This window comes from Tricharina praecox, assembly GCF_024521635.1.
Source record: "Tricharina praecox strain CBS 144465 chromosome Unknown BZA05scaffold_6, whole genome shotgun sequence".
Lineage (NCBI taxonomy): Eukaryota > Fungi > Ascomycota > Pezizomycetes > Pezizales > Pyronemataceae > Tricharina > Tricharina praecox.
Genome location: NW_026250408.1, coordinates 1,364,118 through 1,427,919, shown reverse-complemented (window position 1 = coordinate 1,427,919; position 63,802 = coordinate 1,364,118). Strand labels below are relative to the sequence as shown.

The following is a 63,802-nucleotide window of genomic DNA, read 5'->3' as shown; positions in this document are numbered from 1 at the left end:
TCCGAGTCCATCGCCCGTGCTTCGACATCTTACCATCTTACCGTCTTACTCCTTGCGTCCCAAGTCCCGCTGTCCTTCACTATCGGCATCAGCATCGGCATCACCTCACCGAGTCACCTTGTCACCGTATCTATAATACCTACGGTACTACGGTAGGTACATGCATAACTAACTCGAGGCAGGTTCTCAAAGTTCCGCCCCCTTCGTAATACTGCTACATACAGGTGTATGCACAAATGGCCAACCGACGAGGCTCCTGTTTCCCTAGCCTGCCTGCTATTTCCCATGACGATACGATCAACGTTCTCTCTCGCCAGCCTTTCCAAGTTGATCGACGCTCTCTCGAGTCTCGCCAGCGGCCAGCCTTGCCAGTTGCCACGACACACTGGGTAGCTGGGTGCTGGTTATGAATAGACTGTGAGGTATCTATTATGTTTGCAAGACGTCCCCGACGCCGTCCACTACCGCACAACTCTGCTGACTGGCGTCGCGGCCTGCCAAACGAACCGTCGTGAGCGAGCGTCTGAGGTCTCGCCCCCCCATGGATCGTGATCGTGATCGTACCAGGTGCCTGCCGCCCACACGGAATGAACACGAAGTCTCCGCCCGCCAACAAGGCGTCCAGTCGTCGAGAAGGAGAAGGAGGAAGAAGATAGGGAGTGCAATATAATAAGCTGCCGTGGCCAGTCCGTAGGAGTAGATCCGCGAGACGCCGAGACCTCAGACTGGGAGACCCTCGTAGGCGGGGAGGGTGAAAGGTACCTACCATCCACTGGGCCTGCCGGATTTTCCCTACATACGTCATGTTCCCTACGTCGGTGTTCTCGAGGACGAGTCTCTGGAATACACACATTTCATCGCGGAGGGCTCCGCAGGGCTTGCTTGCTACGGAGCAGTGGCCGTTTGGATCCAGTGGTGGCCGATTTACAGACTTGCAGTGCCATCACATCCGGAAACTCCTCGAGAACAATAGGAGGAGACCGGAGGTTGATGATTGACACAGTTACTTTATGTCTTCTGCTCTCCACCTCCGGGAGCTTGCCTTGCCCTGTCCCCGTACATACCCCCGAATCACGGGTAGCCACCTTTCGTGTTTGCTCCTACATAATTATCATGCGGATCATCGAAGCTGATTACTCCATGAAACCGATTGTATGTGTGTAGGTAGGCTTCCTGCGAATACTTGCTGCCTCCCAACTCATGGACAACCGAGGACGTGTGCAGTATGCAGTATAGTGTGCAGTGTGCACACCCAAATTCCAATCGTGGCAGAGAAATCGGGAAGCGCAACTTCAGTATTACACCAGCACCGATCCATCGATCGACGGCACTACTAGTAGATAGCGATTGCTTTTTGCCAATCGACTCTGGAGTCTGAACGAATAGCAATCGACTCGCCGATTCGCCGATTCGCAGACTCAACCAATGATTGCGACTGCGACTGCTCGAGGCTTAGACTTGGGGGGGCAGTCTGAGAGGTGTTAAGACTGGACGGATGGACGGACGGTGGTCGACTGCAGTCGACGGCCAAGTGTGGCGCCATATGGTCCGTGCGGTGGCTTGAACACGTGGCGGATTGGAGCTGCGAGGACCTTGCCTGCAGTGTCAACACCTGGTAATTTTGAGGCTCTTTACATATGAATATTCCTTTTATCCATTCGACTAGCAGGCCTCAGAAATCTCGGATTTGACGGATTATTTTCATGACGTAGTCCGTCAAAACCTCAGGACTGCAGTCCGGCTCCTCGGACCTCGACCAACACGCCGACAGTCAGTCCGAAAGGTCGTGGGCGGAATAACAGCGCGGAGGACGGAGCCGCTCGGTGAGGCAGTGAGGCTACGCCGAATGTCCGAAGGGGCTTTCAGGAGGAGCGAGATGGCATCAGTGTAACTAGGTATGGGAGCACTGGTTGAGGCGCCTCTGTGTTGCGGTGAGCGGCGGAATGAAAGATCCTAGTGTCGCTACGGGGGTGTGACCAGGATCAGACCCAATGCGGAGGGCCAACGTTGGATTGTTTTTCTATTGTTTCTATTCTTGTCTGTTCGTCCCGACTCTTGTGGGTTCGTCCCCTGTTCTTCACATCATACACAGAACATAAACCCACACGCGATTCATCACACCTCTTTTTTGTCTCATCACGTTTTTGCGTTCCTCAGCACCTAAGGCCCTGTTCGCGCACCCATTATCTCATCCTGCTACCACACAAATTGGAAAACCATTTTTCCACTCATAATTTGAGGTGGCAGGTGTTCGCTACAACCCATTATCTCACCCATTATGTCAAGTTGGCCTGCGCCACAATAAAAAAAGGGGGGGGAGTCTCCAACCTCAACCTCAACCACTATCATCACCACGATAATTCAACAACTGGAACAGCAAAAAAAAATATTGAAGAGATCGGACAAGTGTTTACTGCTTGCTCGGCAGGAAATTTCATTCCTCGGCAGAATTTGGAACTTCTGGAAGCTGAAGACTGTGGAAGCGATGGGTTTTATTACAAGTGTCATCCGGGAAGCATTGCAAGAGTCAATCAACTCACACAGTTACAGTCATTGAAAGAATGACTCTAGTAATTGGAGAAATGACTCTAGTCAAGGAGGAGGAATGACTCCAGTCACCAAGTAGGAATGACTGAGTAAATCCGCGAGACTCCCAGCCATTTTTCCATTGCATTTGAGGCTGAGGACACGTATTACATGATGGTTCACTTCCGCTCGCTACTCTTACTGGCTAGCTTCTATGTAGCACCTGCAGTGGATGTGGCGTCGCAATGTCTAGGTAGTTCAGAAGTCTGTGCGCCGAATCGACATAATGCTAAAGGCATTATGTCGCGCTATAGGCTTGGCACATCCACAAAATGAGATAATGGTGTGCGCGAACAGGGCCTAAGTACCTAACTTAGTACCCTGCTCTGGGGAATGTGCGCACTGCACAACGCAGGCCTCGGCACTCAAATGCAACCTCACATTCCATCGACGGCATGGAGGCTCACCATTCACGGGAAGCGAATCGATTATTTGGGGGATCTACGGTACCTACCCTTGCGCGGGCCGTCCTTATTGGATCGCCGTGTTTAGGCCTCAGCATTCCACATCCTCTGCTCCATGAATTGATTGCTACATAACATGTGCGCGACGGCCAGGATCTACTCCGTGGGGGGAGGGAAGGGGGAGGGAAACGTTACCCCCCGTGGGGCCTGTGGAACTTGGAAGCGCGGGCACAGTTGGTGGGATTCATTGAGGGGAATGCGGTAACATCAGCCCACAGTCTGAGGTCGGCCCTTGGACTGTGTTACTCATGATGTGCTGGTGTCGACCGGCGAGTCGTGACACCCAATGCGGAATGCCCACAGCAGTCCTTCAAAAGAGCGCGTTTCCCCGCAATCCCCATCGTGCCGAATGCAAGCACACCTGGAGAACGGATATTACAATCAACCAGCAGAAGAAAACAGCGGGGAAACAAGAAAAAAGTGAAAACATCCACGCTGAGGACTTTGCTGCGCTTTCTCTTACTCTTCCGATACCTATCTTTACCTTGCACCGAGCGCACATCGCGGACACGCATCGACAGGGCAAAACTTCATTGCTCGGATCATGGAGTTGGATGCCCATGGACGGCTGGTCTCCGGCTCTCGTGTAAGTGCATTGAGGGGATCACACGGACTTGCATGGGGTGGTAGAGGTAGTGGTAGAGGTGACAGCGACGCCGGAGCAGGAAATAGGTTCGTGATCCACGCTTTGTTTGATGGTAGGAGAATTGACACGCCTACTCTAGCGTCTGCAAATTCTTTGCCCGTTCCGGAGGCTGTGTAAACAGTGATTGCAAGTACAAACACGAGGCCGGCGGGGCGCAGACGATGGGCACATGCCACACCTTCGACCGTACGGGCAAATGTCGGAACGGTGCCAACTGCAAGTACAAACACGAGGCCGGCGGGCCGCGGAGGTCAGCCGGTTCGCTGGCGATGGGCACATGCCATATCTTTGCCCGTATGGGCGAATGTCGGAACGATGCCTGCAGGTATCGGCACGAAGGCGGTGGATCGGGAGAACCAACCCCTAACGTTCCTCACGGCGTCTGCAGATGGTTCGGCACCCCCCAAGGCTGCAAATACGGGTCTGACTGCACATTTTCGCATGGAAGCGTCAATTCAACCGCGGTTAGACCAGTCAGGCGGCCCCCAAGACGTCTCGATTGGTCGGTCTCGCTGTCGCTGCCACAAGCTATGATTCCTAGCGCCCTGCGGAAAACCATCACGGAAGGCCTTGCGATCGTCGAATCTGAGGATTCGGAATTGCGGCAGCTTATGATAAAGGAGCTGGGGAGTGCGCGTGGCCTGCAGTGGATCGTCAAGGTTCTCGAGGGACAGTACAGTATCAACCAGTACGAAGAGCGCAGCATGAGGAATTTTCCGAGACGCTACTCCCATGAGCGCAGCCTGGGGTTCCACGAGCATTGTGTTCCTTTTCTGAGACTCATCTCCCACGAGCACATCCTTGCCTCGCTCGTGCTGGAGAACGTCGTGGGTACCATATATAATGTTATCGGGAAGCGTGGTGTCGCTTTCTTCGGCATGGCCGCTGCTCTCCTGCAGACGGCCATGGACAGCGATTCTACCGACGAACCGCAACGCGAGGAAGCAATCTTTGCGATTTCGGCTACGATGTTCAGTACGATCAATCTTAATCAGGACGCATCCATCCAGGAGGGGTACATGGCGATTGCGAACTCACTCGGCGAGTGTCTGCAGCGGTTCCCTTCCGACCGCCAGCAGAGTTTTGCCCTGAGATCGAGCGCTCGGCATCTCCAGCGGATCGAACAGCGTCTCAACATGGGCACAGCCATCCCAGGCGCAACATATGCCACCACCACTACAGCCTCCCCAGAGTTTCAGTTCTACGTCGACCCGCCGGGTGATTTATCGGTCAACGGCCCCCGCCATGACAACGACCACGCTTCGATCGAGAGGATCTGCATCCTCCCCACCACGAGCGAGCTCAAAGCCGTCCGCCCCGAGTTTCTTCCCATGAAGTACAAAGAGAGTCCCCACCACGAGACCGGAATCCAACGGCTTCTGGATTCGCAGTTCCGCTTGCTGAGAGAGGACACTTCCGGTCAGCTTCGGGACGCTGTCTGCGGTCTCGTTACGCATTGGGACCAGCTGGTACGCGGCAGCGATAAGAATCTGAAGCGAAAGATTCACAGGCAGATCAATGCCAGACTCAGCCTGTTCACGCACGCCAAGGTGAAACGGCTGAACTGCGACCGTCGAGTCGGTCTCACAGCAAAAGTCACATTCGCGCAACCTGTTAATATGTCGAAGATGAGAGAACAACAGAGGATCGCCTGGTGGGAGGAGTCCAAAGACCTTCAGAAGGGGAGCATCGTGGCAATAGTCGATAACACCCTGGAGACTTTATTTCTCCTTGTTACCGAACGCACGGTGTACCAGAAGGTTGGCGTGGATTCCGCCCATGAGCCCGACGAAGATTTGGTTGGGACCGATCAAAACGCGACGATTACACTCGCCTTGATCGATCCCACGTCCAAGATCGATCAGGCACGATTGATGACTCTCGCTGCGCCATCGAAAGACAGCTCTGCAGTTCTTGTCGAGTTTCCGGGTCTGTTATTCGCATCGTTCGAACCCGTTCTGAAAGTCCTCCAGAGTCTGCATCGACAGCCGCATATGCCATTCGCCGACTGGCTTGCGCCGGGTCCCGAAACTCGGACCGAGATTCGCGACGGATTCGTCACAGTCCCGCCGCCCCTTTACCTATCCAGAAATAATGTCTTCCTGGACCTGACATGCATCACGCAGGACGGGTTCCGGTTGCGCCACTCCCTCAAACAACCCGTTACCATTGAAGAATTGGAAGCCCATACCACTCTGGACCGCGGACAGTGCCAAGGTCTTATCAATAGTCTTCGGCACGAACTGGCCTTGGTGCAAGGCCCTCCAGGGACCGGAAAATCATACGTGGGTGATAAGATCGTTCAGATCTTGCTGGCTAATAAACATCGATTAAGAATCGGTCCGATAATTTGTGTCTGTGTGAGTCCCTTCACCCCCCCTCTACGACTTAAACAAGCTGTTACTGAGTGAATGGATCAGTACACCAACCATGCGCTTGACCAGTTTCTCGAGCACGTTCTCAACCACAAAAGTGTTGTGAAGCCCAAAGTGATCCGAATGGGCTCCAGTTCGAAGTCAGTGGTGCTATCCGAACTCACGCTCGCCAAGGTTCGCTTCGGTACCAGAAATACCATGACAGAGAGTTGCAGCATTCGGAAGCATAATAAGGAGCTGGACGAGATCAGAATGCGCATGCAACCAGTCCTACAATGGAGTTCCACAGGATGCACTGTCTCTGCTGTCGCGGATCGCTTACTAGATTACGACCCGGCGTTTCATGACTGTCTTTTTGCGGGAGCTAAGGGGGTCTACAGCGTTGACGCTGAGGGATATCAACTGGTGGCCAACCATACAACGAAGCAGGATCTCTATGACCGTTGGATTCAAGGAATGGGTCGGCCTTGGGAGCGACAAAATCAGCCGACACAGGCAAGGAGCAATCGAAGTTGTGATGACCTTCTCAAATGTCCTCAGCAGGTGTGGAAGATGTCGGTTGTCGAGAGGCGGAAATTATGGGCGCACTGGGTGGAAACCATCGTCAACGCTAAACGTCACGAACTGCAATCCTGCATGGAGGATTTCACCGAAACTAGTCGGATGCTTCAAATACAGTACAAGGAGAGGGATAAAAGGTGTCTCGAGAAAGCTGATATTATCGGCGTGACGACCACAGGACTGGCGATGAATGCGGAACTTATTAGAAGGCTTCCGGTTAAGGTGCTCGTCTGTGAAGAGGCTGCCGGTATGTGAAACAATCGCCCTCCTCGTCTTTTTATTCTCTATATTTTTATGCTCATTAATTTCTTTCCACAGAGGTGCTGGAGGCGCATATACTGACGGCCCTGATACCGTCGGTCGAGCATGCAATTCTGATCGGGGACCACCTGCAGCTCCGAGCCACAATTTCCAACAACTCCCTATCGATGGAGAACCCTCATGGTCAGAAGTACGGCCTCGACGAGTCGTTATTCGAGCGGTTGGCCGAAGAGCGTTTTGATGGCGCAAAGTTTCCCATCGCACAACTCGGCGTGCAGCGCCGAATGCATCCCAGCATCGCCGAACTCGTCCGCGAAACCCTTTACCCCGACCTACAAGACCACGTTGTCACCCTTAACTACCCAGAGGTTTGGGGGATGCGCAGGAGGCTGTTCTGGCTCGATCATCGGAACCGGGAGGATTCCGGTGGCAAGGACGGCTCCATGCAGACGTCCAAGACCAACGAGTGGGAGGCAAAGATGGTGGTCTCCTTGGTGAAGCATCTGGCGAGGCAGTGTTCTTACCATCGGAAGGAGGATATTGCGGTGCTCACGCCGTATCTCGGCCAACTACGAATTCTGAGGAAGAAATTTTCGGAAACTTTTGATCTAGTGATCGGGGAGAAGGACATGCAAGAGATCGAGACCCAAGAGAGGGATGAGATGCGGACGGGAAAAATGGAGAACCCATGGCAGGGGAATGAGATCCGCAAGGGAAAGCTTGCCGAAGCCATCCGCATAGCTACCGTCGATAACTTTCAGGGTGAGCGCCAGTATCATTCCCCGCCAGTATCATTCCCCGCCAGTATCATTCCCCGCCGGTATCATTCCCCGCCATAGATATTTCGGCAGAGGCTAACGGTCCGATCGCGAGGGCAGGCGAGGAAGCCAAGATCATCGTCATTTCTTTAGTCCGCAGTAACGAAAAGCACGAATGCGGGTTCCTCAAAACCAGCAACCGGATCAACGTGCTTCTCAGCCGTGCACAACATGGCATGTACATCATCGGGGATTCGGAAACGGCACGCCCAGTGGAAATGTGGGGCAAGGTGATCAACATGCTTCAGGAAAAGGAGAACATCGGCCCTGCTCTTGCGCTGCAGTGTCCTCGACATCCCAAGACGGACATCCATGTCGAGAAGCCTGAGGACTTTACTCGCTTGGCACCGGAGGGAGGCTGCTCGGAGAGATGTGGGAAGCGCCTCAAGTGCGGTATATCTTCACAGACCCCCATCTTCGCCGTTTGTGCTGACAGCTTTTCTTTCTCTCAGGTCATTCTTGCAATGTGAAGTGTCACGCTCAAGCCCTTCACGAGGCGTATGCTCCTCCCTTTTAGTGGTATCGGTCGGCATGAAGCTGACTACATGAATACAGAGTCGAATGCTACGAAGATTGCATCCGGCAATATACCCATTGCTCACACTCATGTCCTAAGCGTTGCTACCAACGCTGTGGAAATTGTATGGCCTCCGTGACCAACAATAAATCACTTCCCTGCGGCCACACTCCTACGAGTCTGTTTTGCTACGTATGTGACTAACATGCTTGTCCCTCTCCTTCCGACTCCTGCTGACTATAGGCCTCCCGAAGCAAATAATCGACCTGGTGAGCGTTCCATGCATGCAGACCGTCAACCGTACGCTCAAATGTGGGCATACGGTGACGGTTGCGTGTCACCGGGACCCAGCGGCACTCGCCTGCCCGAGCAAGTGTGGATCGCTACTGCCATGCGGACACCGATGCGGGCGCAATTGTTTTACCTGCAGAAAGATGAACCTAGAAAATAAAGAGGAAGTAATTGAGGATCACCAAACCTGCATCGTTCAGTGCGGACGATCCTACACGACTTGCCACCATGACTGCTCTAGAAAGTGCCATCCTGGAACACCATGTGGGCCATGCGGACGTCCCTGCGAAGTCGCATGCACCCACGCTCGCTGCTCAAATAAATGCAGCGAGCCTTGCCCTCCATGTGCTGAGTCATGCACTTGGAGTTGCAAGCACAGAGTAAGAACAATCAATCCGCACTGCACCCGATGCACTCCGCTGACAAAGAGACAGGGCAAATGCCACATGCCGTGCGCTGTACCATGCGACATAATTCCATGTTCGGTCCGGTGCGACAAGCCCTTGGAGTGTGGGCATCAATGCCCCAGCATCTGCGGTGAAGACTGTCCGAGTCCACAATACTGCCGGCAATGCGCCGGTATCGATATCCTCGACAGAGTTCTTGATCTCATCGAACTCACCACATACCGCGAAGCGGATCTCGATAGTGACCCGGTCATCTTCCTCAACTGTGGACATTTCTACAGCGTCGGAACTTTGGACGGCCACATGGACCTAAGAAGTGCCTACGAAATCGACGAGCAAGGCGAGATCTTGGAACCGAAGAACTTCTCCAGAACCGAGATCGAGGCTTGTCCCGAATGTCGAGCGCCGTTGCGCAACATACATCGCTACAATAGGGTCGTGAAGGGGGCATTGCTAGACGAGGCTACGAAGCGGTTCATGGCTCACGCTGGCACACTCCAGGCCAGATTGATTGCGGACGTTGCGCAGTGGGAGGCTAAACTCGAGCAGATGGCCAACCAGTTTCGCAAGCAGGGGAAAGCATTGAACACCGCGTATACTAGCAAGGAGAAGGGAATCATGGATTACAAAGATTGTGCAGCGCAGGCCACCAATTGTGTCGCTGCGTTCCTCGCCATCGTGGCCAAGACGGAACAACCGTACGGCCGTGTTCAGAGGTAGGTTATCATATGTACTCGGCGGCAAATCCCTTCCAAGAAATGTACCTGACCAGCCCGAATAGTATGGTTCTTAACGCCCGGCGGCGCCAAAACGCGGTCAGTAAATTCGAGTTAGACAATTCGGTTATCCAGTACGGCTTCGAACTACGCGGCAAGGCGCAATCACTGCGGGTCCTTTGGGCCAATCTCTGGAACTTTCAGCGAATGATCAAACGCTTCGATCCCGAATTAGCCAAGGGCCACCGTAAGCATTGGAGGAATGAAAAGCTAGAGAAAGCTAAGAATTTATCAATCGCGCTTATACTTGACGCCGAGAAAGCCAGCATGGTCAGGGAGGAGATTGAGGCATACATCTACCACGCCAAATTCGTCGCGTTGGAGCTGTACGATGCTCCGGAAGCGACGGAATTGCCGCTGGAGCAGAGGAGTACGATTCGCGACGTTGAACTGCACCATCTGGATCAGTGCCTGCTCCGGATCGACCAGCACGCATCCGCCGAGCATCTCCGCGCGGATGTGGTGGCGGCACAGCATCTGCTGAACGGTTGGACGTTTTACTCCTTTGTCATCTCGGAGGAGAAGAAGACCATCTATGCCGCCATGGCGCGGGAGTTTGGAGGTACCGGACATTGGTATTATTGCCAGTTGGGACATCCGGTAAGATGCGTTCGCTTTCACCCAGCCCACTCGCCTTGCTTACCATATCTGTTTAGTTCTCGGTCGGTGAGTGCGGTATGCGAATGGAATTGGTGAGATGCCCCGAGTGTGGCTCGCCGGTGGGTGGACAGAATCATCAGGCTACCACGGGTGTCACCCACGCACGAAATTTGGACACGGAGTTTGGGCAGATGACGATCTAGGCTGGGATTGGAGGTTTCTTTTTATTTTTTTATTTTTTTATTTGGGGGTTTATGTTTTGGATAGGTATCATCTTCCCGGGAGATCCTATGAACGGGATTGATAGAAGTTCGGGATTGATTCCACTGTGTGAAATAATTTCTTTGTGAGCGAAGTGATTAGAGCTGTCAAAAATCAGGAAAAGGACCTGGTGAGTGCTTAATCACATACCATCACTCACCCATTTACTTCGAAATTCGAATGTCTACAGGGCCCTCAAGTTCTAGATCTGGAGATCTCCTCTTCCCACCCTAGTCGCCATCGGACGCCACCGCTGAGACTCGCAGCAGGCATCCATCGGAACATCCGTCCATGGTGTTCAGTGTAACTTCTCTGTGAAGCGACAAATGTTTGTGAATTCGGATTTTTTGAATTCCAGCACGGAACCACAGTCCAAGTGAGCGTGCTGAAATTGTTCGATTTTACCATGTAGTAGATCGATCAACCAACGAAGCTGAGCTCGCCGTCCTGTTCCGTTTTCGTCGTCGTTGTTATTGGTTCCAGGTTGGTCGTTTGTTCGTTTGATCGTGTGCGTTTTTTCTTCCCGTCAAAACCGAGGGTCCGCGACCGCGTCCGGCTCGCCCTCGGCCCAAGCGCAGGCTTGGCCGCACTTTCCATTGAAATTCCCCCAGGAAATTCCGCCCTCTCGTCGTCCACTTCGTTCCTCTCTCGTGCGCTTCCGTTTAAGTTGTGCCAGGTGTCCATTTCTTTCCCGCCCGCCTCCGCCCTCCGTCCCGCAGGCTTTATTCAGGTTCAGGCTCAGGTTTCAATTCAGCCCCCCACCTCGTCTCGGCTCAATTCCTCATCACCCCGCTCTTCGGCCTCGTCATCCGTCGCTGTGTTGTCCATTTCTCATCCTGTGGAGTAGACATGATAGGTACCCAAGTAGCTGCCCGTCACGTTCGTTTCGTCGATCCGGATCATTGAATGGCCATGCAACGTTGTCCAGTCCAGAAGGTGCTCGATTATAACTATTCGAATTTTGAGCACCGCTATTCTAATTCGAGCACTATTCTTACTCGCTAAGCTTTTTGTTTTGTTAAGTAAAAAAAAAAAAGCTTCCTAGTCAGCTTCCTGCTTTGTCTCACTACTCTACTTCCCCGCCCCACAATCCCAGACCAAGCACGACCTAGAGTATTCTTCCTTCACCTCTACTCCTCCGCCACCTCTCCTCCTAGACCAGACGATAGACGAGAACCGACGTTTCGCCTCATTCCCGCGAATCCGACGACCTCTGTTCTCAGACCGCCCTCCTCCCCCGTCCTCTACCGACCGACCTCTCGAAAGCTTCTTAATCAACTCCGTTAGCCGTTTCTCCCATTCACTTGCGAGGAACTTATCACACGGTAGAGAAGAAAAAAAAGCGGTCAGCAAGGCACCACTCAACTCCCCGAGCCAGCCCGAAGCACACGCACGAAGAAGACGACCGTACGGCCACGATAAGAACCTCGTCACTTGTGTCCCGAGCCCCTCCATAACTCCGTTGCCAACTAGACACGTTCGCCAAGGATCAACTACTACTCTCCCGAGGTTTCCATCGAAAGGAAAAAGAAAAGAAAAAAATGTCTTCTCCCGTGCCCACGCAGTTTGCTTGTATGTTTATGTCCTCTTGCGTTGTCTGATTTTCCTTTCCCTTGATGAACCTGTTCCGGTTTGGCCGCTGCTGTTGGTCCGCCGGGATGCGCGATGCGGCCGTTGGTGAGATGGGAAACGATGGGCGCTTTCGGTTCTTGGAGGAGCGGTTGTTTGAAAACCTGGTGTGACTTGTTGTCTTCCGCCGATCCACACTTGTCCCAAGCGCTGTGTCGGTACATTGACCCGTAATGTCCGAATGCTGACGCAAGCTGTGTATGCGATAGATCGGAGTCTCAAAACCATTGGCATTATTGATGCGTACCCCAAATATGCGGATCTGCCTGGTTTCGCTAAGTACGTTTTCGTCGTCGCGATGGGAATTAATAGGTTGTTGGGGGACTGACGGTTACGTGTTTGTCGGTTTACAGGACGGAGGGGAATATGAGGTGTTGCACCTACAGCCCGTGTGGAAAGTGGTTTGCTTGGGCTACCCCCGAAAAGTAGCACCCTCCTCCCCAGCTCCGATCTGGTTTGTCGCTGACCTCGAGGCAAGTGTCAAGGTTGCGTCGGCGGATACCGGTGAAATCCGTGCTACCCTGCCAACGGAGGCTGTTCACGAGATAGGCTTCTCGCCTCAGGGCAGCTACATTATCACATGGCAGAGACCTAGTACGTTCCCGTCGTTGCGTGATTGGTGGTGATGCTCGTTGTTGCGGTCCGCTGATACCTCTGCTCTCTAGCTAAGCAGGAGGATGGAGCTGCATCGAAGAATCTTAAAGTCTGGAGAACCGAGACCGCCGAGCCAGTCACAGCGTTCGTGCAGAAGCTTCAGACTGGGTGGAACCTTCAGTATACCTATGACGAAAAGTACTGCGCTCGAGGCGTCACCAACGAGGTCCAGTTCTACGAGTCGGACAAGATGGACAAGGTCTGGGGTCATCTGCGTGTCGAGGGCGTGTCGGATTTCGCCCTGGGCCCAGGAAAGAACTATTCGGTAGCTGCATTCGTACCGGAGCGCAAGGGACAGCCAGCCATGGTCAAGGTCTTCCAGGTTCCCAACTGGACCACTGTGCTCTCTCAAAAGAGCTTCTTCAAGGCGGACAGAGTCCAGCTCAAGTGGAACGATCTTGGAACCACTGTGCTGGTCTTTGCTCAAACCGATGCCGACAAGACTGGGAAGAGTTACTACGGCGAGACGAACCTTTACCTCATGACGGTTGCCGGTGGTTCCGACTGTCGTGTTCAATTAGGTATGTTGCCGTCAGGACAATGCGCGCGTGAACTGTCCGATTCTAATTCTTATGGTAGACAAGGAAGGACCGATCCACGACGTGATTTGGTCACCTGACTCGAAGGAATTCGGAGTGGTGTACGGCTTCATGCCCGCCAAGACGACCATTTTCGACTGTCGGGCGAATGTTGTCCACTCACTGCCCGCTGGCCCCCGCAACACGATCCTTTTCTCTCCGCATGCTCGATTCGTGATTGTGGCGGGTTTCGGTAATTTGCAAGGACAGATTGACATCTACGATCGCCAGGCGGGAATGAGGAAGATCACCACCATCGAGTCCTCGAACCCTTCAATCTGCGAGTGGTCGCCCGACGGTCGTCACATCCTCACCGCCACGACTTCTCCTCGCCTCCGCGTCGACAACGGTGTGATGATCTGGCACTACACTGGAGAGCTGATGTACAAGGTCGATATGGAGGAGCTCTACCACGTCCTCTGGCGCCCCCAGCCCGGCGTGCACACTCTTCCCAGCCCGCTCCCTTCGGCACCGGCCCCCCACGCCTCGGCGTTGAGCCACGTTGGCACGGCGACCCCCAAGAAGTCGACCGGTGCCTACCGACCCCCTCACGCTCGTGGATCGGAGACGCCCCTCCATTTCAAGCGTGAGGACGAGGGTGGCGCGGCCCACAACTATGTCAATGGCGGCGGTCCCGGCGGTCTCAATGGCTTCGGCAACAAGGGACGGCGTCGTGAAGTCCCCGGCGCAACTCCCGCCGAGCGTCTTGTCCCCGGTGCGGCTCCCGGCGGCGGCGTCTCCCTGGCAGGAACGGGTGCTGGTGCAGACGAGGACCAAGGCATGTCCAAGGCTGCTCTCAAGAACAAGAAGAAGCGGGAGGCGGCCAAGAAGGCCAAGGCCGAGGCTGAAGCCGCCGGCGTCGTCGAAACCAGGGAGGGCGGCAGAGACGGACTCCGTGTTCCGGGCGGCAACATGCGAAACCGCAGCCGCAACGGCCAGCCCAACGGACGCGGGCGCAGCAAGAGTCGTGGCCCCGACGGCCCGCCGAAAGATGCGCTGGCTGGACCCAAAAAGGTCCAGACTCCTCCTCCACCGCCGCAACCGGCGACGCCATCCATACCGCAGATCAGCGCCGAGGACGCCGCGCAAGACGAGAAGAAGGTTCGCGGCCTGCACAAGAAGCTGAGAGCTATCGAGGAACTCAAGATGCGATTGGCTAAGGGTGAGAAGCTCGAGGACACACAGTTGAAGAAGATCAAAACCGAGGACGGCGTTCGGAAGGAGCTGGAGGGGCTCGGAGCTGATCCTTAATTGGACGCGGCTCTTGACTTCTTTGTGGTTGGGGGTGTTGGGGTGTTGGGGGAGGGGAGGGCATTTTGGTGAGGGGGGAGGGGGGGACGGGGGGAGGGACATCATAACTGTACGATGATTTGATTGATTGAAGGACACACGGACAAGACGGAATGGATGTCAAAACGTAGATGTAGCAATCACAGCTGAACTCCTGCAAGTCTGTTGGTTGTAATGGATAGATATCATTCGTTCTTTGGGGGCGCTTTGGGGCGCTTGGCAGGTTTGGTGTGATGCCAAATGTGGCGGGTGTTTCTAGGTGTTTGGTGTTGGTGTTGGTGTATGTGACGGGTGTGGTGATGGGAAGATGTATGGGGGTTAGCTATATGAATATCTATATCATATCATATTCCCAACTTCTGTGTTTTGTCGTCATGATGTGCTACCAAACGCCGAGTGTTGTTTTTGTGCATGCGACCTAGGTAGCTAGATCATGGCAGTATACCCACACCATGTTCACTCGACCGCTGGACCACTGTTATTCGACGTCGGAATTCTTTAGGCCCTCGAGTAGAGTGGGAGTCGCGAGTGACATCTTGATGCTGTTGGTATCATGGGTGTATATAATTCTGGAGGCGCTTTCCGCTATGCTGGAGCCACCACCGTCAAATCCGTTGTAAGGTGCGGTCACTCAAGGTTTTATGACATCCCGTCTACCGCCGTACTCGAAAGTCTACTCCGACCGTTTCGGACCAACCACCAGTTCATCATTACCGTGCCCCATGAAGCCCGCTCGTAAATGCCCATTTAATTTTCCATGTAATTGTCCGTACAGTAAGATGTAGTATGCTATGTCATGTAATCTAGAAAGCACGTAGGTAAGTAATGGCAACGATCTGATCAAAGGTATACTCCTCTCCATCCGTATCCACCCTATTCCCTTCCCTCCATCCCCTTCCAACCCAACCAACCAACTAGAACACAACAGAACAGAAAAGAAAAAAACAGAAAGAAAAGAGAAGAAAACAAGAACGCCCAAGCCCCATACGCCTTTCGTATCTTTCGTACCACACCATGCTCTTTCCCGTATCTATCGCTTCCTGAGGTCGACCACATCGAATCCCATGTTTTCCATGATGGTGACGTGGCCCGGCTTCTGCGCGTCTGTGTAGATGTTGTCGACCGCGTGCGGGTGGAACAGGCCTTTGTCACGACAAGCGACGATGGTCTGGACGCCCGGGGGGTCGGTGAGACGGAAGACGCCCCATCTGCGGGATGGGTTAGTAAGGTGGTGGATGGGAACAGGGAGGGGAAGGGGGGATGAAGGCTTACGAGGGGGTCTTGGAGGGGGCGCAGACGATAGCGATGCTCTCGGCCATCATGAGCTGGTATCCGGAGTGAGTGTGCAAGTCCACGGAGCTCATGAAGCACGTCTGTGTTGGGTGCGTGTGGATCCAGCCAAAGACCATCAGGTCCTCGTTGTGGCAGTATTCGAACAAAGCCTCCTCGTCTCTGGTGGTGCATGTGTCCGAGGTCGCTGTCTGCTCGGGAATGACGAGGCGGGACACGAACAGCGCGTTTTGGACCAGCTTCCCGCAGAGGACGCCGCATGTCTCGAGGTTGGCGTCCGTGTTGTCTTGGGCGATCGCGAGGAATGTATCGCGCAGCGGGCTCGGGAGGAAGAGGGTACGCAGGCGTGTGCCGTTTTCGAGCGTGGCGGGCATCGAGAATTGGTGCGGCTGCGTGGCAGGCGCAGCGGGTTTCTCGACCACCTTGGGTGGGAGTGCGGGTGCATTGCTGGTAGGGATCTTTGGTGGAAGCGGAGGCGACGTGAAGGCTGGTGGAGTCGGTAAGAGCGGTAGTGGAGGCGCTGGAACATAGACCGTTTGTGAGTGCAGGCTCCGTGGAATGGTAGGATAGAAGCCCGCCCAGTTGCCCTCAATCGGCCGGTTGCGAGTCTCAACCTCATGCTGTGGGAACCCTTGGAAGTCATACTCGCTTGTGGAGTTGCGCTTATTGTAGGAGTCGCGCTTGGAGCCGTTGTGCTGGGAAAGGTCGATTCCCATGCTAAGCGCCTTGATGCTCTCCATCATGTCCTCGTCACCCTCCCTGGCTTCACGTTCCCTCCTCTCCTCAACCGTCTCGTAGTAGCTACGGCGCGAGACCGCCGGATCCTCAGCCGGGACGCGACGAATAACCGTACCCGTATGATCGACGACCACGCCCTTCCCACTCGTGTTGGCCACCGTCTGCCGTCGCTGTAGCTGCGCGCGCTCCCAATTGCCAAACTCCAGCTTCGCGATCTCGAGCGCATAGTTCCGGTCGGTCTCCTGAGTTGTGGTCTCGGCCGCAAGGTTCCGGTCGTTCCGCTCATTATCCGAGGGATGGGATGTTCTCGAGAGCCAGCCGTCTACCGATATACCACGCTGCGCCGCTGCAGGCGCGTGCGGTATCGCCACCCTCTGGCGGGCGGCCACGAGTGCCAGGTACCGGGTTTCCAACCGGGGCTTGATCTGTTCGAGTGTCCGGAAGGCTTCGGGGAGACGGGATTGCAGACGTCGCAGAGCACGCGCATTGTCGGGAAAGTTGCGCTCGGGGTGCTGAATAAGGTACTGGAGCATCAGTCTGTCGAGGTTAGCAGCGACACTTGACGACAAGCGAGGTCGGAAGGGAAACTGACTCTGTCCAGCGCAGCAGAAGGATGTATGCCTGCTGCTCATCGCCTTCCTTGAGGTAGATCTGGGACTGTACGGCACTAATTAGTTCCGCGCGAGAAGCTGGTTGCGGGGCAGCTCTGGAGAGTCAGCTACCAGCTGCCTACCTGCTTGTGCAGTGATTCAGCGGTACGCAGCCAGAATCGCAGCGGGATGAGCGGATTGTAGTCGAACTTGGTCGCCTGCTCTGTGATGTCCCTAAGACTCCGCGGCTCTGCGGACTCGCGCTTCTGCGGCCTAGTTGTAGAAGTGTAGTCAAACTCCATCGTGTCTTTTCGTTGTGGTGGTGGAGCTCCGTATTTCCCTTCTTCGTCTTCTTCTTGTTGTGATTGGCGGGGTAAGGGTGATGGCGGGAGATGCGGCGAGTAGTTTATTCTCGAGCTCGTGTGCAGGGAAAGTAGAACAGGGTGGATGCTCTTGTATTATGTATTTTGAGAGGGAGAAGATTAAATGAACAGAGGACGAGTGATCAAGTGGAGGGGGATGTTCGAAACAGCATCATTCTAGGTATCTTGGTCGGTGATGTCGACTGGTGGGAACATAGGTAGGTGACCGAGTCAAAGTGACTTTGAGCCTGTGACGCGCGGAATGTGTCACGTGGACAGCTGTCCATGGAAGAACACGGGCCAAAACAGTGACTAATACCGCCTGAACGGAACAATCAAGAGTAAAACTGTTCAGGAAAATCGACATTTATTATGCTGCGAGACGGTTTGCGCGAGTCTTTCTTACGACAGCGGACTTTCGTGGAATCTTGGTGCCGGTCTAGGGGCCGGGCCATTTGTGTATGCCGGCCCGCGCCGGCTTGTCGGGTGCGCCACTAGCAGCGCGCCAAGCCACATCCGAGAGAAAATCATGATGCCGAAGTGCTAACGGCCGACCTACAAAAAAAATTCCGTACGTAGATTCCTCAACTCCACTACTTTACGCACCCCTCCATGCCACCTCGACCCCCACCGTAATCTACCGCCCACTATGGCCGCCGTCAATAAACTGGTCAAAGAAGCCATCAAACTCAGCCGTCAGCTATCACCACGCACCGTCGGCTCCCGTAATGCACACTTCGATATCGTGAATCAGGATTTCGCGCGTGATTGCCCCCCACCCCCTCCCTTGCAGTCGAGACCCCTTCGGACACATGGACTGGCCGCTGATTCCCACAGAAAGCACGCTGGATGCTCTGAAGCTCGAAGACACCCACAAGAATGCCCACGTCATTGACATGAACCCAGGCCTCGGCCTGTGGTCCCAGGCCATCTATGACCGCCTCCAACCGAAATCGTACACCCTCCTCGAGCCCAACGATAGCTACCGCGAGCACCTCAAAACGCTGAAGCCCGAGTATCCGAGGATGTCGGTGGTCGGGTTGGACGGCTACGAGTGGGACACCTACACAAAACTTTTCGAAGCGACCCAGTTCCCGGAACCAGCGTTCGAGCCCGGCTTCCAACCCCCACAGTACAAAACTGTGCCGCCCGAAGAAGGACTTAATACCGATCTCCTGTTCGTCGGAAACCTCACCCGGATCTCCTCCTCCCAGCGGCTGATATCGCAGCTGATCGAGACCTGCCTCCTCGGCGGCTGGGTTCAGCGCTTTGGCCGCGTCCGCTTCGTTCTCTGGATGACGAGCATAGACAAAGAGCGGCTGCTCCCCCACGCGCTACAGGGTCGTGCACGCGCTTCGGTCGTCACTGACGCTGCAGCCGAAGTCACTGAAGTTGTTGGGGGTGCCCACCGCACTGGCAGGGGCTTCTCGACGCCGCAATGGGAAGGGGACGTGCCGAAAAAGCGCACACACAAACGTGTACTCAAGTCCAATACGCTCAAACTGAAGGCTGAAGTCGACAAGGTGGAGTTGAGCTACACAAAATGGCAGGAGCAGTGCAAGCTCAACCCATTAGCCCGAACGCTCTGTCGAGGCCCCGCGATTGTGGAGAGATACAGACGCGCCATCCGCGTTTTCCTGGCACACGTCAAGCAGGAGATCTACATCGATGGGCCGGAGGGGACGTATGCGCAGTATGATTTGCCGAAGCTACTCGAGATGTATAACGAGGTGGATATCGAGGCGATGAAAGACAAGCGGGCGGAGGGCTTGACGGAGGAGGAACACGAGAGCTATACCGAGTTCGAGGAGCAGTATTTGCTTTCGATGACACTCGACCGCGCAAAGGAGAACTCCCTGATCGACGAGAAGTACGCTCACTCGCTCCAACCCCCTCTCCTACAGGCATGGCACCCGCGGAATATATCACCCATCGTCCCGTCCGAGAAGGATGTATACCCGCCCAAGAAACTCAATTTGCTCGACTTCCAGCCGAAACTCGCCCACGAGTACTTCCGGCACCCGGATCCTACCGTTAGAGACCAGCGAGTGCGGATATTTACGTGGATCGTACGGACGTGCTTTGGGCTCAGGGCACAGAGTCTCAAGACTGTACTCAAGAACCTGGCACCCGGTGGGGAGTATATCCTCGAAGAACTGCCAGGAGAGATGTCGAAGACTTTGGGGAAGAAGAGGGTGCGATGCCTGACGGTCGACGAGCTCGTCGAGATCACGGCGGCGTGTGAGAGGTGGCCTTTCAAGCCGGTGGATCTGGGATTCGGCGGTTACAACCGGTCCATCACTGCAGAGAAGCACATGAAGTTTAAGCTGGAGTGAGTGGTTGGGTGGATTGTATATTGGATGTGGGTGTATTTGATGGCTGTTTGTATGAGTGATGGATACCTAGAACTCCTCAATGTATGTATGAGTATTGTGTTGCCTGTATTTATGGTATGGCATTCGCTGCGCTTGACCGACCGCATCGAGTATCGTAGTCAATGCCACATACCAGTGCCTAAAACAAAACATCTTCAACGCAAATAGAAATGCAATTATCCGAGTCCATATCTCACGCATCACGCTAAAGCACCGCTTAGTCTCGAGTCTCATTTCCCATCTCGGCCTTCTCATCGTCCTCATTATCCTTATCCTTATCCTCATCGTCATCGCCATCACTCTCCTGACTCCCCTGAATATGTCTCGCCTGTAACCTTACAAGCGCAGCATTATATCTCTCAACCACATGTTCTAGCGCATCTTGATACTCCAACGCTTCTGCCGCAAACTCTCCAATCCGAAGTGCCAACCTCTTGATATCCACCGGATCAGTCTCCTTATCCAACCTCTCCCTAAGCACCCTCAGCACGCCGTCCTTGACACTTCCCGCCTTCTCCTCGCCATCCTCCTCCTCGCCATCCTCCTCCTCGCCATCCTCCTCCTCGCCATCCTCCTCCTCGCCATCCTCCTCCTCGCCATCCTCCTCCTCGCCATCCTCCTCCTCGCCATCCTCCTCCTCGCCATCCTCCTCCTCGCCATCCTCCTCCTCCTCCTCCCCCTCCTCCCTTCCACCCACCTCCCCCCTAAATTTCCCCCCCACCCCCCACCTCTTGATAAAACCTCGTACCCACCTCTCCATCCCCGCCCTCCCGCTCCCACCCCCCCGCTCCCCCCTCCTCTCCAACACCCTGCCGGCAATATCCTCCAGCATATTCCTCTCCAGCTTTACACCCATCTCCTCCAACTGCCCAATATGCGCCAGGACCTGCCGCTCCTCCGCAATGTTGAGCACGCGACCGCGTCGCGGCGGCGCCAGTCGCCGCGATAGCGTTGTTCGCGGCACCCCGTGCTGTGCGGCTGCGCGGCGGAGGGATAATGATGGGTTCGAGACTAGTGCCTCTGTTGCCCGCGACAGGCGGGAGGTGAGCGTGGCGGGGGAGGCGGCGCCGCGCGGGCGTGGGGTTTGTGGGGTTTGGGGCGTGCGCGGGAGGCGGAGGGGTAAGACGGGTGGTAGGGGTGGTAGGGGTGCGCGCGGGGTGGAGGCGTAGCGGGTTGTGGGCGGCATTGCTATGTCGTCGGTGGTGTGGTGGTGAGGCAGGTGGGGAGTGCACTGGTGCAAGACACGCGTAGAGTAATGGAGCTCCAGGGTCTAGTGTAGCTGAGCTATCCGCGTTACTAGTAGAGGCATGGCCTGTGCATTGAGCTCTGCACTCAATGAGACGCCGCCCCCAACCACCACGGTTAATCACGAAATGATTGTAGACGACATACAATGGTTCATTGAGGAGCGAAATCGACTTCACGGACAGGTACTCGATATTTCCATTGACATCACCACCAGCCATTCTCCAACCTTCATTCACTATTTCTGGGAGGATCACGATCACGGCAAAGCTCTTGACATTTGGATAAAAGAATATCATTATATCATTATATCTACTTCCTCCACCTCCACCTCCACCTCCGCCAACCCCACCACAACGTGCCAGCCAGCCAGCCAGCCAGAGCAGAATCAAAATCAAAGGAAAGGAACGGGGTACTTACATATCGTAACACCTCCCCTGAACTCCCGCAGGTTCCTCCCTGCGCCGTTTTTGTTTCCTATTTTTTCCCCTCAGCCTTTTTTTTGTCCCCCATCTTTTTTTTTCTTTTTTTTTCAAGGCTCTATCACCCGAGCTGGGAAGACACACCGCTACTTCAAGTAACGATTGTCTCATGGGAATGCGCAGTGAGCCGATAACACTGCGCGCACACGCTCACTACCTATTATGGGTAGTGAGCTCGGCCCCGCATACTCTAACTAATACTGCGGAGGGGAGGTAACCTATGGCGAATTAGTATCCGCTGGTAACCTCTGTCTAGAGAGAGGGGGGGGGGGGGGGGGACTTACATCACTCCCTCTCGCCACCATTGGGACTCTTGATCCTCATACTCATCCTCCTCACCTCATTCGTTTTTATAACGAAGCGTTGGTTTTTTTTCCAGGACGCTGTAACCTAACTGGTTCAACAACGTCCCAGATCGTCTCCCGGGATTGCAAGGCGAATTTTATCACCGAAGCAGGCTCGACTAGAATATAAGAGCTTCCAGGATTGCCAGGCGAATTTTATCACCGAAGCAGGCTCGACCAGAATCTAGGAGCTCCCGGGAGCTTCCACCGTGGGTGGTTGGTGGTGGGGGTGGGGGGGGGGGGGGAGTATACTGATTCGAAGTTAGTATTCGCTGGTTGACGTCCTCATCATATATCTCCAGAGCGGGGGGAAACTTACTTCACTCCAACCCCCCACCACCTGTTCTGTTCTCCTTCTCATCCTCCCCTCTCCTCCTCTTCCCTGTCTTTTTTTTCTAGGCTCTATCACCCGAGCTAGGTTGTCGATCTGCCGATGCCGCAAATCCGTCTATCTACGTGAACTAAAGGTGGAATTGGGGAATGGGGGTATACGCGTCGAAGGAGGCTGCGCGGTTGAGGACGTGTTAGCTATAGCTATGGCGGTGAGAAAGACGGAGGGAGGGGGGAGGGAGGGAAATACCAAAATAGGCTGGAGAACAAATGTCGATCCGGGTATCACAGAACTATAGTGAAGGACTGGTGGGAGTTAGCATTGTGAACGCGTGATTGCGAGTGAATCACCGGCCGGCTGGCTGGTTGGCTGGTTGGTTGGTGTGGTATGTAGGAGGAAGGAAGGAAAGGAAAGGAAGGACAGGGGGATGGGGGGGGTTTTTTAGGGGAAAATAGGCCGGCCAGCCGCTGTGACTGGTGGGAAAGCTTGTTTCCAAATCGGGGGGTCGGTGCTGAACGATAAGGATGGGGGAGTGGCCCAGGTGGGCTGGACGGATAAGCCTGGCTTTAGTGCTAGCTAGAGCTCTGAGACGTTTGTAGCTGTCGAGCTTAATGGCTGCTAACGAGTCGCGGGATGTCATGGCTAGAACGCGCTGGACGCAGCTGCGAGTACCTTTGGGTTCGACCAAGTCCCCCCAGCACACCCAGTGCTCCCGATAGTTCAGCTAGTCCATGCAATTGAGGGGTGGTTTGTAGTCAATCTATCCAACACTTTACCGCCACGGACTGGACTCAAGCATGCGAGCATACCCGCAACGCAATGAGCGCAAAGCTTGCCCAAGTTCTTAGTGGGTCCAAACTTACTCCCTCCCATCGCCGCTGCACCACGCGTGACGACTCCACACTGGAGGCAATGAAATGTCACCCAAGCTGGCAATGGGATAGTCATGTAGCTGCTACCAACCAACGGCAATATCCAGGAGATGTAGACTATGCTAGTTGCATTGTGCTCGTGGGTACTGAGCTGCACACCTCGAGCTCTCCAGCTCGAGGTACGTAAGCTCCCCAAGCTTCAAAGAAGGCACAGACACACACAGGACCGTGGCCCCCGGATGTCACCGAAGACCACGCGCGGATGTTTAGACTTTAGCCTTTGGGGTGGTGAGTCGAGCTTAGCTTATATTGACATTAAGGTAAAGTTACTACCTTTTGAGTTCGGAAGGGTGGTGATGGTAGATAGCTCATTTACGTGGTCACGGTGCGAATGGAGAGTAATGGAGGGGAGTTCTAGATGCAGATGACAATGGAGAAACGAGAAGAAGGAACGGAGAAGGAGCAAGAACGCTCGTGGCCTGTAGCCTGCTGGGTTGAGGTCAAACCCCCTTCACAAAGTGAGCAGCTTAGGTCATGGTCGAACGAGTCTTGAAGACTTCTACAGCACCAAAAGCGATTCCTCCTTGGGCTTGTAACGTAATGAACACGGGGTGCGCCGCATTCAAGCTTTTTGACAAGTCGATCACCGTGGCAGGCAAGCATATTTCCGAGTGATATATTATGAATCGCGCACAACCTGAACACTCCTTTAGAGTACCTCAGTTTAATCTGTGCAATTACAATCACCTCAAATTTACAACCGATCTCCTCCAGCGGTACTCTTTCGATACGGAGAACAAGATGCATGATGCGAGATCACCAGCGATCACACCAGACGCAGTGACTCAACCCACTCCGTCTTGGCGCAGTTTTTTCCGAGCCCCACTCCACCACTACCCCGCGATGCCCATCCCGACGTCTAGCTCTCCAACACCAATTGCACGTCATACCCCCATCTCCACCCTCAATTCCTCAATTCCCCAATTCCCCAATCACAGCCGCCTAAACCAAAATGTCGACCACAAAGCTCTGGGGCGGCCGCTTCACCGGTCTGTAACTCCCAATTGCGTCTGTCCCGGCTGGCGTGGAAGCAAAGCAAGAAAGAAACTTACACGATACTTCGTTCGTTCACTAGGCGCAACGGACCCGCTCATGACCGTGTACAACGAGTCGATCCACTACGACCGGCACATGCACACAGCGGACGTGCAGGGTTCGCAAGCGTACGCGAAGGCCTTGCACCTGCGCGGGATCCTGACGGAGCACGAGCGCGACGAGCTGATCCGGGGGCTGGACTTGGTGGAGGCGGAGTGGGTCGCTGACAAGTTCGTGATCGTGCCGGGGGTGGACGAGGATATCCACACGGCCAACGAGCGCCGCCTCGGCGAGCTCATTGGCACCCACATCGCCGGGAAGCTCCACACCGGACGATCCAGGAATGATCAAGTCGCCACTGATATGCGCATCTGGCTTAGGGGGAAGCTGGAGGGGATTGAGGAGGCCCTGACGGATCTGCTGAAGGCCCATGTGGGTAGGGCTGAGCAGGATATTAATGTCCTCATGCCCGGGTACACGCATCTGCAGCGGGCCCAGCCCATCAGGTGGAGTCACTGGGTCATGGCGCATGCGTTTGCGTTTGCGAGTGATCTCGAGCGCCTGAGGCAGCTGTACAAGCGCGTAAACCAGTGTCCGCTGGGATCCGGAGCGCTGGCGGGAAACCCGTTCGAGGTTGACCGCGAGTTCCTGGCTAAGGAGTTGGGGTTCGAGGGGGTGGTCGGCAACTCGCTGCTCGGTGTTGCGGACCGTGATTTCGTCGTCGAGACGCTGCAGTGGGCGGCACTGGCCATGAACCACATCTCGAAGTGGGCTGAGGATCTGATCATCTACTCGACCGCGGAGTTCGGCTTCGTCTCGCTGGCGGACGCGTACTCGACCGGCTCTTCGCTCATGCCGCAGAAGAAGAACCCCGACTCGCTCGAGCTGCTGAGGGGCAAGAGCGGCCGCGTGTTCGGCCAGATGGCCGGGTTCATGTACACGCTTAAGGGCCTGCCGTCGACGTACAACAAGGACCTGCAGGAGGACAAGGAGCCGCTGTTCGACTGTGTGCGCACCGTCTCGGACTCCTTCCAGATCGCCACGGGAGTGCTGTCGACGCTCCGCATCAACGAGAAGAAGATGCGCGACTCCCTGACCATGGACATGCTCGCCACTGATCTTGCCGACTACCTCGTCCGCAAGGGCGTGCCGTTCCGCAAGACCCACCACATCTCGGGCGAGGCCGTGCGGCTGGCCGAGGAGCGCGGTGTCTCCGGCATCGACAAGCTTAGCCTCGAGGACTACAAGGGATTGTGCGACGTCTTTGAGGAGGACATGCACACGGAGGTGTTTGACTTTGAGAGGAGTGTCGAGAAGAGGGCGGCCATTGGAGGGCCGGCTCGGCACCGAGTGTTGGAACAGATCGAGAAGGTCAAGGCTGTGCTGAAGCAGTAGGCACGGCGGGATTTCGGGGCGTTTTTCTTTTCTTTTCTTCTTCTTTCACCTCTCTCTTGTTTTATGTATTCGGGTTTCCTTTGTAGGATCTGGTGGGGAGGGGTGGAATAGACTGGTGCTCGTACATACACACGGCTACATCTCCAGTCCTCTGTATGAGGTATGTAGTTGAAGGCAATGGCGCGGCACAGCCCTTTCCTACATAGGGGAACCAACCCAACCGTTGGAGTCAACATGACTGTGTTTGTGTTTGTGTGCAACGCCGCCTCCAGAAGACCAACCAGCCAATCACTAGCTAGCCCCAGGGACCGCCTTATCTCGTATCGTTCAGGCGGGTGGCTAGGAGGAGGGGAAGTTGGAAGCGTTGGTATCAGTTGGCAGATCAGAAACATTGGCATCGGTGAATCAGTAGAGCACGTACCAACCTACTACCTACTAACCCGACTGTTACTGGAGTAATTAGCAGATTCCCAGATATCCACGAATTCATGCGAACGGCGCATCCTATAGCCGATCTCCAGCGCTTGATCGGGATCACCGAGCGATATCGTGGTACTCTCCAGTAGTCCTACGGTCCGAGCGTAGCCTATTCATACAAGTATATAGACTGCAGAGTCTAGACCATCGAGATCCGAGACTGGATTGTTTTTATGGCTTCTCATCCGATCCGGATTCCGACAACCATCACCAAGAAAAAAAAAGTTGCGTGGTCAGCACTTGCACAACCTGGTCGCCAGGTTCTCGGTAGAGTACCGTAATTTTGTTTCCCTTCTGCTCTAGAGTAGAGTATGTACGGTATGTATCCTTCAACGACACCACGAATGCAAGTGGGGTGGATGAGCATGGATTGGGATTCATGCAGCAGCACTGCAGGAAGGAGAAGCGAGAGTCAGTCTGACATGACAGTCTGACTGACTCTCCACCCATCTCCCCGCCAACGCCAAACGCCACTTCCCAACAATCCCATCGCGGCTCCGACCGAACTTTGCGGTTTCACCTCTCGGCGCAACGGCGGCAACGTCGTCGTCGGTATGTTTCAGATCAGCGAAGCCGGGCAAAAAAGGTCAGCCAATAATGAGCGCTGGCGCGCGATCGGTGCTTTCGGGAATCGAGGGCGTGAAGGTGTGCGGCTCGGCCACTCGGGCTGCTCTTGGTTTGCCGAAGAAACACCTGGTGCGACGTCGGAGGGGCACGTGCCCACTTGCCCAGATGGACGACCCGGGCCGAAGGTACCGTTGAACCGTATCCCCATCATCCGCTGGTTGTGCTGATTAGGGTGTAAAGGTATGAATGTGATCAAACACCATACGACCTTCCGTTCCTCAAGGAAGAGATCCTCCGATCGGAGGAGAAGCGATCACCTACTGGAGTGCAATAACTGGAATGCTCTTGGAAGGAGAACCATCGGACGTCTTGAGCTGGACGAACCTTCTATTCGGATGCAGAGCATCAAGAAAGATAGTGTGTGGTTCTAGAAGCCTGCTTCTCTTGCTAGTAACATATATCTACCCGTTTGTTAGCATGATTGATCATTCACTGACGTTAGCAGAGGTCGTGGGGGTCAGCGGAAAACTCACGACGTCTACTGGAAGCAATGATCGCTCGCCTTTTCTTTCCTGCTAGTATTTACCTGGGCGTCGATGGATGTCGCGCTGGCCACCGACGTTCGGATAGCTTCCTCCGAATCCTCTGTTTGGAAGTACTTGCTACGTGTTCGACGAATCGATGGAATCGTTGGCTTCATATTACAGGGCATGTTTCCAGAGGCCTCTGTGGGGGCGTTGTCCACAAGACGGCATCTGATTATTCTAGAAGGCGGGATCCTCCTCCGGTTCTTCGAGGACATATAGATAACCAGACTTCCTCCTCACTTCGCCGATTGAGACCCATTTATATTGCGTTACACCTCTTCTATCCACTCTCTCCGGTGATATCAAGAATCTACCTATTGTATTGCAGCTATATTCGACGCGCACCGTCATCTCGCGTGCCAAAGCTAATTCGATTCTGCCTATTTTCCCACGACGGACCTGCATCGAACCGAACGGAGCCACCGGAGAAATACCTTGACATCTCCCACATAGGCAGTCCAGGCAGCGTTTGCTTTACCGACCGGACGGGTACGGTTGCGGCGTGTGGCGAGGGTGATTGCAGTTGAGTCGCGACGACGCGAGCGGACAAGGAGAAGGCACGGAAGCGAACCGTTGCGTTCGTTCGAGAAGCCAACCCGGTATTTACAGCCTGAAGAAGCGGTCCTTCGGTCCTTCCGCTTTGACCGGCAAGAGGCCTAGGACCGTCTATCTGTCTATCCGATCTCACTATCGGATCCATCTAATCTTGGTGGTACAATCAGCACTCCCACCCAGTCTGCCGACAGACAGGTGCTGGGATCCTGGGAAATTGGCCAGGGCGGAAAAGGGACCCCAGAACGCCAGACCGCCCAGATACAGACTCGCACGCAGTGAAAAAAAGGAAGGCCAGACGCTCAAGGAACATCCCATCCATCTATCCCACGTTCCCCCTCCCCCCTCCCCGTCCCTCTCCTCCTCACCTCCAACACTCCCACGAGCCCTCCGCAGCACGCAGCGTGAAATAAAGAAGCAAGCAAGCACTCAAAAATCCCCACGGCCATCGCCATCTGCATCTGCACCACTTCGCCTAAACATTGGCCTCCGAACCCCTCCACGCACCTTAAGCACTTCGTATTCGATCGGCGCGCGCGTGCCCGCCCGCCCCCTGGACCACTCCATCACCCCCCGTCACCCAGCCCCCGAACCCGGTCCCGACCAGCCCGGCCCAGACAAGACCAGAACAATTATACTTCAGATATGTCGGACAACGCGCCCGAAAGCATCTCGATCACCGTTTGCGGCGACGGCGGTACAGGTATGACGACGCCCGACTGCTAAGATAACCCCCCTTACTTGCGCACGTACTGACCGCCCGCGGCGCACCTACAGGAAAATCTTCCATCTCGCTACGTCTTGTGCGATCCAAGTGGACCCACGAATATGATCCTACCGTCCAAGACAGTTACTCGGTGACCCGTATCGTCGACGGGCGGACGTACCATCTTAACCTTACCGGTACCCACCCATCCACCCACCCGCCATCCACAGAGTTGCCGGGAGAGACAATGTGTACGAGTGGTCGCTAACGACTCGCAGACACTGCCGGACAGGAAGAGTACCGTGGACTATGGGCAGCGTCCAACCTCGAGGCGGACGCATACTTGCTTGTGTACGACATCACAACCTCCGAGTCGCTCGTGGCGCTCGACTATTTCAACGACCTGATCGAGATGGAGTCCGAGGAGCGTATGACGCGTCCGGGCGCCGTACCGCACATCAAAATCGTTGCCGGCAATAAGTGCGATCTCGCGAATTCGAGGGCCGTGACCAGTGCGCAAGGACTCATCTGGGCCCGGGATCACGATTGCGGGTTTATGGAGACTAGTGCTAGGAACGTCGTCAACATCGAGGAGACGTTCGAGCTGCTCGTCCGAAGAGTCGTTGCCGCACGAGAGGCGGTCAAGAACGGTGCGCCCTACAAACCCGGTACAGCCGCCCACCAGGGCGAGGAAAAGCAGAAGAAGGAGATCAGTAGTATGGACGACTACGACGACGACGACAGGGCGGAGAAGAAGTGGTGTTGCGCGATTATGTAGTCGGCCTGCTCTCGACTGTTGACCTGCTTGGACATATCTCTGCCGGTTTTGTTATCCTACGGGCGGGAGGATTTGCACATTCGAGTGCCCGGGCATGAGTGATGAAACCAGATGCTCTGCTCATTCCCATGACAGCGACAATTACGATGATGCATGCCTACTCATTTCTTGCTGCTACGCTGCTATCGCATTGTCCTCTTCTGCCATTATACTTTTCTTTCATCTTACACCCTCCTTTACTCCTCTCTTTCATGTTTCTCCTCTGTTGATACTCCTATTCATTCATACGTTTGTGATTTGACGGATACCCTTTCTGTTCTATTTTCCTTTCTCTGTATTTTTTATTTTCCCCTTTCTTTTCTTACTGTTGATAGATAGGGATTGTGCGTTGGGGATTGCTGCTACATACTTACTGACTACTGCTGGATTTTTCTTTTCTTTGTACTCTACTTGGATGGGTGGATGGATGGGTGGATGGATGGGTGGATGGATGGGTGGGATGGACTCTGGTTGTGTTTTCGTTTTACGTCTTTTCTGATTCAATACAGGTGGGCTTTTCAAAAGGGGGACCAGGCGATGATGATGGTGGATTGTATGGTATTTTCTTCTTCATACGGGCTCTTGCGGATCCCTTTTTTTTTCTTTCCTTCTCTTCGTCTCCGCTGATCAGGTATCGACTACATAGATTGTAATGGGGGAGGGCTGGCTGGTCTTCCAAATAACATGGTCTCTTTACTCATTAATCTCTTGACGAACTTCTATGGGCTGCCGCTGTGATCTAGACTCTAGTGATCGATCTTGAGCGAGAAATCGACGTGTTGCGTGCTCTACAACGCGATTAGCCTTATCATCTGGATAGCTGGATGGAGAAACACCCTACCTGATGAATCGAGCTGGTACTGATGATGTCAATGTCGTTGCACACGTACTCCTTGACATTGGCCGCCGTCAAACCTCCCGAGCACTCCAGCAGCACACTCCTGCCACGCGCCGCCCAGCGCTGCTTGATACTCATCGCGGCGACCTTCAGACCCTCGCCCGTAAAGTTATCCAGCATGACCACATCCGCGCCCGCCTGTATAGCCTCATCCGCCTCCGCCTCGCTCTGACACTCGACCTCAACCTTAACACTGAATCCAGCCACCTCCTTCGCCGCGCCCACCGCGCGCGTGATCGACCCCGTGCTCCACACATGATTATCCTTCAGCATGACCATGCTGGAAAGATCGTGACGGTGGGCGTCGGCGCCGCCAACCAGCATACCATACTTCTCGACGACGCGGAACCCCGGCGTCGTCTTCCGCGTGCCCGCAATGATCCCCGTGTATCCTGCGGCGCGCGCGAGCTCGACGAGGCTGCGGCTCGCCGTCGCGATGCCGGAGCAGCGTGCGAGCGTGTTCAGCGCTACCCGCTCCCCGAGAAGGATGCTCCGTGCGGCGCCGGTGACGGTTGCGACAGCGATCTTCCCCGTGGAAGTGGCCGTAGGGTCCAGTGAGGCGCCCTCGCCGTGGTGGAACTCCACGCGGCAGTCTAGCTGCTTGAATACCTCGACGAAGAAGGGGACGCCAGCGAGGATACCGGCGGATTTGCAGAATAGCGTGGCGGTCTTGGGCGACTCCCCCACGACGTATCCGCCGTAGTCGAAGGAGGGCGCGTCCTCGGCCAGCCACGAGGTGATCGTCGTCTTGTAATGCGGCGGGAGGAGGTGCGCGTACGAGTGCGTGGAAGTGGTCATGATTGCGAGTGGGGGAGGTATGTCTTCGTGGAGTTTGTCGTGGGGATTCGGTTGTGTTGTTGTGCTGTCGGTGGTTTGGTGGTGTGCGGGGAGGAGAGGGGCAGTTGCTTATGAGCTCTGGCGAACCCGCGTTGGCGGCCGCGGGGCAGACCGGCACGGTCAACGCCGGCGCCGACAGTACCCGCACTGAAACCCCGATTCCTGAGCTCCCGTCCGTCACGAGACAGACAGGTACCGGACATCAACTCTCCGCCAATAAGAAAGAAAGAAAGAATAAAGATTCGTATCGATAACCGCTAAGTTTATATGGTCCAGAGACGACTTTGCATGGCTCATGTGCGAGTTCCCAGCCGTGATTGGTCACAAGCGTCGAGGCTGGGGACTCGGGCACTCGGGAGACGAAGTCATGTCTCCACGATTGGCTCACTCGCTGTTTGTCGCCATGGTGGAAAGCGACACGTATGCAATCCTATATGTGAAAGAGCAAAGGCATATATTCAATTGAACGTCCGATCTAGTTATCTACAGCACGGCCGTAACTACTCTAGGTATTACAAGCCAGAGAACACCGGCTTCCTCTTCTCAGCAAACGCCTTCAACGCCTCATTGCGATCCTTCGTCCCGACCACCTCGAGATACCCCCTATTCTCCGCTTCCTCATCCTCCGCGATCACGACCCTCTTTGCAATCCTGACCGCTTGAGGCGCACCCGTACAGATCTCCTGGGCAACCTCAACCGCAGCATCGATAGTCCTCTCCCGCCCCTCCTCGTCCGGCCCGACGTCCACAATCCTGTTCGCGAGGCCAATATGCACCGCCTCAATTGCGCCGACACGCCTGCCACTGAGCACAATATCCAACGCCCTACTCTGTCCGACCAGCCTGGGCAGCCTATACGTCCCACCGGCGCCAGGAATGATCCCCAGCCTCGTCTCCGGGAGTGCGAGCTGTGCCGCAGGCGCCACGATCCTAATATCGGTAGCGAGCGCGAGCTCGAGCCCGCCGCCCAGCGCAAACCCGGAGATCGCACTGATCGTCGGAATGGGCAGGGTCTCGAGCATCTTCAGCAGGCCGCGCAGGTCCGCCAGGAACGTGTCGACGTCCTGCCGCGTCATCGACCGCCGCTCCTTCAGGTCCGCGCCGGCACAGAACACGCCGGGAACGGCGGAGCCGATGACTAGCGCCCGCGTCTTGAGGTCCTCGCCGGAGTGGATCGGTGCGAGGAACCGGGTTAGCTCGGAAACGAGCTGCTTGGACAGCGCGTTTTTGGCGGCGGGCCGCGAGAGCAGCAGGAGCTTGATCAGCCCTGTGTGCGGTGCTGGCAGGGTCTCGATCGTGAGCGGGGGGTTGCTGGGTGAGGCGGCGGAGTACCGGCGAAGTAGCGGCAAGGCATTGGGCATACGCCGGCTGCCATTGAGGGCGCGAGAGAGACGGAGGACGGTGGGAGGGCGCATTGTGGGGTGTTGGGTACGGCAGACAGTAAGCGAGGGGAGCTCAAGATGTGGAGGTCAAGCTAGGTGTTGATGTCATGGATTGGAGGTTACACCGAGTGAGCCGACGGTAGCCGGCTGCCGGTGCGAGTGAGACATAGTTGCGCACACCAAACCTCGATCAGCTTTCGAGCTTCGAATCCTGGTTTTGATGTCTGGTACTAAAACGCCCAAGCTCTGGCTAGCAATATTCTAGCGCTTGGAGTGCGCTACAGGCAACTCTTGCGAAGAGCCACATTGCAACGAGGAAACGATAGTGAGGCACGGGACTACCTACTTCTGACTGATATCACCGACCATCATGGCATCATGCTCGGTCAACAGCGATTAGGTGCTGGATTACCACTATTCACTGACCCTTCAAACCCTCACAACAGCGGAAACCTCAACAGTTACTCGCATCGTTCCTGATTAGGAGCAGAGTCAACCCGCCGGTGACGATATTGCGCTTTACCGGGGCGTGGAGCTTCTACCCCGAATTCCTGAGACATAGTCTGTCGGGCGATGGCAGCCAGCAGAGAAGCCAGCGCGGCCAGACGAGCGGGATGCGGCAATAGTGATTGTGTACTTAGATAAGAAGACTACCTACTCGAAATGATATCCAACTTCACCTCAATCTCCTGCTCGAGCTCGAACTACAGCTGTTGAATGCCAAGCGGTTCCGCAGGCTGCAAGAGAGCCTTCAGAATCCAGATATAGGCGGAAACAATCGGAAACATACAGGCGGTTACGGGAAATATTCCTCTGTTCAGAAGCAATGGGGCCTCGTCGACATAAAGTCGATACATAAACAAAAAACAAAAAACAAAAGAACTCTATCAGCCGCAAAATATTCCTAAGTTTCCGACGGTAGTTGGAGCGTTTCTGACACCTAATGTTGTTTCTTAGCCAGACTTATCCCGACCCGACCTGATAATGTATGGTCCAGATATATCCCGTCTCGACCAGACTTGAAATATTTTGGTCTGGATATATCCCGACCAGACCCGAGCATACCCAAGTTTAGTCGCGACTGGTCTATGTAAAATACTGGTCTGGAGAAGCCTGAGGACAGCGCATCGAGCCATTGCTGAGTGGTGCCAATTAGCCGTCAGTAGCAAACGAAATCTTGCATGGCACGGGTAGTGATTGTGCCTTTGGACTGGAGTGAGACATGCACATGCATCACACAGCAATAAATCGATGACACGACATCGTAGCCCCCACTCCGCGGCTAGGCTTAGGTGCACACTTAGGTGCGAACAGACGGATACAAACTGTTTAAAGCCGTAAGTATTCCAGTTCTATACTACCAAAATCGTAACTCTTCCGAAGTTTCAAGAATGGCAGAACAGGGTACATACCTAGTTAGACTATACCACCTCAGAACTTTCAGACGATACTGATTGCAACTCAGAAGCCACCCCACCGGCAGATTGGCCGTTCGATATACATGCCTATAAGCGCCATAGTACGTGGGTTTTCCCAACAGAGAAGCACTTGGATGTACTTGTGTTGACGCTGACTTACCGCGTAATGAAGCGAATCGGAGGATGACATACGAGCCGCACTTGCAATCTTCGAATCGGAGGTCTTGTCCGATAGTACATCCGTTGACCTTATCCAAACCAACCATCGCAACCATGCAGGACCCGAAGATGAGATCTTGATGGGACCAGGTAGGGCTGGTTTCAATATGAATGAGACTCCAGCTGATACATATCTTCGCTTGATAGACCGTCCCCTGTATGTCGGACAGACATTGGATGGGGAGCAACTTTCTCAAAGGTTGGATGCGGTATGTCTATATTGATTGGCCTTCGTTCGGCGTAGATGACTGGCGCATAGCTGATGAATCACCCCAGGACTCTTCAATCGGCCATCGTGGAAGATTCTGGTAAGTAGCCAAGAACACGCCGCCCCGAGACCGAGGGCGCTGACGACTCCTTGTGGAAGCATTATCAATCGCCGTCTGGATACACACAAGCTTGAGATATCAGGGCCTGCGCTTAGGCAGATGATACGTGCACTTGAAATCGATCCCGAATTCATCAGTACCCTCGGTCAATACTGTCATCAGCAAGAAGATGATTCTTTCCAGTGTCTGCCCTACCGAGGGGGTGGATCCGATCCCGGGACCCCTTTTGGTATGTGATTCCAGTGCGTGTGCAGCTAGCTTCGAGTGGTTTCGTGAACGACACGGATGCAAGGGGACCGGATGGATACGAAACAATCAAGCTTGTTCACCCGCAAGTGGTCGTTCGAGGCTCTTACTTCGCAATCCACTCCCGTGGCTTCGGACATGAGAGTCCGCCAGATGTCATGGCCGTGAATCTTTTGCATGGCAGATGCCGAAAGCTGCTTGATGAACCTGCGGCTCGCATAAAAAAGGCATTGAATGGGAGTCAGGTATCCGGCGGGCATATATGGGTGCCTCTACTCTATCTCCAGAGTATCATCAGGTATTGGAACAACGTCTTGAACAGCTTTAATGCTGAGCTGATTGTTGAAGTTAGTGGTCCTTTCTTTCAATGACTGGGTCATTTCTGCCCGCTGACGTTCGGCTAGGAGCGCACTCTTCTGCAGGAGCGCACTATTCTGCAGCGGAACAATAATTATGCATACACATCCGATTATTCTCACATCCGTGACAACCACACCGCAACCATCAGCCTCATTGCCGCTCATCTCTACTGGTATCGATCGCAACTTGCATCACTGGAAGATATCGTCTCCGATATAACTGCTCGTCAAAAAGTGTCAATGGTTGGCCTTGAAGCCCAGTCGTTAAAAATTGTGCTGGAACAGGTGGCTTCCAACCTGAAATTAGCAACAGCTTTTCGAGATACGTTAGAGTGCAAAGCTCAGAATATCCTCGCCTTGGTAAATCTCCTATGGCGTCCAAGAAGATATCCAGACTAACCGGGATCCCGGTACATAAAGCTAGACAGAGAAATGCAATCGGACAGAGACCATCAGATGCAGTTGTACGCCATGGAAACCCAGGCGAGAGAGGCGTGCAGAGCCGCTGAGGCATCCGAGGAATCACAGGTTTTAGCCCGCGCAATGAAAGAAGACAGTGTAGCCATGAAGACTGTGAGAATTCGGATCGGAGTCATCACACCTTCGTCCTTGTACCATGTTAAAGATCGCTGCTGACCTGTTTTCTCGCGCAGATCGCGCTACTGTCGGTGTTCTTCCTACCTGGCACCGCTTTCTCCGTATGTCCTCTTTTCCCATTGGCAGTCGTCCGCAGGCCAGTCGCGTTTAGGCCATGTGCTCGTGCTGATCGGGAAAAAAGGCCATACTGTCAATGCCGTTCTTCAGTCAGAACGAATGGTTCAGCGATGTATTCAAAGTGTGGCTGTGGGTCGCTCTCACCGTGCCATCGACGGTGCTTGCATTTGCTTTCTACACATACTCCAAGTGGCGTTATATGGGGAAAGAGTCGGGAAGACTCGGGACCGAGATGGGCGATCGTACGATTGCTACTCCCTGGTCGCCAACGAGAGGATATAACGCTGCCTAAGCAGGTCGTCGAGAGTGGTACATCGTAAGTACCTGACTTACATCTTTCGAACTGTGTTCCTACAGTTGGAATCAGCCCGGATGGAAGTATCGTGTAGATGCGGAGTCGGAACGTAATCAGGGCAAGATACCAGTTTTTTGTTTTTTGTTTAATCAGTAATTGGTTGCGACCTAAGTAGATCATGGCAATATATGTACACACTCCGGTTCCGCGCCAATGTCCGACCCGACTTTCATCGAGTGGCCCGAATCGGGCCACCCGATGTGATTTTCCCTGCCCACCGCCTCGGCCTGTCCCCGTAACGAAAGTAGAGCGCACTAAGGAAATAACACTAGGAAAAGACATCTTCCGCTCCCTCTCCCTACTTCCCTCCGCCTGCTGCCTCTTTTAACAGGGATGCCATGAAGGAATGTGTGGGAAAGAACAGCGGGCGGGAGCCCGGCTCCTCAACCGCAGCACCCTCCTCCTCCTCCCGCTTTAGTTCCGCCTACCTTTCCTCCCGCTCCCTGAGCTCTCACTAGGAGATCTCACTCTCTGTATCTTCGTCGGCGGTCTCAGGCATCCGTCTGCCCACATCAGTGGAAGAGAGGAATTCCACAATTGCCTGGCTGCAGCGCTCGTCTACGAAGAGGTCCCGGATCTTGAATCAATCTTTGCCCCTCCTTGTCTGCTTCCGGACCTGTGCCCACAGAATTTTCTGCTGTCTCTTCCATTCGTGGCAGTTCTTGAAGAGGTGCTCCCGGGTTTGAGTCTTGTAGCGACACCATCCGAATCGGGCGTCTGGTCGGCTTATTGTCCACTGGAGGTACTGGCCGGTGAGGCAGTGCCCTGTTTTGAGCTGGTAAAACCTGCAGGCTAGGCGCTTGGGGGGCGGCTGATAGAGTTGACATGGTCAGTCTACTTATATCCAGACCGACCAAAGCTTAGGTCTGGTCTGCTTAATTTTATCCAGACCGGAAAATCGCAGGGTCTATGTAGAACACTGCGAGTCCAGACTAGTCACCAGCCGCTCATAGCGTTCTTAATGGCAATGGCAATTGCGGTATCACTGTCCCAGTGGTCTCTCCAGATCAACAGTCCCAAATCAACGGCTATATACTACGGTGGGGGTTCGGATCCAGTGCTCGACATACTATAGTCCCGTCCGGACTGCAGTACGGACTGGACGGACTGTCAAGATACAGTCCAGCCCAGTCTGAGGCCTAGGATGGACGGACTGGACTACTAGCTATGTCGAACACTGCGTGTGGGTCGGTGTGACTGCTCAGCCCGGCCCCTTAATGCGCTCAGTGCGCACAGTCACAAGGCCGGCTTACGCAGTGAAGATGATGCATACCTACGCAGGACGGCGTGTCACAGTGTCACTCTGCGATTGATTTCCGTGGGGTGCACCTGTCACCTGTCTCACTCATCTCTATTAACTTCTAACATCCGCACGTGGAGCCTGCGTGATGTACGGCGGCGATTTGGTGAACTCAATTGCAACGGATCTTAAGGAGGTTTTGGCTGTGTTGCGAGAAGGGTTTCCTCCCCAACTTCACTCCGCCTCGCCGGGAAACTCGGGATACGAGTGACCGGCCATGCACCGCTGCACCGCTGACCACGACGCCATCGCAAAAACAGTACTGATTACATACTGGTTAGTTATCTACTGATATACACGTGCTCGCGCTGATCGATGCATACTAATTCCTATGTACTTAAGTATGTACTCCGCCTCGATTGCCAACCATCAGGCCTTGAGGTGCGCCGGGTGGTGGTATGTAGGCGCCTTTGGTATGTACGGTGCGCACCACCCACCATCATCACCACCCCCATTCCTCTCAAGTCTCAACTCTCTAGTCTCGGCTCAGTCCACCTATCAGCAGTGGCCGGAGACGATGTGATACCAAAGGTCCAACACCGACACGTGAATTAAAGATTCCAGTTTTCACCCTAGATACCGGGCTTCAGCTTTCAGCCTTTCCTACGTACCTACTCTAGTATGCGGCATTTACCGCGTCCGATGTTGGTTGCACAGCGATGACCATTGACGGTGCGGGGAAAGGTTTCTAGAAGAAAAAAATGAGGACTATTGCGTCCGACCCTAGGTGCAGCTGGCTAGAATCTCCGGAGTTTGACTGGCCGAGGGAGGGAAAAGCAAACCTGTGGCCACACCCACATATACGTACGACAGACGACCATGTCGAAGACTTGAAGGATGGAGACCGATGCCGCAATCGCAGGAGTGATATCGCACCTAACTATGCCGTACTACCTAACTAGTAGTGAGCAATGGAGGAGCGGTCGATGTGCGCCATATTAGCTTTGCCTGCGCTGCTGAGTTGCTGCACACATCCGTGTGTGTTAGTGAGAAATGCTCCTGCGTCGCGCGGACAGTGTGGGCCAGCGTGGGGAGTGAGGAGCGTTGGCCGGTCCTGAATATTGGACGGGGTTTATTACCCCCGCGAGCCGTCCCCCCGGTGAGCTTCACCGAGCGGTTCACCGGTACACTCCAGCCAGACGCCCACAGAAACTACCCCCACCGCGGACATGCTCCCTTCAAACGCATCTTCGGATGCCTGCGTGATCAGCAGCAATGCGGACGTTGCCGGAGTAGGCGTGAGTCCCCGTCCGTCCCGTTCCAGCCTCCTCGTGCTAACGCCGACGTCTCTGCAGGTCCGCATCTCCGTCTACTGCCCCACAGGCATCACGATCCTCTGCGACGCGGTGGACGCAACGGATCTGCACGCATCGTTCGCGCGGTCACTGGGGCTAACAGGGCTCGCGATCCTCTCCACGGCAGTTGTGCAGACATGGCAGCGGCGGCTATCTCTGTTCCACTCGCTCATTTTGGTGCACTACCTCGCACTAATCATCCCTCCGTTCTTCTGCAGCTGCGTGTGGCAGCCGGTATCGCGGCATGTGCGGTACTGGTACGTGGCGTTCACGTTCACAGCCGAGGCGTGGATGGTCTACGTCTCTGCCGAGAAATACGCGTACGCCCACGACTGCGACGTCGCCATGGTCATACAAGCCTCCACGGGCGGGACGCTGAAGAAAGACGTGGGACCGACGTTCGCCGTGGCCTTGCTCGCTGCGACGGTGCTCCAGCTTTCCGCCATGCTGGGGTTCGATCTCGGTATGCATATGATAGGCTATGTGGAGGCGGAGATTCCACCGGCGGCGCAGCGTGTCAAGTCGCAGTGGATGCGCGTGGGCGCGTTGGTGATGGCGGCGGCGGAGTGGGTGGCCTTCGTGGTGTTCACCGAGGAGTTGCTTGTGACTAATAGGCTTGAGGGGAAGGAGGGGGAATGGTCGTATGGACAGATGCTGTCCGTGTCCATGTTGCTGGTTCCCGTGCAGGACTGTCTGTGTATTCTGATTGTGCGCCGGCAGCAGCAGCAGCAGCTGTGGGGGTTCTAGCCAATACAATTGCTCTTCATGGTCTGGCGAGATCTGATTTTTTGTGTGTTAGATCGAACCCGTATCTAGTGTATGTAAGACTGTCTGGGTATGATGGCGTACGTTTTCTCCATTTCTGTCCACGGCCCAGAGTACTGGCTCGGTCACTCAGCGAGACGAGCCGGTCTCCTGTTGGAAATATAGAGTAAGATGTGGTGGTGAACAGTGTAGTATTGAAATGTAAGGCTGTAGCCTCGTGAGAACCCAAGATATATAGGAATAGGGGGTAAAGGCCCGTGCCTTCTACCATGACTAATCTAGACAGATATTGCAACACTTCCCCTCTTGCTGCCTACCAGCAAGCATTGAAACATAGTGATGCCAAAGGCGAGGAGCTTGAACCAGTCCGTAGAAGGACTTTCTCAGTCTGCAGGCATGATTTCCATCGCCGTCCCCTTCCGAATTCTAAACGTCTTCCAGCCGGACATAGTCCCATGTTGAGTTCTCGGCCAACGGCCAGAATTCCTCGTCAACTGCTCCAGACCAGTCATGGCCGCGTCTCGGGTGCTCAATAGCTCCCGGTAGCTCACCGGATCTGCAGAATCCGACAGCTCTTCCACCCATTATGTGCTGCGGGACTTAGCAGGTAACGTAGAGTACCTTGTTAATTTACCACCTGGAGCGTAGGTCCTCTCGTAGTCAATACCTTGCACCTGCTCGTAGCCTTTGATAACCAATCTCACCTTATACCTGGTAGAGCTGTCGGGATTCCTTTTCGTCTTGTAGACCCACTTGCACCCCATTAGGCGTTGAGCCTCGGGTGACCGACTCCTCCACAGGTGTAAGTACGGTTCTCTTGTAGAGATGCTTACTGTTGCTGCGTTGCAATCTTCCACTGCCTGTGTAGAGTACTATCCAACGTTTCTTGATAAGACAGTGGATCATCGTCATTCACAGCATCGGAGGCCGTCAAAGCCCCGAACTTTTCAGCCCGTCTTTGACCCCTCGTCAGTCTCCTGGATGGCGCTGGTGCAGCAGTGGCAGCTACCTTGTCAGGAATGCTGTTTGCCGTAGCAGTGACTCTCGCGTCCCTTACTAGGGAGCGGCGTTGGCTGCGCTTCAGATGCATTCTGCAACTCTGATGGTGGTGGTGGTGGTGGTGGTGGTGGTGGTGGTTCTTGCAAGTTGCAGCTCTTCTGCATATACCGCTTCCTCTTCTGGTTTTAGGAAGGCGGTTCCGCATCCGACAACTATCTGATCCGCATGCCTGCCATCATAGGTACGCACATCTCAGTGCCGTCCATAGGGTATCCACATCCGATATCATCGGTATGCCATCCATCGGTACGCGCACACTTGTGCCGACCGGAGGATTCTCACATCCGACCTTCTCGGCATTCCTTACATTGTAGGTACGTGCATAGTCAGTGCCGACCGTAGGGTACTCGCATCTAACACTCGGCGTGCCTTTGCCTTGATGCATCCCGAGCAAGCCATTTCCATTGGTTTCTGGATGTAGGTCTCGAAGTGCTCGTCGACTGAATAGTGGCCGCAGTTGGCGCTTGCGGATGGTAGGGTATTGGCCGAGGTACTCGCCGATAGTAAGGGTCGTATATGGGGTACTGGCCAAGGTGCATTCCGATAGAAGGGTCCCCGATGGAATACTGGCCGAGCTTCCGCTCGCCGATAATAAGGGTCGCCGGATGATTAGATCAAGTGGCTGCACGTCCGCACCGTTTGCGATACTGATTTCGAGCGCGTCTTCATCGCTGAGGAACATCGTGATGTCTTTAGGTGTAGGTGGAACTCATGGCCGTGAGGTGTTGCCGAGTCTGCCGCTCGCCGGTGGGGTTCAACCCGTGCCTTCTACCATGACTACCTGATCTAGACAGATATTGCAACATCTCCCTCACCCTCCGCCTGGGCGCTGAGCAGGTTGTACATACAAAGCTATCGTCTGGTTATCCTGTTCGTCGCCCAGTGAAGTTCTCCAGTGCGAACGTTCCGGGATTTCGGGTGTAAATCTGGCAGTAAGTCGGTTAGCAACGTAGCGGGATGCAGGGCGCATCCCCGGTTCCCGCTCCAGCCGGGATGGGATGATGGATCCACTAGTGCCCGTTGACTACTCTGCCGACTTCCGACTCCCGTCTCCGCTTCCGTCTCCAGAATGAACGGGACGACAAACCGCGCTAATCAGTCGCTAAGCAGTCGCGGACTCGCGAGTTTGGTCTGTTGTATGCCGAAACGAAACGCCTTCGCCTGGGACTGTTTCTATTTCTTCGCGGATGACCATTAATTGACCATTCCCAGCCCCAGACACTGCCAGGCTGCCAGCTGCGCAGACCGAAACCACACGCGTTGGAAGGAAGAAGAAGCATTGGCTATCGCGAGACCTCAATGACAACGAAGATAATCGTCGACGAAATCGGCACGTACGATCGAATATGGAACGACAAAACGCTTGTGCAGTGTGTATTCTCCACTAAACAAACTTTCAAACGTATATATAGTTGAACTTACATACATACATTCTCTGTCCATGATCTCGGTAATCTCTTTTTGCAAAGTGCCTGTCCAGTGGGCCTTCTGCTACATACCTGTAACTTGTTGAACCATCTCGCGCTCAACCACGAATCCACGATATATTGGTTGGCTCTTCAGTGGGCGTTGGCCGCTGCTTCGTCCCTCGTGGGTTTTCGAGCGTACACGACATAGCTAAGAGCCAATAGCATCAGTCTCGATTCCGGGCGAGTGAGTGCTGGCAGAAAAGAGGGCAACGGCTTACTAAAACGTGTAGATGTGAGCGCTCTTATCGAACTGTGCGACCTGACAGTCGCGGCAGATCTTGTCCGCCATGTCGCTGTGGAAGCCCAACACGCGCGTAAACAGCGCCATACCTACGCCGCGTCAACCACCGACCGGACACTTGAGCCTTGGTTCATCCAGGGAGGGGTGACTAACCGTATGCATGGTACCCCGTCACGCCCGCGATCAGGTTCATCGCGCCGATCTGCTTGAGGCGCTTGTCTTTCGGCCATGGGGCAAGCGGGTGCTTGTACTGTGCCACCTCGATATCGACGAACCCGGCGCGCTCGAGGAAGTCGTGCATCAGGATATGGGTGATGGACGCGGGCCGGCCGAGCATCGCGACAGCTCTGACCATGCAGTCGAACCAGAGCTTGGTCGGGTTGTTGTCGGCCAGCGTGTTGTCGTCGCTGTGGCAGGTGCCTAGAAAAGACTGTGAGTCAACTGAACCTGGTGCGCCAGCGTTGCGTACGGAGGACGGAAGCACACCTCCAAGCTCGCACCACTCGATGTACCCTCCGGGTTTTGTGCACCTGTTGTGACGAGAACGGTTGTATATCAGCACCAGATTGGAAACGTATGTGCGCGGACGGGATCTCGTGCGTACTGATATATCTCCGACATCAATCTTTCCCAGTCATCGATGCATTGGCCTAGATTCCGTACGTGAACAAGGTCGAAGGAATTCCTTTGATAGGTGAAATCTCGTTCGGCATCGTCCACTTCGAACCGGCAATTCGGCGGCACCCATTCGCGCTGAATGGGACTAAGATCCATGCCGATGACTTCGGCCTGCGGATATTCTTCCGCCACTTGAATAGCCCAAACGCCGGTTCCTAGCACTGCCATCAGCCGAGGGTCCACCGAGAGAGAGAGAGAGAGAGAGAGATAGAAAAAGGAAAGAGAAAAAGGAAAGCCCATCGCATACCCGTGCCTACGTCCAAGATTCGGGTCGGGCTTTCTACCGGCGCCAAATGTAATCCTTCAAGCATCAGATTGAAGATATCGTGACACAGGTCCATGCGGTCCTGCTCAATTTCATCTAAAGGAAGTATGTTCTTGTCGGGTCCATAATAAGTGTGGTAGAGTCGGCCTGGCCTTAACCATCAACATGCCGCAATGGGTGGGGGTGAAACAACTGCTGAGCTAACTAGCAGCTTTTGATTCCGGATGTTTTGTAACTACCATTCTCGAGCAGATACTCGTTCATCGTCGAGGCGATGCACATGGTATCCGAGTCGTATCCCGACAATGCGGATTCGTAACCCAGGTCCTCCTCGTCGTACTGAACCGACAGTCAGCGATGATGCGCACACACACACACACCGAGACCCACGGGGACGGAAGGGCTCGTTCTTGGCTGGCTGACCATTGCAGGGTCCACCTCGATCGCGGGGGAATAGAGCTCGGTATTGGGTAGCATTTCATTCACAACTGCCTTTAGGAGAAGAAGAAGGGACGTCGGCGTAGGACTACAGTGGGGGGCGGGTGTCGAGGAGTGCGCGGCGTCTCGAGGGATAAGCAGACGAACAAGGGCGCCGATCGAGCAGAAGCGTTTGAACTGGGCAGGTGATGATGGAGGCGGGCGGGGTGGGTGTGGAGGAAAGCTAAGCTGAAGCTTGTTGGACCTATGGTTGTGGGGGGGCCACAGTCCAATATCCATGGCTCCCGTAATGTACCACGTTAGTAATAACATATCCGGTGTGGCATCCGCTTTGCGTGCGAGCAGGGTAGGGATGCGGGATGCAAGCAGCGTTCGAGAGCCGATGATTATGATGCCAGCGCGTCGAATGCTTGGCGTTCGATCGCATTCAATTTGACGCCAACTACACCGGAATCAGAGTTGGCGTGACAGCTCGACAGCTCAAAAGTCGAGTCCGCACGCCCGCTCGGGAATGCTGTGTTCCGCTGGATGATGCGTAGTCCGCAGAGTCCAACAGCGATCGATCCGGAAGCAGATGAATCATGGTGCGCGCTGCGAGTGTGCATCGGGTATATATGGAGTTGCTCCCGGTAGTTAGTTACTCTACTAGTAGGTACCGTCGACTACCGTGCTGTAGGATCTCCGAGCTCTAGGATCTCCGAGCTCTAGGATCTCCGAGCTCTAGGATCTCCGAGCTCTAGGATCTCCGAGCTCTATTGCGGGGAGGCCAGGGACGGGCCGGTATGTACTAGTACTAGTTATACCGGCACCTAGCGAAGTACTAGTACTTGTTCATCTAGTTGATCGGTTAGTTAGTGCCCGAACCAACGTACCGACAGATACATACAGGAATTCAACGTCGCGGAGTCCACTTTGTGATAGTCATCGACAGTGATGATGCACGGAGTCTCGAACCGAGAGGGTGCGAACGCCGGGGTGGAGGCCCGGCACTCAACGGGCGTGGAGTGTGGACGGTGGAAAGACCCGGGACTTTACCCAAACGAACGACTGCATGGTGGAGGGCGGACTAGGCGTGGATGGGTGATGAGAGGCTCAAAAACATGTGAGGAACAAAGTCGTGATCATTAAGACTAAAGTCTTTCTCTTGATGATGATGATGATGATAGTGAAAAGGAAACACGACGCGCAAGGACGACAGAAATAGTCGCAGCAGAAACAATTAAACGTTTGACGACCGCATCGGGTCTCCCATCAGACACACCTGGCATCACCTGCAAGACAGCTGGTCCCACCAGGTCAGTACAAAGTCCGACTCAATATCGGTTGGTCCCACTCAGGTCCCACAAAGTCCCGCTCCTTCGGCGCTCTATGCCGGTACTATGGCACGCAGAAACGCGGAGAATTCTGAACAGCAGCGACGTCGTAGAGCATCTAAGTCCTGGAAGTAACGAAGTAGCTGTGATACGATAGTGCTTCGCTTTTGGAATGGGTTGCCCGCGCTCGACGTCTTGGCTGGGGTTGCACACAAAATACCTATCTTCATAGAGTGGTTACCCCACGCAGGTGCGCCCATCAGCCGAGGTTTGTGCAATTTAGGAACGACAGGTCCACGGGGGGGGGGGGGGGGGGGGCGACCTCGACCCGGCATGTCATATGTGCCGTCGTCGTCGTAGGACGTGCCTCACATAGAGTACCTGAGCACTTAGAGCACTTACCTTGTGGTCTGGACTGGCACGAGGCTTGGGTGGTTTGCACTTGATTACCCCAATTGATGTTGGATGAGGCTCGAGAGAAATGTGATTGATCAGAGTTCTGACATGCGCACCACCAAGGTACCGCCCGATGGATCATGGGGGCAAGGGTGTTCGGAGAGCGGGGTGGTTAAAAGCAGCGTCTTCCTCACCATTGCAGATCATACCACCCACGACCTCCATCGACATTCTGCCCCCGGAGTTCTCACCGCCGAACAGAACCCAATCACTGCGGCTACGATTCTTTACGAAGCCAGGATATCACAATAGACACGCCTCGAAACACTTGATTGCACCCAACCCTTGCTGCTACGAACAGCCACTGGCGTTGTAGTCGTCATCCTGATTGTACAATTTGCCCCCCGGAACAGCGAGGTTAACATGCCCCACACCCCCGGCGTCCCCGTTTTCATCTATCCGTTCGTCGACAACATGCTCGGAGCCACCGTCGGCCTCCGCAAGGATGACGAGGCTTCATGTCATGACACGCCTAAGGCCATCCTCCCTCTCACCCGTCAGAACTGGACGCCGGTCAATCCAGCTCCAATATCTCAACGCCGTAATGCCCTACACCATTCACGAACCTCGATGGTCGTCCCCCTCATAGTCACCGCTCGCCTGTTACTTGCCTGTGGCTCCCATGAACGAAACAAATAGCCTTCCTTCGACAGGACTGAGGAAACTGCCATCCGGTTTCTACTGATATCAACCTGTTCTCTTGTTTCAGCCGATTCATAACCCCCTTATCTTGTTTGCCTCGTGCCGCCGACCCGCCGTTCCGTCACACAGGACGCCAGTCAACACTCAATCTACCTCCAATCAGTCCACACTCAATAAATCCAGGCACCGAACGCGGCTCTCAGCGGTGTTCTCTCTCCAATACCGCCCAAATCTCTCATCCATACGGCGACATCACGCGCGAGGGCTGTCGCCGTTCTTCTCCGAGATGACGTGCTTACCTGTCGCGACATACCCGAGGCCATTCAATCGTGCACCCAACCTTTCCCTCCCACGCCAGCCTTGGCCCTTCCTTACTCGCCAACCTTCCCCAGGACGACAGAATCGTGTCACCGCACTACAACCATCCGTGACGTCGAGAAACTCGGATGGCAGATCAATTCTTAGAAGATGATCGAACTCAGCTATAAACAAGAAATTATATACCACTCCCTATTGCAGAACAACACCGACGTGGAACTAACTATGAATTAGCACGTTTGCATCGCCAGGCCAGATAAATATGTGCACTTTCGGAGTGCTCGGCCTTGCGCCCAATTCGCTACCTTGCGGCCGTTCTCTTCGCGCGTACTTTTCCTCGTTGCCCGCAAGGATGGTCTTCGTCACCCGCGGAATGAGTTTTCTCCGCGCGGGTGCACTTATGCCACCGCTTTCACACCTTATTTGATCGCAACCTACGTTGGCGACATCCGATGCAACGGGACCAGAAAATATCGGCGACATGAGAAGGAAACCGCATACGACGGTCTGCGCGAGGCGAGGCGAGGGCATGGGGTTCATGTGGAACCCGGCTCCTCCGTGGCTCGCAGATCCGAAACACCAAGCGGCACCCCAAAGGAGGGAGTGGTGTTTCACCTAGCCAGGCGTATTTGCAAGCAAAACAGCTAGCATGTTTAGCCTGCTTAGAGCTCGTGTGAGTGAGGGAGGGGCTGTGGCCTGTGGGCGATGACGGAAACGAACACCCATCCAACAATGCGGGAGAGGGAGAGGAAGAGGGAGAGGGAGAGAATGGAGGGCATGGTGATTCGGTGGCCAGTGGGCTTTGGCTGACCGCCAGCCTCTCTTGGCTCTTGGCGGAAGAGAGTAATGCGGTGGGATGAGGGGGGGCGGTGGTGGCTGGCTCCGTGTGTACGCATATAAGTCCGACTTGTTAGATTTCATTGGTGCGCTACCTATGGTATTCACTTTGGCTACGCAGTTGGAGTTGGAAGGCGGGGTAAGTAGGCAGGTGGCTGCACCGCGCCCGGCCATCGGTCTGGCGGGAGAAAACGGAGTGTGCAGGCCTCGATCCATACAGGTCGAGTGTAATATAGTGCGGTTGAACTTTTGTCTTTGTCTACCTGAGTGTCATCGGCGGGTTGTGACGGGCGGGTGATCACTGATGAGATGGTGCTCGATGAGATGGGTCGTTTTCGAGGCGAGCTGAGTGCAGGAAAGGAGCTGCAGGCTGCAATGAATTGCGATTCGTTCACCTACTACCGTATGTTTTCTTTTTCATAAGTTAACGGCTATGTAGGTGGGTGCAAGTCTGGAACGTTTGGCTCGTAGGCAACCGTGTAACGGTAGAGTAGAGTACATACACACCCTCCACGAAGAGAAGAGAAATCCACACACGATCGGGCTGCGAGATGAACTCGTACTACTCGAGTGGTGGTGTGCATGGAAGGGAAAGAATCAAGTGGCTGTGTAGTGGTGTAGAGTATTTGACGTCAGTGCCTTGGCCAAACCTCACGTCCGTCCACATAATGGGCGAGAAAAGACGCATGTTTCAGGGATATGTTATGTGATGTAAGCTCCATAGATATTGAAGCACTGGCGACCAGGTGACCCTCAGGCAACTTTGATAAGAAGATATACGACTGATTGTGTTTGATTAGAAAGAGAAACGACACTGAAAGAAAAGAGTTACCTGTGTTCTTCAGGTGATGAACCTCAAGTATCTCGCAAGTTTATTGACGAGATGAGGATGAACAATGATGAGAGGGGGGAAGGAAGGTAAGGCCTGCGACGGTTGTGTATGTTGACCAACCGACCAGACGAACATAAAAAGTAGCAACATCTCAACGTTTGGCCGATCAAAGCGGGCCTGGGCCCGACCCAAGTCCCACAATATACAACAATGCCGCAATCGAGCAGAAGTGGAAAAGTCGCAAACATTCTGGCTTTCTGGGACCAGTCCTGCGAGAGCTTTCCAGCGTTGAAGCTGCGGAACTTCTCGCCTGCGCATCCAGCCAGTCAGCTCATCGTACATAATCATCGAGCTGTGAGACAGTAGGGCACCCGCCGGTGGGCGACGGGGGTGGAGTCCGGCCCAGTCCGGCGCGGAACCGCATGACGGATATATGGGTGGATAACATGATCCCAGCGTGTGGACCGTAGCGAGGTAGAGTAGGTAGAGTACATGTGCACAATCGCTGGGTCCGGAATCCGGATTGCTTACTCTGCTCCCTGTCACCCACCTTGCCAGAGTAGAGTAGCGCCCAGAGTGCCCAAGACTGTGGACAGTGGGGCAGTGTCACAAGAACGGCTTTCGCACTTTCGCAGAGAACTGAACGGCCGGAACAGGTAGATTGTTTTCAACGGTGGGATGCTACATGTAGAGTAGGTAGTTGGGATGAAGTTGAGATTAAGTTGCGGATGCCGGAAGGGGCGTCGGGACTCGGACTTCGGCTATCGACCAGGCAGGTATAAGGCTCCGGCCTGGATCGCTATATGAGTACCGAAACTGCGGTACGGTAACCGCGGTACGGTAACTATCGCGTGCGGGTGCGCCGTAACGAGAAGGATGTCGATACAGTACTGGATGGGCTGGATATGCGGGGTAACCAGCTTTTCGGACCCCACGTCTGCGGTACTTGGCGCACCCGTCCCGCCCGGAAGGAGGCCATCGCTTCGCAACGTCGCTTCCTTCCATCTACTGCTAGGTGTAGTCTTCACTGCATATGCACACCTAAATATTTGTGTACGAGAACATCGCCTGGGAGCCGAGCAGAAATCCACAGCCAGCGCCAAGTTCCTCGACTGATGGCACTAAACAAGTTCTCACTTCTTATCCTGGACCCTACATTCGTTAGTTCCCCCCCGTTACCAAGTTTTACTTAGCACCACCCATCTACACGTGTCTCTCCCGACACCCCGCTTCTCCTGTTGAGACTTCGTGTGTAGTTTCGCTAAAGTAGTTCGCCGACCTGGTTGGTGGATTATGGCCTCGGAACCCCGTGGTGTGCTGCCTCCTTTATCTATATGATGGACGACGCCCCAGCTAGATGCTCCCTATACTCGTTCCCCCACTTGCCGGTACATATACCCGCCTAGCTCAGTTTCCCCGAAACTTCATACATCATCATCGTCATGTCGTCTTCGTCGTCCCAGATCGAGGTCGACTCGGATACGGTGTGTCGCTATGCTTCGTTCCTGCCACGGCACTCCTGCTAACATCCCGATCTCGTAGAGCGATTATGATTACGAAACTAGGTGTGTTCCTACTTACCTGTGTGTTGTCGCTGTTCGTTGCTTTTTCGGCGGCGACGACAGCGTCAACCAGTAGTCGTGTACTGATGCCGTTCATCCGCGAGAATAGTTTCAATTCGAGCACTGCGAGTCTCACGAGCAGCATAAACGAATACATCTTTGGAGCCGATGGCCGTCGCTACCATGCGTACTTCGGACCCGAGAAGAACCTGCTGCCGACGGACGAGGTATGATATCCTGCTCCTCCCGATCGCTGGCTGTCCGGAATGTGGCTCACGCGGATTCGTCTTCATCTAGATCGAACAGGACCGGTATGTCGTTTCCCCAGCGAGCGCATGTCGCGCTACCGTACGCGCGAGGAGGGCCCGCGCATCTGACAATATCCGCGCAGCCTCGACATGTACCACGAGATCATGCTCCAGCTCCGCTCGGAACTGCACCAATCGCCACTGGCCGAGCCCCACAACATCCTCGATGTCGGTACTGGCACCGGAATCTGGGCCATTGATATGGCCGATAAGTACCCCATGGCGCAGGTCATCGGAATCGATCTCACGTACGTCATGCCACCCCCCGCCTTGAAAGTTGGCCCGGCTGCCGGATCACTCACGGAATAGCACTCGTAAATAGTCCTATTCAGCCGAAGTGGGTTCCGCCTAACTGCAAATTCGAGGTCGACGATGCCGAGCGAGAATGGACGTTCAAGCCTGTATGCTCTATATTTTGTATTCACGACGTGCGATGAACTGATTCGTGAAGGACTACTTTGACTTTATCCACGCCCGCACTGTCTCGCACAGCATCGGTGACTGGCCCAAGCTGCTCTCGCAAGCCTACATGTGAGCTCCCTCCCCTCTCGATTTCATCCTCCTTCGACTAATCCTCATATTCTGTTAGCTGCTGCAAACCAGGCGGCTTCGTCGAGCTCCTCGAGTTCGAGATGGCCACGTTCTGCGACGACGGAACGATGGCGGACGACAACCCGATGAAAGTCTTCTTCGACCTGCTCGCCAAAGCGCTGGCGAAGATCGGACGTCCCGGTGTGACCACCGCGTCGCTGAGAAAGAACCTCGAAGACGCTGGCTTCGTCGATATCAACGTCATCCAGACCAAGCAGCCGATCGGCGCGTGGCCAAAGAACAAAGTAAGTGCATCGCAAGAGGGAGGGGGCTAGAGATGACATATTTACTGACGGGACGTAGCGCATGAAGTGAGTCGACGAAACGAAGTCCCTCTCCCGGACTCGATACTAACCGGCCGACCGTGGTGACGTAGGCAAATCGGAGTGATGACCATGGTGAACGGAGAAACCGCCTTCAACGCGTACGGCTACCAATCGTTCACGCGGATCCTTGGGATGGGCCACGACGAGGCCGAGAAGATCTGTAAGGATGCTGTCGAAGCCATGTCCAACCGGAACTACCATCTCTACTTCATGAAGTAAACCCCTCCCCCATCCCCCCAATCCAGTCCTCTCTTGCCGACGCGTGGACTAACCCTTTTGCAGCGATGTTGCGTATGGACGGAAGCCGAGGGAGGATGAATGTTAAGCCGTAGCCACGGTGGGAAAGACGCGTCACGTGTGCGAGGAGTGACGAGTGACGGCTGCCGACGCGGAGATATGTAGATGTCAATGAGCTCCGTAGTTAATCGATTCCAAATTACTATCCAGGGTTCCTCATGGAGTCACAGTGGTCCGTTCATCCTCATCCCACACATGCAGATCATACGTTGCGCCTTTTTTTATGATACAACAAGCTGCACAGTCTTCCACCTACCGATCCTAAAGTCCGAAGCTATGCCGGGTTGACGGAGCTCTACCGTCCTCCACTAAGATTAAAGTCCGAACCTCTGCCGCCATCTTATACTAATCCTGAAGTCCGAACCTCTGCCATGTTGACGGAGCTGCACCATCTTCCACTAATCTTAAAGTCCGAAGCTTTACCGGGGCACGATCAACGGAGCTCCAGCGCCCCGAGCCGGGATGCTGCCTCGCCGTCACCAATGCCGTAGCTTTATATCCGAATCCAGCCACTCGAGCCTGATCTTCCGATTCGGGATCCTACCCCGGGATCTACTCTAGGGTGCTACCGATCCTAAAGTCCGGACCTCTGCCGAGTTCACGGAGCTCCGCCGTCGTCCACCGATTTTCAAGTCCGAACATCTGCCGGATTGACGGAGCACCACCGCTCCGAGCCGGGATGCTGCCGTGTCGTCACCATTAGCTGTTCGCTATTATACCCGAATTCAGCCACTGAAGCCTACTCGTCCGATTGCGGACCGCGCCCCGAGATCTGCTGTATGGATGACGCACGATGGCTCATGCGCCAGCAGTGCGGGCTCGGACATGCCAGGATCTGGATAACGGGGTAATGCCTCACGCCTTGCGGACTTTACCACCATCACCACCACCAATATATTACGGCATTGATTCAAAGAGTCACCGGAACGCCCGGCAGGCTGCATCGGCGTACAATTCGCCCGGCTGCTGTTGGGCGGCCTTAACACCTCCCGTTACCTATATAACCCGTCAGTCTCCGCCCCCAAATCCCACTGCCCACACAATCAGATCATCAGATATCATCATCCACCATGTCCCCCAGCACCAGCACCACCTCTCCCTGTATCGCCATCATCGGCGGCGGCCCTAGCGGGCTCACGCTGGCGCGGATCCTGCACCTCCACAACATCCGCAGCGTGGTGTTCGAGCTCGACGCGTCCGAGTCGGCGCGGCAGCAAGGCGGCACTTTAGACCTGCACGCACACACGGGGCAGGCGGCGTTGCACGCCGCCGGGATCTACCCCCAGTTCGAGAAGGTCATGCGCTCCTCCGGCGAGGCGTTCCGTCTCGGCGACAATAAGGGCCGCCTCGTTATCGACCTCCCCGGCGATGGCACAAGAAACGAGCCAGAGGTCGATCGTGTCCAGTTAAGAAAGATCCTGCTGCAGGCGCTGCCCGAGCAGGCCGTTCACTGGGGCGCAAAGGTCACCGATGTCGTCCCCGCACCTGGCGGGAAGGGATGGGCTGTGGAGTATGCCGATGCGGACGGCGCCCCCAAGAGCGAGACTTTTGAGCTCGTGGTGGGCGCGGACGGCGCATGGTCGAAGGTGCGCCGGGTCCTGATGGATGCGCGGCCGCACTACTCGGGCGTCAGCGGCGTGGAGCTGTGTATTACCGCCGTGGACGAGCGGCAGCCGGAGCTCTCGAAACTGGTGGGCATGGGGAGCTACTTCTCGGTGCACAACGCCGCAGGGTTATTCGTGCAGCGCAACGGCGACGGGAATGTGCGCGTGTACGTGTATGGCTTGACGCCCGAGGAGTGGGAGGAGACCTGCGGCGTCGACTTCAATAACGCGGCCGAGGCGAAGGCCGCGGTGCTGGAGCAGTTCTTGGAGGAGTGGGATGATAAGCTGAAGGATCTGGTGCGGCTGGCGGACGATAAGGTCATCTCCCGCAAGCTGTTCATGCTCCCCGTTGGCATCCGCTGGGAGGGGAAGGAGGGCGTCACGTTGATGGGCGACGCCGCGCACCTCATGACGCCGTTTGCAGGCGTCGGTGTCAACGTCGCCATGTGGGATGCGATGACGCTCGGGGCGGCGATTGTGGAGCACGGGGAGCAGGGACTGGCGGAGGCGGTGAAAGCGTACGAGGCGAAGATGTTTCCGTTTGCGGAGGAGAACGCGAGGGAGACGTGGGTGAGCCTGGGAATCACCTTCAACGAGGACGGGCTGGAGAGCATCTTCCACAAGATGCAGAAGGAGATGAAGATTCGAGCTGCGAACCAGTAGATTAGACACGAAGATAGAGCGTCCGAAATGATTAGATAGAACAGATACGACTCCACTCATGTATGCCCAATGTAGACTATCATTGTACCCTGCGTGACCTATTATTTCTGCCGACAACAATATCTCCGTAATACGTGCATGTCTGTGGCCTCTTCTATACCATCTCCAGCAGAAAAAAAAAACGCGACTCCACCAATCTGCCTCCCAACTTCCCCATTGACGGCCTAGTTTCTCACACATAAGCTATCATTCGGACCATCAGCTGTCATTCTGAATAGATTTAATCAGGCCGAATGCAAAGATGATTGATAGAAACCAAAAAACAGGATAACACCATGGTCATGGCACAGGTATCCGACCCTGAATGGATGCTTTTGTTCTATAGGTTTTAGTCTGCAGTTTCCGTGGTTAGATTTGGGGGATTGGCGGTTACCGGCCTGTTGTCAACGAGTCGGGGTTCATTTGGAGACGTGGACGTGGCGGTTACGCCGGTCGTTTCCGGGATGGATGAGTCTACAACTCTTAACCGTGGATGTCAGGTGCCGACGGTGGGGCCTTTTACGACTATATTGGCTTTACCTCCTGGAACAGTTTGGTGTTGCCGGCTCACGCAGCAGTGGGTGAGCTATGTTCCAAGATTCACGAATTCAACTCAAGACCTACAGGAAGATCCCTCTTTCTCGATTGACGCAATGATACAACCCACTGCAAAAACAAAAGCATTCACGCAACGACCTCGGTCAACAGATTCTCCGGCCAAACCGGCCTATCCACGCCATTCCCGCGGGTGCCGACGTTGAAGCGCAGTTCGACCTCGCCACTGGGAAAGCACAGCACGGGCTTCGGCGTTCTCAGCTTCACGCCTATCGCCTTGCTCTCGCGCTCCTCGAAGAAGCCGGGCGTCATGAGAGGGCTCTTCAGGATCATGCCGATGTACACCGGCAGGGACTGGAGCATATTCTGGTCGTGGCGGAAGACGACGTGGCCATTGCGGTCCCAGACGTCCTGGAACACGTCCGTGGGATACTCGCCGCAACTGTTAATCAGCCATTGGGAATAGTAGTTGAGCGCGATCTAAGCAGAGCAGGTGCTTGGTTAGCAGGTGGCTCGTTCGTGTGGTTTCACGGTTCGGATGCGCGGGCTTACGTCGACTACATATGAACCGCCCTTTGAGCCGCGCTCGATCAGTGCTTGAAGCACGCCTGTGGCGCCGGAGGCTCCGGTGCAGTAATCCGAGTTCGGGAATACGGGCGTGACTGGCTCGTCGTTGCCCATGGCTCTTCCGAAACCTAGGGAAACACCACAGCACTGGTTGAAACTCGGATCAGCATGGGTCGGCGTGACAGCGGGGCATACCGTACTGCATCGCTGATCTGCTGCCACCCCGAGCGTCCAGCCCAAGGCCCCTGCCATCCATAGCAATTCTCACGGGCATATATGATGCCCTTCTCCGAGTTCTCCCTCATATTTAGGATGTCGTCTTTGCCAAAGCCCCACTTCTGCATGACCCCTGGCCGATACCCGTCCAGCACGACGTCGGCATCCATGATCAGTGCTCGCAGCTTTTCCTTGTCCGCTTCCTCCCGTAGATCCAATTCGGCCTCCCACTTCCCCCAGTTCAGATCGGGGAACAGCGCACTCATGTCGGTGATGTGCGGCGCAGTGATCCTCATGACGCTGGCACCCAGCTCCGCCAGCTCCCTCGTCACAGACGGCGCGGCAATCACGCGCGCAAGCTCCACCACCTTGAGCCCGAACAGGGGTCTCTTCGGGTCCGCGCCTGCCGGAGCCGGCCACCATGCGGGCGGTTGCTCGGGATTGGCATGATGATGAAGCTCGTACAATCCAACGTGGGCATTCGCCCTTCCGTGCTCGGAAGCCAAGTATTCCTCAGCACTGTAGCAGATCGTGCCCGCCTGGCGGTTTTTCCCGTTCATGAGCTCGTCGATCTCCGCCGCCGCCAACTCCGCGACCTTCACAGCGTAGGGCTTCACGGCATCGGCCGGCGAGGCAGGCTCTGGGTCCACGCATGCGGAGATTCCAAGCGCGCCCTGCGTCGGCTCTGGGTTCATGCTGCCGTGTATGTGGTAGAACCGGTTATCGCGCGTGCGGTAGATGTTGGTTGCCGCGCGGCGGTGCCAGTCGTGGAGGGAATTGTGGATATCTCTGTTCGGGAAGTAGCGTTCGGCGCCGGAGGAACCGATTTTATTGCGGTCTACGGGCGCGCTGACAGACGGGTCCAGGATTTGCGTGAGAGCTATGGACATGATGAAGAGTTGTGCATGGTCGCTTCGACGTCCCTGTTAGCGGCGAACGACGGTATCTCACATGCAAAGCAGCAGACACTGGTGGGAGAGGATTACGTGTTGATCGTGATCCGCGGGTACTCTTCCAATCCGTGCTTCCGTTTGAGAAGCACGTTTAACATCGCACCCTGGAATCCCTTGATAGCTGATATGCTCTCGGCAAAGCGCCAGTTGATTGGGATCGACGGCAAGGCCGTACCTTCGAACGAGATACTTTGTGCTGCGTTGGCAAGCTCCGCGGGCGCATCGCTGTGGAGCGGGTTGCCGATGATACCGTCGTGGAGTAGCTTCGCTGCCTCTGCGGGGATCGAGTAGTTCACGTCCGACATGTTTCCTAGCAGTTTTCAGATTCGGTTTGAACAGAGGAGAGGATTATCGGTACGGACCGCGAGGCGAGTGGACAGGTATTGGCGAACACGGACGAAAGCGGATGAACCACAGATTACAGCCAATATATATGTTCTCCATCCTGCAGGCTGCACATAGCTGACAGGGCCCCAGTCGGGAATCGCATTTGCGGGGTCTGCACGAAGCAAAGTGAGGTGGGGAAAGCAGCAGGAGAGGATTACTTTAGCAGGGCTGACGTATTCTGCAGACGCAATCGTCGATCGGACATCGTGATGCGGGGACCCTTGCATTGTGCAAGGCGGAAGCGGCACCATCCTGACAGTGGGCGGGTAGGTCCTGCGTTGCATGGCCTAGAGTCTTTTGGGCTCAGTAAATTTTAAATGAAGAAAAAAAAAAGTACAGTGCCACAGTATTCATGGGGCATCTGTACTGGGGATATCCTTTCTGCAGATGTGTTACCATTTCACCTGATACTACCTATTCACCACAAATTTTCCAAGACAGAGTTGATGCACTGCCACACCGCGAGAACCAACATCATCACTGACGATGAGCAAGTCACTCTCCCCAATGAAACCGTCGTCTCCCCTGGCAGGACGGATGTGAGCAAAGACACCGTCAGATGGTAGGTATCTGGTTGGACAGAAAACTCACCTTCCACCACCACCACGTCAAACTCAAGGCGGCCAGAGTTATGTGAGCAATGCGAGCCATCCAACGGCTTGCCAACTGCAAAAGAGGCCTCACCCCCAGAGCAGTCTCATAACTCTACAACGCCTGTGTCATAGCTGTGAGCAATTTTGGATTGGAAATCAGGTGGAACCACCAGAAAGGATTCACCAACAAACTCGAAACCATCTTGAACTTAGCACTTATGAAAATCCCAGGAAGATTCAGGACAACACCAGTAAAGGCACTGCAAAGTGAAGCAGCACTGCGACTACTTCACCTCCGCTTATGTGAGACTGAAAAGGTTTCGGGACGTCAGAGTCTTCGTAGAAATCGAGTACAGAATAAAACCCAGGTATTTCCATAATTCACAGCGGAATATTCTTGAGGGGTATTGTCAGTGGGGTTCTGTGAGACTGGGACGGGTTTGTGTCGTCGGAGTCTATAGTAAAATCGAGGATAGAATAAAAGTCAGGGATTTCGATGATTCACAACGGAATAATCTTAAGGGTGTTTGTTCGATGGTTTGTTCGGTGCGATCATTGTAGTTTGTTCGGTTGCCCGCTCGGTTCGACTTATAGTCGTCCCGATCCTCAGCACGTGATTCCTCTAGAGTGCGGCCTAACGTAGCTCCGTTGCTTCCTTTGCATCGGAGTTCCGCGGCCTAGCCTTGAGTCGTCGTCAGCTCTCTTCGGATAGTCGTCTCGACTAGGCAGGTGGTAAACACCACGCGCCCAAGATAGATCGGAGTTTCCGAGCAATTATCTCCCTCATGCGCCGGCAGAGTTCTTCGCTCGAAGTTGTCTGCCCCCATCGGTCGATGTTCGATTCTCTCGTCATAACAGTTTTTCCCTGGATCGGAGTTCCTACTGCGGGGCCCTATGATCGGAGATCTCAAAGTCCTCTGGACTGTTATCCCGATCTCCCGCATCTCCGATCACTGTCTAGACTCTGGAATCCGTTTGCTCCCTCCTTCCTATCTTGTCCTTGATCGCTTCTAACTATCCTTTCGGCTCGCAACTCTATTCTAATCACCCGAACTATCTAATCACATCTCTTGCGACCGTCGTGACCTCCGATACCTATCGGGGTGTCACACCATCTCCCCTCCCACGAGGCTTCGGCCCGAAGCACCCAAGTCCTCGCCTTTATCCTAACTTGATAACTGTGGATGAAGTCCTCCAACCCCTTCATCCTACTACCTGCCCGAGTTCGAGAAAAACCACATGGGAAAAAACTCTTACTCATCTGTGAGCCGGTAGTCCCTCGGCGCACCGGGATTTTTGCGATGAAACTCGCGTAGCTTTTCCCGACCGCCTACTGAGAAGTTGTCGAATGGCTCGTTCGTCCAGTCCCGTCGTTCGGGGTAGTTGAGCCATTTCACAAGGTAGAGCAATCGTCGACATTTCTTGGAGCTGCCCATAACCTCATCGACGTCGTATTCTTCGTTGCCTTCCACATCATCGGCCTCTCGTAAGATTTGAGAGGGATCCGGTGGTGCTCGGGTGCCGGCTCGGAACGGTTCAACGAGCGAGACGTGAAAGACATTATGAATCTTCCAATTCCTTGGCAGAGTGAGCTTGACAGCGAGCGGCGATACGATCTTCTCGATTTGGAAGGGACCATGGTTCTTGTGGTCCAACTTCCGCGAGGGTCGGCGGGTTTGAATGTTCCGCCCATTGAGCATTACCAAGTCTCCTACTGTGACACCCCGATAGGTATCGGAGGTCACGACGGTCGCAAGAGATGTGATTAGATAGTTCGGGTGATTAGAATAGAGTTGCGAGCCGAAAGGATAGTTAGAAGCGATCAAGGACAAGATAGGAAGGAGGGAGCAAACGGATTCCAGAGTCTAGACAGTGATCGGAGATGCGGGAGATCGGGATAACAGTCCAGAGGACTTTGAGATCTCCGATCATAGGGCCCCGCAGTAGGAACTCCGATCCAGGAAAAAACTGTTATGACGAGAGAATCGAACATCGACCGATGGGGGCAGACAACTTCGAGCGAAGAACTCTGCCGGCGCATGAGGGAGATAATTGCTCGGAAACTCCGATCTATCTTGGGCGCGTGGTGTTTACCACCTGCCTAGTCGAGAAGACTATCCGACGAGAGCTGACGACGACTCAAGGCTAGGCCGCGGAACTCCGATGCAAAGGAAGCAACGGAGCTACGTTAGGCCGCACTCTAGAGGAATCACGTGCTGAGGATCGGGACGACTATAAGTCGAACCGAGCGGGCAACCGAACAAACTACAATCATCGCACCGAACAAACCATCGAACACACACCCTTAAGATTATTCCGTTGTGAATTATCGAAATCCCTGACTTTTATTCTATCCTCGATATTACCATAGACTCCGACGACACAAACCCGTCCCAGTCTCACACTATAATCTTAAGGTTACAGTCACCGATTTCTATCGATATGTCCTCCTCAAACCTCGACATGCTCCGCCTCGAACTTCCTCAGACCCTGAGCAATGCGCTCGTTAGCATCCCGCAAGCATCCGAAACCGTCGAAGTACGAAACCCGGCAGCCTGGCTCAGGCTGATGAACCACCAATACCAAACGGCACAAAGAGACCTGCGCCAGCTTTACCAAGCATGCGATCAGAAGTTCAACGAAGAGGACTCCCGAATGCAGGAAATCAGAAGGAACTACGAACAACTCTGCGATGGGGTCAAGTATGTGTACAACCTCTACGCTCACAATGCCGAAATGAATACAGAATGGCTTCGAACCGAGCTGTCAACGGTAGCGAACGCGACGCACGCCCTGAGCAGCGACGTATGGGCAGTCATTCGAGAACGTAACCAGAAAGACGAAGACAACCGCGAGTTGCAAAGCGTCGCAAACGCTCGGCTACAAGACGCCATCGTGTTCCTCGAAACGGCGCAAGTCGAACAACGCAGGGAGCAAGCGGTGTACAACCGCAACGTGGAAATTTGGGCAGGGAAACAGGAAGAGAAGGCAGAATACCTCTACAAGGAGCAACAGCGAATCAAGGAAAAAATCGCTCGAGCAGAGAAAAAATTGAAGGCTGTAGAGGTAAGGACAGGGAAGGCGAAGGAAAAGGCCCCAGAGTGGGTAAACACTACCCCAAGAGGAGGATCGCGGGCAGAAAGGTCAGCAACAAGGGAAACTCCGGCAGGTGCAGGAATGTCCCCTCCTCCTCCACCCCCAAGACGTCCGGTGACTAACCTTGGAGGTGATCCCTCGGATGAGGAACCATCGGATGATGACGATTCCATCCCCTTGCCGCGTCGTTCGCCGCCCCGTCACCGACACGTTCCGCTACCAAGAGAAGACGACGAAGACGAAGAGAGTCGCTTCGCTCGGATCATCGCTGCTGCCGTCTCCGCATCGAACCCGAGGGCCATCAAGCTTAAAATGAAAGAGCCCAAGCCGTTCGATGGCAAGCAAAGAACAGCCTTCCGTCCATGGTGGGACTCAGTTGAAGAATATCTTGAGTTCCACCCAGAGACAAACGAGCAGCAGAAGATAGCGTGGGTGGGATCCCGACTGGAAGGGACAGCGGCAGAATGGCATCAGGCCCGTCGAAAAAGCCTGAGACAGCTACACTTGGAAGATACCTGGCAGGCGTACCAAGAGGCACTCAAGGAGGCGTACCGCGACACGCAGGAAGGAGCGAATGCATTAAGAAGGATGTGGGCCCTCGAATACAAAGGAGATATCCAGGCTTACATGACGTCCTTCCGATCGCTCTACATGATCGCTCGCGCCACCAGCGAACCGCTACGAGACATAGTCAACCAGGCCATGACCACCGACATCGTCGACATGTGCTTCAACCAGCACACCGAACCCTACGAAGACGATGAAGACTTCCTGGAAACGGTGCTCAGGGCTGGTAACCATGTGGAACGACGGGACGCGCTGAAAAAGGCAAGGGCAATGAGGAAAGGGGGATCGGGTAGCCAGGGTTCCGGCGACTGGAAGGGACCTGGCAACGGCCGGCAGGGCCAAGGAAAGGGCAGAGACCCCGGGGGCCGCAAGGAAAGCGGGGAGTCGCCGGAGGGCCGAAAGGCCAAGGAAGCAACAGGAGTCCGGAAGGGAAGGACAAGGGAAGGGGACATCTACGCAGGAGCAAAGGAGGCTCTGGTAGGGGTTCCCCAGAAGGAGATCGATGCCCACAAAGCATCCAAGTGCGACTGTTGGCGTTGCGGACGAGACGGCCACCGAACCTTCCAATGCTACGCCAGCAAAACAGTCGCGGGTACCGAACTCCCCGAAAGTCCAAAGGTGTCATCCGTGACAAAGAGAAAGCGGGACACCCAGGATGCCGAACCCACTCGACCGAGGTCCAAGCAACACAAGGCTGCGGCGGTTGTGGTGGAGGATGAAGCAATGACGGAGGCGCCTCCATTCTGGGAAGGGAATGAGAGTGAGCCGGAGGATTTTTGAGCGGCCCCAGCACTCCGCAGACTGGACGGCCAGGTGTATATGTTTGCGGAACGAAGAGACCACGGCCTCAGGACATCGACAGCGAATCCAGAGATAAGCGAAGACGGACGGACCGACCTATTTCTACGAGTCCAACCGCGCCGAGCGCCTCAGGGTGTGAGCCCCCAAAACCTGTCAGCGGACCACGACCTATCATAGAAATGATGCTCCTCTGGTCTGAGCACAAGCGACGACGGATCCGAGTACTCCTCGACACAGGATGTGCCATTCCGATCATCAAACGAAGCCTTGCACGAGAACTTGGGTTGCCCCTCATTCAACGACCTAAGCCGGTGGAAATCAAGGACTTCCACGGAACCATAGTGGAAGGAGCCGGGGAATATTATACAATGCCGATGCTCCTTCAACACCGGAGGCACTACACCAACGAAACCTTCGAAGTGGCTCCCTTGGACGACTGCGATGCCTACCTCCCGTATTGGTGGATGGCTAAGCATGAACCGACAGGGTTGTGGAACAATGAAGCACAGAAAATTCGCTTCACCAGCACCCGATGCAAGGAACAATGCACCTTGCAACAAGCAACCAGCTTTCCGATGGAACTTGACACGTCTGTCGTTCACAATTCGGAGGCTCGCATTATCGGATACGTCTCAGCTGGCCCGGAATCAGATCCACCCATAAATCTGCTTCCGGAGAAGTTCAGACGATATGCCAACATCATGAGCAAGGAAGCAGCCGATAAGCTTCCCGACCACAAGTCCTACGGCCACGCAATCGACCTCAAGGAAGGAGAGACTCCTCCATGGGGTCCTATCTATGCGCTGTCAGAGAAAGAACTTGAGGCCCTCAGGGAGTGGCTCAAGGAGATGCTCCAGACAGGCAAGATTCGAAGATCCAAATCACCAGCCGGGGCGCCGATATTATTTGTACCAAAGGCGCACGGCAAGGGTCTCCGATTGTGTGTCGACTATCGCGGTATCAACAAGATTACCGTAGCCAATCGCTACCCACTCCCGATCATGGCAGAGTTGCAAGACCGAGTCAGGGGTGCGAAAGTCTTCACCAAGATTGATCTGAAGAATGGCTATCACCTTATCCGCATCAAGGAAGGTGACGAGTGGAAGACGGCTTTCCGCTGTCGATACGGACTGTTTGAGTTTTTGGTCATGCCGTTTGGGCTGACCAACGCTCCAGCGACGTTTCAGGATATGATTAACCACATATTTCGGGATATGTTGGACCTGGGACTGGTCGCGTACATCGATGACCTCCTCATCTATGCGAAGACGCACGAGGAGCATGACAAGATAGTCATCGAGGTACTAAAAAGGTTGGAAGAAAATAAGTGGGCACTCTCACCAGAGAAGTGTGTCTGGTGGACAGGGAGAGTCGAGTTCCTAGGATACGTGATATCCCAAGATGGAATTGAGATGGCTAAAGACAAGGTGGAATCTGTGCTCTCGTGGGAGGCGCCGCGGTCCCTCAAGAAAGTACAAGCCTTTGTTGGGTTCGCCAATTTTTACAGGCGCTTCATCAAGGATTTCTCAAAGATCACGAGACCCTTGACCGAGAGCACAAAAGAAAAAGGGAAGGATTGGAGATGGACAGCGGAGATGGAACTCGCCTTCGAGGAGCTGAAGTCTAGGTTCACCACGGCACCGATTCTCGGGCACTTCAACCCAGAATTACCTGTCGTGGTGGAATCCGACGCTTCGGACTTCGCGTTGGGCGCGGTCCTGTCTCAAAAGACAGAGGATGGGAAGTTACACCCAGTTGCGTTCCACTCAAGAAAGTTTACCCCAGCCGAAATCAACTTTGAGATTCACGATAAGGAACTACTCGCGATACTAGACTCTTTCAAACGCTGGCGGCAATACCTTGAGGGAGCAAAACACCAGATCCAGGTGTACAGCGACCACCAGAACCTTGAGTACTTCACAACCACGAAAGTACTCAATCGACGGCAGGCGAGATGGGCACAAGAACTCGCTGGCATCGACTTCAAAATCTACTACCGGCCCGGCAGCCAGAACGGCAAGCCTGACGAATTATCCAGGCGCCCGGAGTACCGCCCTGAAAAAGGGGGGGGTGAAGATCAGCCGATTACGACGATCCTGCATAAATCACACTTTGCAGGCGACGATTCGAGAGTTTCATCAATCAGCACCGGAGGCGAAAGCACCGTGTTCCTGGTTTCGTCAACTCGGCTACAATCAATCCCCGTGCCAAAGTGGAATGAAGAATTTCTGGGTTGGGTCAGGAAGGCAGGAAAGGAAGATGCTGGGTATCAGGAGGCTCTGAGCAGCATCAAGGACACGAACGAGGACGCGGCTCAGAAGGACACTGAGTCGGAGGGCCGAAAGGCCTGGGAACTGGCCGCCGAGAGTAGGGACTCCGGCAGGATGGGCCGAAAGGCCAGGATTTTGAGGATGGAAGAGGGGTGCCTGTATAGGAAAGAAAGGCTATGGGTACCAGACGATAAGGAACTCGT

At 54.7% G+C, this 63,802-nt stretch overlaps 18 protein-coding genes across 18 annotated transcripts in view; 10 read left to right on the top strand and 8 right to left on the bottom strand.

Moving 5' to 3' along the window:
- BZA05DRAFT_391747 (uncharacterized protein) overlaps positions 1–948 on the bottom strand; it is a 949-nt gene extending 1 nt beyond the window's left edge. Inside the window, exon 1 of the mRNA XM_051483014.1 lies at positions 1–948. This exon is cut by the window's left edge and continues 1 nt beyond it. Within this exon, the coding sequence (XP_051341804.1) occupies positions 215–853 (639 nt within the window). The 5' untranslated portion in view covers positions 854–948 and the 3' untranslated portion in view covers positions 1–214.
- Positions 949–3,938: 2,990 nt separating this feature from the next.
- BZA05DRAFT_391744 (uncharacterized protein) lies at positions 3,939–10,756 on the top strand. The gene is made up of 10 exons (XM_051483013.1): positions 3,939–6,056; positions 6,117–6,879; positions 6,951–7,655; positions 7,772–8,104; positions 8,164–8,209; positions 8,267–8,420; positions 8,483–8,899; positions 8,954–9,642; positions 9,708–10,302; positions 10,359–10,756. Exons 1-10 carry the CDS (start codon positions 3,966–3,968, stop codon positions 10,503–10,505), a joined length of 5,940 nt encoding a protein of 1,979 aa, XP_051341803.1. The 5' UTR covers positions 3,939–3,965; the 3' UTR covers positions 10,506–10,756.
- A 1,617-nt stretch (positions 10,757–12,373) lies between these two features.
- On the top strand, positions 12,374–14,675 carry BZA05DRAFT_333895 (eukaryotic translation initiation factor eIF2A-domain-containing protein; the record flags this gene model as incomplete). Its single annotated transcript, XM_051480707.1, has 5 exons — positions 12,374–12,471; positions 12,546–12,617; positions 12,671–12,786; positions 12,858–13,367; positions 13,426–14,675. 5 exons carry the CDS (start codon positions 12,374–12,376, stop codon positions 14,673–14,675), a joined length of 2,046 nt encoding a protein of 681 aa, XP_051341802.1.
- A 767-nt stretch (positions 14,676–15,442) lies between these two features.
- On the bottom strand, positions 15,443–18,007 carry BZA05DRAFT_391737 (uncharacterized protein). The gene is made up of 4 exons (XM_051483012.1): positions 17,476–18,007; positions 17,335–17,399; positions 15,987–17,279; positions 15,443–15,922 (listed from the first exon to the last, which is right to left on the bottom strand). Exons 1-4 carry the CDS (start codon positions 17,632–17,634, stop codon positions 15,745–15,747), a joined length of 1,695 nt encoding a protein of 564 aa, XP_051341801.1. The 5' UTR covers positions 17,635–18,007; the 3' UTR covers positions 15,443–15,744.
- A 249-nt stretch (positions 18,008–18,256) lies between these two features.
- Positions 18,257–20,158, top strand: BZA05DRAFT_241117 (ribosomal RNA adenine dimethylase-domain-containing protein). Its single transcript, XM_051479917.1, has 2 exons — positions 18,257–18,458; positions 18,532–20,158. Exons 1-2 carry the CDS (start codon positions 18,344–18,346, stop codon positions 20,028–20,030), a joined length of 1,614 nt encoding a protein of 537 aa, XP_051341800.1. The 5' UTR covers positions 18,257–18,343; the 3' UTR covers positions 20,031–20,158.
- A 128-nt stretch (positions 20,159–20,286) lies between these two features.
- BZA05DRAFT_434790 (uncharacterized protein) lies at positions 20,287–21,394 on the bottom strand (the record flags this gene model as incomplete). Its single annotated transcript, XM_051486343.1, has 2 exons — positions 20,822–21,394; positions 20,287–20,755 (listed from the first exon to the last, which is right to left on the bottom strand). Exons 1-2 carry the CDS (start codon positions 21,253–21,255, stop codon positions 20,287–20,289), a joined length of 903 nt encoding a protein of 300 aa, XP_051341799.1. The 5' UTR covers positions 21,256–21,394.
- Positions 21,395–24,222: 2,828 nt separating this feature from the next.
- BZA05DRAFT_391732 (L-Aspartase-like protein) lies at positions 24,223–26,235 on the top strand. Its single transcript, XM_051483011.1, has 2 exons — positions 24,223–24,392; positions 24,479–26,235. The coding sequence occupies exons 1-2, from the start codon at positions 24,356–24,358 to the stop codon at positions 25,831–25,833; spliced, it is 1,392 nt and encodes a 463-aa protein (XP_051341798.1). The 5' UTR covers positions 24,223–24,355; the 3' UTR covers positions 25,834–26,235.
- Positions 26,236–26,961: 726 nt separating this feature from the next.
- BZA05DRAFT_241088 (uncharacterized protein) lies at positions 26,962–28,087 on the top strand. The gene is made up of 4 exons (XM_051479916.1): positions 26,962–27,062; positions 27,118–27,327; positions 27,383–27,585; positions 27,649–28,087. The coding sequence occupies exons 2-4, from the start codon at positions 27,217–27,219 to the stop codon at positions 27,989–27,991; spliced, it is 657 nt and encodes a 218-aa protein (XP_051341797.1). The 5' UTR covers positions 26,962–27,062; positions 27,118–27,216; the 3' UTR covers positions 27,992–28,087.
- A 301-nt stretch (positions 28,088–28,388) lies between these two features.
- BZA05DRAFT_241076 (P-loop containing nucleoside triphosphate hydrolase protein) lies at positions 28,389–29,942 on the top strand. Its single transcript, XM_051479915.1, has 3 exons — positions 28,389–28,719; positions 28,794–28,919; positions 29,001–29,942. Exons 1-3 carry the CDS (start codon positions 28,662–28,664, stop codon positions 29,498–29,500), a joined length of 684 nt encoding a protein of 227 aa, XP_051341796.1. The 5' UTR covers positions 28,389–28,661; the 3' UTR covers positions 29,501–29,942.
- A 9-nt stretch (positions 29,943–29,951) lies between these two features.
- On the bottom strand, positions 29,952–31,414 carry BZA05DRAFT_391727 (nicotinate-nucleotide pyrophosphorylase). Its single transcript, XM_051483010.1, has 2 exons — positions 30,381–31,414; positions 29,952–30,327 (listed from the first exon to the last, which is right to left on the bottom strand). Exons 1-2 carry the CDS (start codon positions 31,233–31,235, stop codon positions 30,286–30,288), a joined length of 897 nt encoding a protein of 298 aa, XP_051341795.1. The 5' UTR covers positions 31,236–31,414; the 3' UTR covers positions 29,952–30,285.
- Positions 31,415–31,696: 282 nt separating this feature from the next.
- Positions 31,697–32,715, bottom strand: BZA05DRAFT_391726 (ClpP/crotonase-like domain-containing protein). The gene has a single exon (XM_051483009.1). The coding sequence runs from the start codon at positions 32,687–32,689 to the stop codon at positions 31,787–31,789; it is 903 nt and encodes a 300-aa protein (XP_051341794.1). The 5' UTR covers positions 32,690–32,715; the 3' UTR covers positions 31,697–31,786.
- A 2,228-nt stretch (positions 32,716–34,943) lies between these two features.
- On the top strand, positions 34,944–35,899 carry BZA05DRAFT_241044 (uncharacterized protein). The gene is made up of 3 exons (XM_051479914.1): positions 34,944–35,215; positions 35,273–35,587; positions 35,648–35,899. The coding sequence occupies exons 1-3, from the start codon at positions 35,027–35,029 to the stop codon at positions 35,861–35,863; spliced, it is 720 nt and encodes a 239-aa protein (XP_051341793.1). The 5' UTR covers positions 34,944–35,026; the 3' UTR covers positions 35,864–35,899.
- A 2,457-nt stretch (positions 35,900–38,356) lies between these two features.
- BZA05DRAFT_241000 (uncharacterized protein) lies at positions 38,357–39,727 on the top strand. Its single transcript, XM_051479913.1, has 2 exons — positions 38,357–38,834; positions 38,892–39,727. The coding sequence occupies exons 1-2, from the start codon at positions 38,766–38,768 to the stop codon at positions 39,636–39,638; spliced, it is 816 nt and encodes a 271-aa protein (XP_051341792.1). The 5' UTR covers positions 38,357–38,765; the 3' UTR covers positions 39,639–39,727.
- Positions 39,728–39,873: 146 nt separating this feature from the next.
- Positions 39,874–41,578, bottom strand: BZA05DRAFT_434783 (uncharacterized protein). The gene is made up of 6 exons (XM_051486342.1): positions 41,023–41,578; positions 40,714–40,834; positions 40,666–40,678; positions 40,490–40,516; positions 40,361–40,448; positions 39,874–40,247 (listed from the first exon to the last, which is right to left on the bottom strand). Exons 1-6 carry the CDS (start codon positions 41,395–41,397, stop codon positions 40,083–40,085), a joined length of 789 nt encoding a protein of 262 aa, XP_051341791.1. The 5' UTR covers positions 41,398–41,578; the 3' UTR covers positions 39,874–40,082.
- Positions 41,579–42,087: 509 nt separating this feature from the next.
- On the bottom strand, positions 42,088–44,561 carry BZA05DRAFT_391712 (S-adenosyl-L-methionine-dependent methyltransferase). Its single transcript, XM_051483008.1, has 8 exons — positions 43,792–44,561; positions 43,608–43,707; positions 43,351–43,515; positions 43,030–43,258; positions 42,912–42,955; positions 42,579–42,845; positions 42,403–42,514; positions 42,088–42,332 (listed from the first exon to the last, which is right to left on the bottom strand). Exons 1-8 carry the CDS (start codon positions 44,116–44,118, stop codon positions 42,275–42,277), a joined length of 1,302 nt encoding a protein of 433 aa, XP_051341790.1. The 5' UTR covers positions 44,119–44,561; the 3' UTR covers positions 42,088–42,274.
- Positions 44,562–49,207: 4,646 nt separating this feature from the next.
- BZA05DRAFT_391707 (S-adenosyl-L-methionine-dependent methyltransferase) lies at positions 49,208–51,440 on the top strand. Its single transcript, XM_051483007.1, has 12 exons — positions 49,208–49,364; positions 49,461–49,688; positions 49,747–49,769; positions 49,876–49,993; positions 50,064–50,077; positions 50,158–50,322; positions 50,397–50,475; positions 50,526–50,605; positions 50,664–50,910; positions 50,969–50,976; positions 51,042–51,206; positions 51,274–51,440. The coding sequence occupies exons 2-12, from the start codon at positions 49,647–49,649 to the stop codon at positions 51,314–51,316; spliced, it is 984 nt and encodes a 327-aa protein (XP_051341789.1). The 5' UTR covers positions 49,208–49,364; positions 49,461–49,646; the 3' UTR covers positions 51,317–51,440.
- Positions 51,441–52,292: 852 nt separating this feature from the next.
- Positions 52,293–53,661, top strand: BZA05DRAFT_370450 (monooxygenase). Its single transcript, XM_051481651.1, has one exon. The coding sequence runs from the start codon at positions 52,359–52,361 to the stop codon at positions 53,553–53,555; it is 1,197 nt and encodes a 398-aa protein (XP_051341788.1). The 5' UTR covers positions 52,293–52,358; the 3' UTR covers positions 53,556–53,661.
- Positions 53,662–54,278: 617 nt separating this feature from the next.
- On the bottom strand, positions 54,279–56,190 carry BZA05DRAFT_333934 (CoA-transferase family III domain-containing protein; the record flags this gene model as incomplete). The annotated part of the gene is made up of 4 exons (XM_051480708.1): positions 54,279–54,629; positions 54,702–54,863; positions 54,917–55,844; positions 55,919–56,190. The coding sequence occupies 4 exons, from the start codon at positions 56,188–56,190 to the stop codon at positions 54,279–54,281; spliced, it is 1,713 nt and encodes a 570-aa protein (XP_051341787.1).
- Positions 56,191–63,802: the final 7,612 nt, after the last annotated feature.

Coding starts and splice junctions, on each gene's coding strand:
- BZA05DRAFT_391744 (XM_051483013.1), top strand. CDS start 3,966: ATGGGCACATGCCATATCTTTGCCCGTATGGGCGAATGTCGGAACGAT. Junction 7,656..7,771: donor TACCGTCGATAACTTTCAGG/GTGAGCGCCAGT, acceptor TCGCGAGGGCAG/GCGAGGAAGCCAAGATCATC. Junction 8,210..8,266: donor GCTCAAGCCCTTCACGAGGC/GTATGCTCCTCC, acceptor ACATGAATACAG/AGTCGAATGCTACGAAGATT.
- BZA05DRAFT_391737 (XM_051483012.1), bottom strand. CDS start 17,634: ATGGAGTTTGACTACACTTCTACAACTAGGCCGCAGAAGCGCGAGTCC. Junction 17,400..17,475: donor CTGAATCACTGCACAAGCAG/GTAGGCAGCTGG, acceptor AGTGCCGTACAG/TCCCAGATCTACCTCAAGGA. Junction 17,280..17,334: donor CTTCTGCTGCGCTGGACAGA/GTCAGTTTCCCT, acceptor TAACCTCGACAG/ACTGATGCTCCAGTACCTTA.
- BZA05DRAFT_241117 (XM_051479917.1), top strand. CDS start 18,344: ATGGCCGCCGTCAATAAACTGGTCAAAGAAGCCATCAAACTCAGCCGT. Junction 18,459..18,531: donor CGTGAATCAGGATTTCGCGC/GTGATTGCCCCC, acceptor TGATTCCCACAG/AAAGCACGCTGGATGCTCTG.
- BZA05DRAFT_391732 (XM_051483011.1), top strand. CDS start 24,356: ATGTCGACCACAAAGCTCTGGGGCGGCCGCTTCACCG. Junction 24,393..24,478: donor CTGGGGCGGCCGCTTCACCG/GTCTGTAACTCC, acceptor TTCGTTCACTAG/GCGCAACGGACCCGCTCATG.
- BZA05DRAFT_241088 (XM_051479916.1), top strand. CDS start 27,217: ATGCTCTTGGAAGGAGAACCATCGGACGTCTTGAGCTGGACGAACCTT. Junction 27,328..27,382: donor GAAGCCTGCTTCTCTTGCTA/GTAACATATATC, acceptor TGACGTTAGCAG/AGGTCGTGGGGGTCAGCGGA. Junction 27,586..27,648: donor CGTTGGCTTCATATTACAGG/GCATGTTTCCAG, acceptor TTATTCTAGAAG/GCGGGATCCTCCTCCGGTTC.
- BZA05DRAFT_241076 (XM_051479915.1), top strand. CDS start 28,662: ATGTCGGACAACGCGCCCGAAAGCATCTCGATCACCGTTTGCGGCGAC. Junction 28,720..28,793: donor TTGCGGCGACGGCGGTACAG/GTATGACGACGC, acceptor GCGCACCTACAG/GAAAATCTTCCATCTCGCTA. Junction 28,920..29,000: donor GTACCATCTTAACCTTACCG/GTACCCACCCAT, acceptor AACGACTCGCAG/ACACTGCCGGACAGGAAGAG.
- BZA05DRAFT_391727 (XM_051483010.1), bottom strand. CDS start 31,235: ATGACCACTTCCACGCACTCGTACGCGCACCTCCTCCCGCCGCATTAC. Junction 30,328..30,380: donor GTACCAGCTCGATTCATCAG/GTAGGGTGTTTC, acceptor ATCGCGTTGTAG/AGCACGCAACACGTCGATTT.
- BZA05DRAFT_391726 (XM_051483009.1), bottom strand. CDS start 32,689: ATGCGCCCTCCCACCGTCCTCCGTCTCTCTCGCGCCCTCAATGGCAGC.
- BZA05DRAFT_241044 (XM_051479914.1), top strand. CDS start 35,027: ATGGCCGTGAATCTTTTGCATGGCAGATGCCGAAAGCTGCTTGATGAA. Junction 35,216..35,272: donor ATGCTGAGCTGATTGTTGAA/GTTAGTGGTCCT, acceptor ACGTTCGGCTAG/GAGCGCACTCTTCTGCAGGA. Junction 35,588..35,647: donor CTCAGAATATCCTCGCCTTG/GTAAATCTCCTA, acceptor CGGTACATAAAG/CTAGACAGAGAAATGCAATC.
- BZA05DRAFT_241000 (XM_051479913.1), top strand. CDS start 38,766: ATGCTCCCTTCAAACGCATCTTCGGATGCCTGCGTGATCAGCAGCAAT. Junction 38,835..38,891: donor CGGACGTTGCCGGAGTAGGC/GTGAGTCCCCGT, acceptor ACGTCTCTGCAG/GTCCGCATCTCCGTCTACTG.
- BZA05DRAFT_434783 (XM_051486342.1), bottom strand. CDS start 41,397: ATGTTCCTCAGCGATGAAGACGCGCTCGAAATCAGTATCGCAAACGGT. Junction 40,835..41,022: donor ACTATGCACGTACCTACAAT/GTAAGGAATGCC, acceptor TCCTAAAACCAG/AAGAGGAAGCGGTATATGCA. Junction 40,449..40,489: donor AAGATTGCAACGCAGCAACA/GTAAGCATCTCT, acceptor ACACCTGTGGAG/GAGTCGGTCACCCGAGGCTC.
- BZA05DRAFT_391712 (XM_051483008.1), bottom strand. CDS start 44,118: ATGTTATTACTAACGTGGTACATTACGGGAGCCATGGATATTGGACTG. Junction 43,259..43,350: donor AATCTTGGACGTAGGCACGG/GTATGCGATGGG, acceptor TGGCAGTGCTAG/GAACCGGCGTTTGGGCTATT. Junction 42,515..42,578: donor GACGGGGTACCATGCATACG/GTTAGTCACCCC, acceptor GACGCGGCGTAG/GTATGGCGCTGTTTACGCGC.
- BZA05DRAFT_391707 (XM_051483007.1), top strand. CDS start 49,647: ATGTCGTCTTCGTCGTCCCAGATCGAGGTCGACTCGGATACG. Junction 49,689..49,746: donor TCGAGGTCGACTCGGATACG/GTGTGTCGCTAT, acceptor CCGATCTCGTAG/AGCGATTATGATTACGAAAC. Junction 50,606..50,663: donor CTGCTCTCGCAAGCCTACAT/GTGAGCTCCCTC, acceptor ATATTCTGTTAG/CTGCTGCAAACCAGGCGGCT.
- BZA05DRAFT_370450 (XM_051481651.1), top strand. CDS start 52,359: ATGTCCCCCAGCACCAGCACCACCTCTCCCTGTATCGCCATCATCGGC.